The 71,642-nt window shown below is 39.6% G+C and overlaps 6 protein-coding genes across 10 annotated transcripts in view; 3 read left to right on the forward strand and 3 right to left on the reverse strand.

The window, feature by feature from the left end:
• Nucleotides 1-1,514: 1,514 nt before the first annotated feature.
• On the forward strand, nt 1,515-8,298 carry mxd3 (MAX dimerization protein 3). Its single transcript, XM_039653650.2, has 6 exons — nt 1,515-1,699; nt 2,299-2,401; nt 2,647-2,676; nt 3,065-3,179; nt 5,894-6,059; nt 7,860-8,298. Exons 1-6 carry the CDS (start codon nt 1,630-1,632, stop codon nt 7,973-7,975), a joined length of 600 nt encoding a protein of 199 aa, XP_039509584.1. The 5' UTR covers nt 1,515-1,629; the 3' UTR covers nt 7,976-8,298.
• Nucleotides 8,299-14,148: 5,850 nt separating this feature from the next.
• Nucleotides 14,149-18,376, reverse strand: prelid1a (PRELI domain containing 1a). Of its 2 annotated transcripts, none has more exons than XM_039653906.2 (6): nt 18,239-18,376; nt 17,072-17,180; nt 16,720-16,945; nt 16,167-16,280; nt 15,879-15,957; nt 14,149-14,788 (listed from the first exon to the last, which is right to left on the reverse strand). In XM_039653906.2, exons 2-6 carry the CDS (start codon nt 17,161-17,163, stop codon nt 14,667-14,669), a joined length of 633 nt encoding a protein of 210 aa, XP_039509840.1. In that variant the 5' UTR covers nt 17,164-17,180; nt 18,239-18,376; the 3' UTR covers nt 14,149-14,666. The 2 variants fall into 2 exon arrangements, with proteins under 2 accessions (XP_039509840.1, XP_039509841.1); XM_039653907.2 differs by having other exon boundaries at nt 17,072-17,177; nt 18,239-18,362.
• Nucleotides 18,377-23,899: 5,523 nt separating this feature from the next.
• npy7r (neuropeptide Y receptor Y7) lies at nt 23,900-34,350 on the reverse strand. The gene is made up of 2 exons (XM_039653880.2): nt 34,087-34,350; nt 23,900-26,121 (listed from the first exon to the last, which is right to left on the reverse strand). Exon 2 carries the CDS (start codon nt 26,094-26,096, stop codon nt 24,999-25,001), a length of 1,098 nt encoding a protein of 365 aa, XP_039509814.2. The 5' UTR covers nt 26,097-26,121; nt 34,087-34,350; the 3' UTR covers nt 23,900-24,998.
• A 7,662-nt stretch (nt 34,351-42,012) lies between these two features.
• Nucleotides 42,013-58,966, forward strand: trim105 (tripartite motif containing 105). Of its 2 annotated transcripts, XM_039653773.2 has the most exons (9): nt 42,224-42,546; nt 42,662-42,727; nt 44,322-44,647; nt 48,815-48,910; nt 48,989-49,141; nt 49,965-50,045; nt 51,060-51,079; nt 52,225-52,331; nt 58,222-58,966. In XM_039653773.2, exons 3-9 carry the CDS (start codon nt 44,381-44,383, stop codon nt 58,779-58,781), a joined length of 1,284 nt encoding a protein of 427 aa, XP_039509707.2. In that variant the 5' UTR covers nt 42,224-42,546; nt 42,662-42,727; nt 44,322-44,380; the 3' UTR covers nt 58,782-58,966. The 2 variants fall into 2 exon arrangements, with proteins under 2 accessions (XP_039509706.2, XP_039509707.2); XM_039653772.2 differs by lacking the exon at nt 42,662-42,727 and having other exon boundaries at nt 42,013-42,546.
• Nucleotides 58,967-60,631: 1,665 nt separating this feature from the next.
• Nucleotides 60,632-68,088, reverse strand: LOC120485874 (uncharacterized). 2 transcript variants are annotated; one of them, XR_016169628.1, is made up of 3 exons: nt 67,870-68,088; nt 61,219-67,450; nt 60,632-60,799 (listed from the first exon to the last, which is right to left on the reverse strand). XR_016169628.1 is itself a non-coding variant. In XM_089134660.1 (2 exons), the coding sequence occupies exon 2, from the start codon at nt 67,236-67,238 to the stop codon at nt 61,509-61,511; it is 5,730 nt and encodes a 1,909-aa protein (XP_088990786.1). In that variant the 5' UTR covers nt 67,239-67,450; nt 67,870-68,088; the 3' UTR covers nt 60,806-61,508. The 2 variants fall into 2 exon arrangements, 1 of the variants encoding a protein (XP_088990786.1); XM_089134660.1 differs by lacking the exon at nt 60,632-60,799 and having other exon boundaries at nt 60,806-67,450.
• A 1,824-nt stretch (nt 68,089-69,912) lies between these two features.
• Nucleotides 69,913-71,642, forward strand: part of flt4 (fms related receptor tyrosine kinase 4) — an 87,005-nt gene continuing 85,275 nt past the window's right edge. For both annotated transcript variants that reach the window (XM_039653770.2, XM_039653771.2), the window contains exon 1: nt 69,913-70,211. In XM_039653770.2, the coding sequence (XP_039509704.2) occupies nt 70,154-70,211 (58 nt within the window). In that variant the 5' untranslated portion in view covers nt 69,913-70,153. The remainder of the gene's footprint in view (nt 70,212-71,642) is intronic.

The raw sequence follows: 71,642 nt of genomic DNA on the forward strand, positions 1-71,642 counted from the left end.
TGTGCTTCTCTTCATCTTTTTTTCTTTCCTTTTTTTAGAGTAATTATTTATTTTGAAGTACGCAAATCCAGGATATGTTTTTGTTGTTGTTGTTATTGTTCATTGAAAGAGATACATACAACCATGTTTCATTTCCCTGACATGTATTTTATTTTTATAACATGTAGGCCTAGGCTTCTGTTACATGTTTGACTATTGAATATTTTTTACGTTAAAAAGTCGTGTCATGAAAGTTTCATTTTTGTGTGTTCTTGAGCGTCAATAAAAACATGTAGGCTAACAAAATAAAAGCCCTCTGCGTTCTCACCTCATCGGTTCATCACTTTATCTGTTTATCCGCACCTTTATTTTTAGCTCGGGCCGTGATGGTTATATCTGTTTACACAAATGGCTCGACTTAATTATTATTATTTACGAATTTGTATTTTATCAGAATAATTCATTTTAATTCCATTCGATTTCTATTATTTTTAGTACACGCTAAATATAATTGTTTAAAATATGGGTTTAACACTTTACAAAAAGGTTCATTAGTTAACATTATTAGATGCACTAATTAACATGAACTAACAATGAGCTATACATTTGGTAAAGTATGTATTAATGTTTGTTAATGTTATTTAGTAAAAATACAGCTGTTAATTGTTTGTTCATGTTAGTTCACAGTGCATATTAACTAATGTTAATAAATACAACCTTTGTTTTAATAACGTATTAGTGAATGTTGAAATGAATATACTAAGATGAATAAATGCTGAATAAGTATTGTTCATTCTTGGTTCATATATATATATATATATATATATATATATATATATATATATATATATATATATTATTGAAACACTATCGTTTTACAAACTCAAATAGGGAACAATACTATGCAGACAAAAATAAACCAATCGTATATCAGTGCATATACGCCTTTGCCTACATAGGTTCATAGAACAAAACAAAAAAACAAAACAAAAAAAATTGCATAATTAGTACAATAATCAAAAGCAGAATTCAAACATTTAAGGGGGTTACAAATTGCAAGGAAAAAAAAATTCAGACAAAAAAAAAACATGACTCATACATGTTTTATACAGTTTACAGAGGGACTGATTATCTTTGGATAAGTATTTAATGGATGCTAAATAAAAATTCATTTTTAAAACAAGTTAAAGAGGGTTTACTATTGTTCCACTTGCTTTTATGCATATGATATTTACCCAAGCAAATAATAACGTTTAACATCAATGACAATTTTTTAGAGAGACCGAACTATTTTTATTCCTATTTTTTTGCAAGATTCTAAAGTCAAAAACGAGTGTCAAAATAAAAGTCCACATTTTGTCCTGTTATCAGTCAGTTTTGATAGTTCACTCACGAGTTTGTGAGAAATAATATTCGCCCCTAATCTCTAGTGTAAACTGTCCTCTACTTTATTTGAAGAAGCTAAGCGCAAACACTAGTTGTTTTTGTGTGAGGAGGGAGCGGTCGCGCGAGCGTGGAAGAGGGCGTGACGCGTCCGACGCGTAATGACGCGTTGTGACGTGGCGCGCTGTATCAGCCGAACTCTCCACTGTTTAGATCAATAGATCCGTGTCGCTCTTGGCGCTTTCAAAACAACATTGTTTGTCAGAAATGGAGGTAAATTCGTGCAACATCCAAGTGCTCCTGCAGGCAGCCGAATACCTGGAGCGGAAGGAAAGAGGTAACGTTATTAGTCGCGCTATTTCCTCCTCAGCTTGTTTGCATTGAAACCGAAGCCGTTTCGGACAGTCTGCCGCTGTTTGTGTGTTTTTATACACCTTCGGTAATATTTGCATTAACTAATTCTTCGTGTATGTGTCGGGAGTGTTTCCCTCATTGCACATGTTTATTTTGTGTGTTTTTAGAGTGGTGAAAAGAGCTTTTATAGCTGATATTATTGTGTTTGGCTCTGTGACCTACATTTCAGTTCTGTATTGTACACAATAAGGCGCGAAATCGTCACGTATTTGAAAATGTAGCAGCGCTGCCGTTATTCCGCAGCGAGTTACAGTGTATCAGCACACACGTCATGTGTAACGGATTCAGATCACAGAATGGAACGCGCTGATTTTAAAATTATGTCAAGTAGTTCGATGGCGCCAAAATCAGAAAGCGCTCACACACACAGCTGATTTGATGAGATGCTGACACACAGCAGATTATATAGCAGACTCCTGCTGTCTCCAGATTTATAATGTCAGTGTAAACAGCTTGTATTTAAGGATCTCGCACGAAGGGAAGTTTGCTGGGCTCATGTTGTTGTGTATTGTATATTTCCAGAGGCTGAGCACGGTTATGCCTCAGTGCTTCCATTCTACAGCAAAGGAGATTCAGACAAGAGGAAAAAGCAGAAGTCAAAGAGCCTTTCACCCGGGAACAGCAGGTGAGTGTAGTGGGACCAACGAGATTGTTGATATTCATTAAATATTTAATTTTATTGTACTCCGATCCTTCACTTTTGCTATTTGTGTGAATGCATGATTGATAGTTGTCCAAGATGAAACCCTACATTTATAGTCAACTTCTTTACTTTATGATTTTCAATGTGAACTTGTCTACTCAATATCTGAGACCCTGAATATGAGCAACTATTATGGCAAAATGAAGCTATTTGTTTCTGTTTTTCAGGTCTGTTCACAACGAGTTGGAGAAACACAGGTAATCAGTGTTTTACTCTCATTCCACTCGGCTGTTGAACTGTAATTCAGTCACAGACATCAGTGTGTGTTATTGCTTTCATGCATATTGAGCAACACACCTTACCTGGTTAATTTGCATTTATGCACCAATTAAAAAGGCCGAAGCTCTGAAATGCTTCAGTATTTTAATAATCAATTTTTTTTGTGCTTGTTTCATCAATTATATTTTTCTATATAGTTGACAAAACACATTATTCCACATCCTGTAATGCTATGAAAACACAGTGACTATATCTATATCTCTGCTATGTGCAAAAAGAGCTATACACACAGAATGTTGCAGCTGTACTCGTGTACTGTGGTCTGGGAGTGCTCAAACACTGAGTAACAGGTGTGTGTGTGTGTAGGAGAGCTCAGCTGAGACACTGCCTGGATCAGCTGAAGGAGCAGGTTCCTCTGTCGTCTGATTCTGCGAGAAACACAACCCTGAACCTGCTCAGACAAGCCCAGCTGCACATCAAGGTGAGCCGGGTCACCCACACGCTGACAAACATCAGCTCTGAACCTCCCGTCTCTCTCTTCAGTCCGACACTGAGTGAGTGAGACTGCAGTTCCTCCACTGGCCACTAGAGGCGCTGCAGAACAGACTCAATCCCATAGACCTCCATGTTAAAATGACCAACTTTACAGCAGAAATAAACTGGTGCACAAAGGTGTTTTGGTCTATATCGCTAATTTTGCCCTTCATGAAAACTGTGAGAGGGTGTATTTTTTTTAATAACTCATCCGTTTAAATTATATTAAGCCTTAAAGTTGTGTGTAATGAAGGGCGTGGCCACTTGAGTGACAGGTGGATTGCTCTGATGTCACTGCTAGCCGTTTTGTCTGCTGTGTGTTAGCGCTATGTCACCTCAGCACATTTTCGATTATTAGGCTCCGCCCACTTTAGGCGTCAATAATGCTCTTCAGAAACCCCACGGGTGACGTCACACACACTACTCGCATATTATATACAGTCCATGGTTCAAACGCACAGAACATCAATACAGATTATTTGTATGTCAGAGAACCAATATTTATTCTAACTTTTGTTTTTTCCTCTTCATATCATGATAATAAAAACATGTTTTTGATATATTCACTGTAGCCCTCTAAACGTATTGACTTTTTAGCCCTTAATCCTGTAATTGTGGACAAATGTGGGCACAGAGGACTCGGGTGTGATCCTAATTTTTATTTATTATAAATGTTATATCACTGTCTTCGATAAAGTTATGTCTATCCATTTATGGTGTTTTTTATTTTGGGGTATTTTTGAATTTATTTTCTTCAAAAGTACCATATTTTCTATGTAAATTATGCTTATTTTAATGTTTTATTTTTTTTAAAAAAATTTTAACTACATTAAAATATGATTCCAATAAGTTCTAAAACCTAAAGATGAAGTGACTTTGCTGTCATTATTTTGGCTTATTTTAGAATGCTCTAAATTACAGTTTTTCCCATTCATTTCTATGGGTGGCCATTTTTGATCCAAATACAAGATTAAGGATTTTTTTTTTATTGTGTGTGTTCAGGAGGCAAACTTAGGAGAATTAGCCAAGTCTTGTACCGCTCAGATCAAGGGAAGTATTTTTAAAAAATAAATCAAAACTATTTTGCCCACATTTGTCCAGAATACGGTTTTAGGGTTAATATGTCTTTATAATAGCAAAAGCAATAATATGCAAAATACATTGACAGTCTAATATTTTCAAATGGAGCACATGAATTATCATCTCTTTGCATAACATCATTTGTTTTAACCTACAGTTTGTTGGGCAAAAGAGTAAAGACACCTAGATCACTGGAATAAATCAGGAAAGTATCAAACAAAACAGTGAATTCAATCATTATACAATTGCAAAATGGCATGTTATCAGAAACATTAATGTTGTGCTCTAGTTTTTAATGTTTTAAAGTGAGAAGGTGTACACATCTGACAGCAAATAATGTTATTTTGCCCCATTGATTTCTATTCTCGTACGCAAAAATGTATAGTATCGCAATCACTCACAGAGATATCACATTTCCATTAAAGTGTTTAAATAACCATGAATAGTAATACATTTTAACACAATTTAGTGACGTAGACGATCTTGTTGAAGATGAGTGGTCACATGAGATAGAGAGAGAGATAAATAAACAGTGTGTGTTCACACCGAGTGCAAATATCAGCGGTGTGTCTGCTGGAGGCAGATAAGATGACCGGAGAAACCTGTCTGATAACAGGAGCGCTGCAAAGCCTTTATTTAAGATAAACCACATAAACTATTCAAAAAAGTGGAAATAAAGCACAAAACGGGTATTTAATAATGATAATAGAGGGTTTATTGTGTACGTGTAGGGAACGGCTTTAAGGATATTAATATGTACTACAATATACATGTCAAATAGTGGCAGATACTATTTGCACCCTTGTAGTATAAATGGCATCTTATTATTTACACTGGTACTTTCACTGTGTAAATAAATATAATTTGATTATTTGTTTCGCCACTGCCTTAAAGTCCCCCTGTAGTCAATATTGGATCCCTTAAACTCATTTTTAATCACCAAAATTACATATTTAAAGTTTTCCTTGAAAAAAATGTCTTAATTTAAATAAAATATCTTGACTGTAACCCGACACCCTCGCCTCATTCTATGAATATGCAAATGAGCCCCGCCTCCACTCACTGGTTGACGATCACACGTTGATCTGATTGGTTTCAAGGTGGTTTGTGACGTCAGCGTGTTTTTGAGACTGTCTTTGGTTCACTGCAGTTTTAAGGAGGAAATACTCTTATCAACTTACACATGGTGTGTGTTAAAGCGGATTAAACACACCACATACACACATGAACAACATTAAACGCTGGATTTACACCACAGGGGGACTTTAATATAAAATATTTCTTTTATTTCATTAATGTAAAGTTGCATCTTTTATGTATGTGATGACCTCTGTGAGTTTACTGTGTTTTCCATATATCGAGCACATCTCATTTGAGCATGAATGGTTGTGTGTATTATTAAATTAATTAAGCAAAGCAAGTTACTGTCCCTAATGTGCCCTAATGGCAGTCATGTGTCTCCCACATGACATCCGACAATCATAAACACGTATATAGTTATAAGAACAACACAACATTACTCTGAGTGTTTTCAGATTGGTGGATTAGAGAGATGTGGTGTGTGTGTGTGTGTGTGTGCAGAAGCTGCAGGAGCAGGACGAGCGCTCGGAGCTGCTGAAGGGCCGTCTGCGCTGGGAGCAGAGAGAGTTACGCCTGCGTCTGGAGAAACTGCAGGGCGGATCCGAGCGCATGAGGAACGACAGCCTGGGCTCCACCGTGTCCTCGGAGAGATCCGACTCGGAGAGAGGTGACCATCACACACACACACACACACACAGCTCGCGAGGGTCATGCATGAGCTTTCTAAAATGAAAATGAAAATTAGCCCATGATTTACTCACCCATCGCCTAATTTTAAATGATTTTTCATTTACTCACCACCAGTGCATCTGTCCATCATAAAAGTGCATGCGTCACACTACCGCTAAATCAATCTAGGGTTCTTAATGACAGTGGTGGAATGTAGCGAAGTACAAATACTTCGTTACTTTACTTAAGTACATTTTTCACGTATCTTTACTTTACTTAAGTAGAATAAATAGTGCCTACTTTTTACTTTTACTTCGTTACATTTTGCAGCAATTATTCTACCTTCTACTCCACTACATTTCTACAACTTCTGTTACATTTTCGTTACATTTTCTGATCAGTTTTTCCCCGGCCAAACCGTAATCTGACCGTCCGTTCGTTGCACGTTTGTCTCACCAGTGACGTTTGGTTGCCATAGATACATCAACTAAATGCGTTTAGCACGCAGTGTGTTTATCGTGCAATTTATACGCGAAAATTTGTTTTTACATGCATAGGAAACGCACCGTGTGTAATATATGTTTGGGATTATGGCAAGCCAAGAGGTTCAGAATTACACCATAAATTAATCGCGTTTACTGCCAAACATACTTATTAACATATAGTAAGGATGAGCATGTTTATATTGCCTAATTGCAAGCTTGTTCCAGAAATGGTGACAACAATTTTTTCCCATCATTATTGAACATCATTATAGGAGTAGAATTAAATGTTTTATTAATCATTAGAAAATAGTCATTAAGAAAATCAATTATTATGCAATTACTTTTACTTTTAATACTTAAAGTACATTTAAAATCAGGTACTTTTTACTTTTTACTTAAGTATGGTTGTCATTGTGTTACTTTTACTTTTAAAGTAAATATTTATCTGGTTATTTGTATTTTTACTTCAGTACTGAGATTCAGTACTTCCTCCACCACTGCTTAATGAATCGAATGAGTCAATGATTCAGTGATTCAGTGATGTCTGGCAGTTGGTTCCATAGATATCATTAGACAACATTAAGCCTATACCTATTTTATTGATTTGTTGATGTAGGAGGGGGGAAATGTCGAGACTAAAGCCATATTCGGATTAACTTTACAAGGGTAGATGGAGTAAGTTAATAATGTAATTTTACCACAGGACTTCTGTAATATCAATAGCCAAATCGCATGTGATAAGATACAGTGATGTGAATAAGTTTGGACACCCATGCTAAAGTTGCCTAAAATCATCTTTTGGATGTTTATCTTAATGCCTTAATTAGAAAAATGAGGAAAACTCCAACCTTTAAGGACACCAATTTTCTTTGTGAATGAATAATGCATCATAAATAAATAAATGTTTTTCCTTAAAATACAGGGTGCATAAGTCACGGCACCCCTATGTTAAATTCCCATAGAGTCGGGCAGATTTTTATTTTTAAAAGCCAGTTATTTCATGGATAGTGTGTGATGATGTGGGGATATTTTAATCCCAAAGGCCAAGGGAACTTTATCAGGATGCATATTATCCTGGATCCATGAAATAACTGGCTTGGTCTCGTGACCAACTCAACGAGTGTAGAGCGCCCTCTGGTGGACAAACTATACAACTCCAACACTCATGACGTGGTTCAAGCGTGTTTCGTTGAATATTGAAATATTAATTTATCGGCCATTATAACTGCCGATACCGATAGTTTGGGAAATGCCTAATATCGGTCTGGCTTTACAGTGTGTGTAACACCGATCTGATGTGTGTGTGTTTGCAGAGGACGTGGAGATAGACGTGGAGAGCATGGTGTGGACGCTGGAGTGTGACGCTCTGGTCTCGTCTCACACCGGAGTGGACCACAGTTACTCTTCATCTGAGCACAGCTGGTTATGACTGACGCTCATCTTCATCTTCATCACCACAGAACAGCCTTGTGTTCCCGACACTGAACACCTCAGCAGACGCCTCCTGAGCACGACTGGAATACACTGTGCTGTGGTGCTCTGTCTGCGACACACACACTCGGGCGATGATGTAACTCTCCTCCTCGTCGGCCGCCGCTCACTCCGCTTGCACTTACATGTCTCAATACCGGCTTGTTTAACTCTGAGTTTTGATACGTTGCACAAAGCGTACGCATGAGCACTTGCGATGTCTCTTTAGATGCGTGTGTTGTTCCTAATGTGTGAGATTGCATTGAAAAATAAATAATAATTGGGGGAAGCTAATTAATTCAGAAGGAAATAATGCTTTCTTTGCAACCGTGCGTTTGGTTTCCTCTCCTCTTCTGCGAGTGTGTGCTGGTGAAGGTGCAGTTGTAATAATCCTGTGCTTTGGTTCACTCTGCTGGACTGAAGTTGGTGCTGTTCACACACACACACAACAGTGAAGTGTTTTTAAGTCTTTATACTCTTCTTTTCCTCATTTGTATAGTGGATTTCCCTCTAAGATGTGTTAGTCTCTCATGATTTTAGGAACCGCAATCCAGTTGGTAGTCTCGACAAAATACACCGGATGTATTCATGAACTGTTCAGTATATGCTCATATCAGTCATTTATGCAAACTATTATGAACATGCCTTTAGTTTAAGATGTTTGTACAGTAATTGTGTTGATGTACACAGATGTACAGTTCTGAACACCAAAAGCCTTATGAACGATTCGTATGTCATTGGACCAGGAACACCTTTGTATTTATGTCTCTCCTTGTACTCATATGTAGCATTTTATTCTTTTTTACCAACATAAGCATTTTGTACAAATAAATATTTTATGTATTTAATTTGACTTGTGGTTTTTGTATTTTGTTATGCATTTGGAATTGTAAACTTGAATGTGACACGTTAAGCAGTGTCGTAACAAAACATGTTAATCTGTTAATTTTATTAATGTTAATTTCTGGGGAAAATGGGCACGCTGATGCCAAAGTTGCCGGAATATTGCATGTTATTATAAACAATTTCTACCTGTGTTCTTGTTACGGTGTAATTATACATGAATAATATTAATTTAATATTTATATTAAAATATAAATAATATTAATTACTACATGTTATTAGTTGTTAGTGGCATATATTGTGCATAATTCATAGTTACTATTAGTGACCAGTGTTGGTAGTAACAAATTATTAGTAACTTGAGTAGTTATGTAATCAGATTACTTTTAAGACACACTTTTAAATTTACTACAAAATGTGTTACATTTTTAAATAAGTAACTTTGTTTCCTGTGTATTAACGGACAGCTCCACCGTTTCCTCTTGAGAGGGATATGATGTGTGTTGTACGTACAACGTAAGCATGCATTTAATCGTATCACTTGCTCAATACGGATTTACTATTACAAGGAATTAATGAAAACAGATTATTTCACAAACCTGCGATAATTAAATGCTAAATAACACTGTATTTAATCTGACTTTATAGGCAATAATTGTATCCCTTAAAACTCATGTATCTTGAATGTAACTCGACACCCTTGCTTCGTTTAGTATCCTTGGTTCTATGAATATGCAAATGAGCCCCACCCCGACTCACTCACTCACTGGTTTACGGTCACACTTTGATCTGATTGGTTACTAGATCGTTTGAGAGTGACGTCAGAAACACCAGCGATTTCAAAGCGTGTTTTTGAGACTGTCTTTGGTTCACTGCAGTTTTAAAGAGGAAATACTCAGCAATGCTGTCCACTTATCAACTGAACTTACACATGGTGTGTGTTAAAGTGGATTAAACACACCACATACACGCATAAACAACATTAAAAGCTGGATTTACACCACAGGGGGACGTTAATGTAGCCTGGTTCAACCAAACTCTAGTACAAAAATGAAATTGAGCGGAAGTGCGTAGGAGGGCGCAGCCAGGCTAATGGTCCAATTCAATCATACGAATAAGGAAAAATTACTTTAAACATCACGTTTTGCTGTTTTCATTGCTTATTATTTAAGTGTTATTGTGTTTTATTTTATTTTATGGAAAACAAAGGTTTTAAAATTAGAGTTTCAAAATACAAGTTTTGAACTTTTTATCATTTTCCATGTTCCACGTTGTTTTGACTGCATCCTTATCAAGGGAAAATACCTTTAAAATCATGTTCCTGGTAATCTCGCCAATAGCAAACCAATTCTACAAACCAATAGCAAACCAACTCAGAATTGCGTGATCTAAAGTCAGAATTGCGAGATATAAAGTCAGAATTGTGAGATATAGTCAGAATTGCGAGATATAAAGTCAGAATTGTGAGATATAAAGTAAGAATTGTGAGATATAAAGTCAGAATTGTGAGATATAGTCAGAATTGCGAGATATAAAGTCAGAATTGTGAGATATAAAGTAAGAATTGTGAGATATAAAGTCAGAATTGTGAGATATAAAGTAAGAATTGTGAGATATAAAGTCAGAATTGTGAGATATAGTCAGAATTGCGAGATATAAAGTCAGAATTGTGAGATATAAAGTAAGAATTGTGAGATATAAAGTCAGAATTGTGAGATATAGTCAGAATTGCGAGATATAAAGTCAGAATTGTGAGATATAAAGTAAGAATTGTGAGATATAAAGTCAGAATTGTGAGATATAGTCAGAATTGCGAGATATAAAGTCAGAATTGTGAGATATAAAGTAAGAATTGTGAGATATAAAGTCAGAATTGCGAGATATAAAGTCAGAATTGTGAGATATAGTCAGAATTGCGAGATATAAAGTAAGAATTGTGAGATATAAAGTCAGAATTGTGAGATATAAAGTCAGAATTGTGAGATATAAAGTCAGAATTGTGAGATATAAAGTCAGAATTGTGAGATATAGTCAGAATTGCGAGATATAAAGTAAGAATTGTGAGATATAAAGTCAGAATTGTGAGATATAGTCAGAATTGTGAGATATAAAGTCAGAATTGTGAGATATAGTCAGAATTGCGAGATATAAAGTAAGAATTGCGAGATATAAAGTCAGAATTGTGAGATATAGTCAGAATTGTGAGATATAGTCAGAATTGCGAGATATAAAGTAAGAATTGTGAGATATAAAGTCAGAATTGTGAGATATAGTCAGAATTGCGAGATATAAAGTCAGAATTGTGAGATATAAAGTAAGAATTGTGAGATATAAAGTCAGAATTGCGAGATATAAAGTCAGAATTGTGAGATATAGTCAGAATTGCGAGATATAAAGTCAGAATTGTGAGATATAAAGTAAGAATTGTGAGATATAAAGTCAGAATTGTGAGATATAAAGTCAGAATTGCGAGATATAAAGTCAGAATTGTGAGATATAAAGTAAGAATTGTGAGATATAAAGTCAGAATTGTGAGATATAAAGTCAGAATTGCGAGATATAAAGTCAGAATTGCGAGATATAAAGTCAGAATTGTGAGATATAAAGTAAGAATTGTGAGATATAAAGTCAGAATTGTGAGATATAAAGTCAGAATTGCGAGATATAAAGTCAGAATTGTGAGATATAAAGTCAGAATTGCGAGATATAAAGTCAGAATTACAAGATAGTCAGAATTGTGAGATATAAAGTCAGAATTGTGAGATATGACAATGACTTGGGATAATCTTATTAAATTCACAGACTCTTGTCTTGTTTTTAAAATTTTACATGGCTTAGCTCCCCCACCATTAACTGCTTTTATAAAACAAAAAACTACTGTTATTAGACATACAAGGTCTGTAACAAGAGGGGATTGTGTAATACAAATGAGAAGAACTGCCTTTGGTCAGTCAGCTTTTTCTGTGAGAGCAGCTCACACTTGGAACAGTTTACCTACATCTATTAAGGACACTGCTTCATATGGGCTGTTTAAGATTAAATTAAAATCATGGTTAAAGGACAATCAAGTGTGTACCCATATTCTGTAGTTTTAAATCATCTTAATCATGTTTTGATTTGTTGTTCTTGTTGAATGTATTTTATGAGCTTCTATGTATGTATAAGTATTGTTGATAGTCTGAATGTATTTTATCGGTTATTACATCTGCCCAGTGACTACAGTTGAAAATTAGCCAAGATGGCTAAACTGGCACATTTACGCAAGCGTTTATTAATGTGCATGGTCCCTGTAACTTTAAACTGATTAAATAAAAAAATATAAAGTCAGAATTGTGAGATATAAAGTCAGAATTGCGAGATATAAAGTCAGAATTGTGAGATATAAAGTCAGAATTGTGAGATATAAAGTCAGAATTGCGAGATATAAAGTCAGAATTACAAGAATTACAAAAAAAAAAAAAAAAAAAAAAAAAAAGAATTACAAGATAGTCAGAATTGTGAGATATAAAGTCAGAATTGTGAGATATAAACGATTCTGAGGGGAAAAAAAGTTTTTTCTTTTTTTCCTTAGAATTGGCCTGATAACTCGCCATTGCAAGTTTATATCTCACAATTCTGAGAAAGATGTTAGAATTTCGACATATAAACTCGCAATTATGTGTTATAAAGTCAGAATTCTAAACTCGCAATTGTGAGATAAATAGTCACACTTCTGTCTTTTCTCAGAATTGCGACTTTATATCTCACAATTCTGACTTAATATCTCAGGATTGTGAGATAAAAAGTCCTAATTATTTTTTCTTTTTCTTATTCAGTGGCGGAAACAGGCTTCTATAGGGATTAGGGATGGCTCGATACCACAATTTTGGCTTCGATACGATACCAGAACCTAATACCTCGGTATCGATACTAAATCGATACCACAGTCGGAAAAAAAAGAGTCTAAATTTAAGTGAATTGAAACAATTTTATTAAACACTGCTTGAAACTCTCAACTACCATATGTGCAAAGAAAAGTATCCCAAAAAAAAACAACAAAAAACGTATCAAAATTTTAAAAATAAAATTATGTGTAGGTAAAATTTTGATTTGGGAAAACCACTGATATTACACAATTAAAATAGGTTAATATAATAGATTAACATAATAGAATAATGAAATGACGTTAACCATTAGCTGTCATGCATCAACAGAGAATTATCAACATTTATTGCATTTATTCATCTTGGTTTGGTTACTGTTTGTCTTTGGGCTCATATTATGCATATAATGCATTGCAAAAAGTAATGTTATGATGCTAAACATATATTAGGATATTACATTTTTAGGTCATTTTATTACTGATTGATCTAGATTAATCAATGCTATATTGTTAGGCCAGGTTCCTTAATGAATGTTGACAAATGTAGCTTAATTGTAGGCTAATATTATTAATATTTATATTACTACCCTCTCTCTCTCTCTCTCTCTCTCTCTCTCTCTCTCTCTCTCTCTCTCTTCGCCACAGCCTCAGTAATGCCATTCATTTATCACTTTTTATTTGTTTGAAATAAATTGCAAAAATGAGATCATGAGACGTAAACTGAATTGGTATAGCGTGTCATGCAAGAAGATTTGAGCTTTCGTGTTTACCATATCATATTTAATTGATAAGCTCTTAGGTATGTGCGCTGTTCAGTGTTCAATAAAAGTCTAAGTTAAATCAGTTGAATGATGAACTCACCAGTCGATCTCTTGAACAAGTCATGATGAGCAACTGACGAGCGCTTCGGCAGATTTGATGTGTTGCCTTCCATGGCAACACATTATTGAAAGCAAAGTTTGTAGAGTGGTTCATTGAGGTCTGTTTCTACACTATTCTCATTACTTTAGTAGGCAAAGTAATGCCTTATTTCACTAATACTGCTCTCTCTATTTAATAATTTCGGGCGTGTAACCAGAATGAGCTTTATTTCCACCGTGTTCCTTCGTTTGCCAGTTTCGCGTGACTTGCGTCAGTTTCGGTAGCGCACTGCCGCCTAGTGGAGAACTTCGGAAAAGCAGCTCATCAAATACCGAATTTAACAAAATGATGATATTGTACCGTTTTAAATTTATTAAATACCGGTATTTTTGCAATATCGGTATACCGCGCATCCCTAATAGGGATATACGACACAATAGATGAGAAAAGACCAGCGCAACTTCCCTTTCATGAAGACTTTGGTTTGTGTTACAAACACTGGCATTGATTCATAACAATAGTGATCATCACAGTGCAGAGGAAATCACAAATAAGAGAACAATCTGTCAGATATTTAGAAAATATTTATTGGTGATAACGGTTGAACACAAACAATTGTTAAGAGTTATAAAACCTTGTCTCTCTCCTTTGCATTAAATGCATTTCTTGTTTCAAACACTCGAAATCAGGCATTCTGAGACGACTCTCACAAGCCGTAATCATTCATTATTTTCACAATAATTCACTTGTAATGTCGTCGGCAATGACTGCTGGAGCTGTGGACCGTCAATGATAGAACTTCAATTTGAAGCAGCAAATCACATTGAGTGAACATGAAGATTCAAGGAGATAATGACGGAAGTACAACAAAATCAGAGAAATTAAATTAGCAATCAAAACAATGCAAAGTCTCATGTAAAATCTGACTTGATGAAGTATATTAAACCGAGGTCACGGGAGGTTTCAGTCGAAGAGCACGTTGGTTTCACTAAATCCATACGAGATCCAGAGGATAATGCCCCTCGTGTCCAAATGTGCGGGAATGACACGAGCCGTCAGCGCTGGAAGAGCGTGTGTTTCTTCATCATACATACTGCTTCTTCTGCGCTTGAGAGGCTAGATCCTTAGCTTTCACTTTAGCCGCGAGCGCAGTCTCACGAGCCTTCACTGTCGCGGTCTCAGCTAGCGTCCGTGCGGGAGCTTCACCTGCAGGAGAACCAGATGCAACACTTACAGCAGGACTTCACAATTAACTTTACTCGCCCTCACGTCATCCAAGATGTTCGTGTGTTTCTTTGTTCAGTGGAACAGAAATGAAGGTTTTTGAGGAACACACTCCAGGATGTTTCTCCATAGAGTGTCTTCAATGGGGTCAAAGGTCAGATGTGAGTTTCAGCTTCAAAGTCTCGACACGATCCAGCCGAGGAAATAAGAGTCTGATCGAGACAAACCAGCGACATTTACAACAAAACACACATTTTAGAGCCCGACCGATAAAGGATTTTGAAGGCCGATACAAATATTTTTGGGTTTTAAAATCCGATATATCGGCCGATTTATTTATTTATTTGAAACTGGACATGATAGCTGGACATGATAGAACTGATGGGGATGTTCTTTTAATTGTTATTCAAGCAATGTATGTATCGTGACCAACTCAACGAGTGTAGAGCGCCCTCTGGTGGACAAACTATACAACTCCAACACTCATGACGTGGTTCGTCCGTTTTTATTTTATTTATGAAATATTCATTTATCGGCCATTATAACTGCCGATACCGATAGTTTGGAAAATGCCTAATATCGGCCGATAATACCGGTCTGGCTCTAACACATTTATATACTTTACAACCACTAATGCTGGTCTGCACTCGCTGTGATGCGACACGCGTTACAGTGATCAGGGTGAAAGGTCAAGCGGGACGTAGGTGTAAGAACAGACCCAGTGTTTACAAAGGAAACGTGCAAAGACTGAGTAAAAATAAAGGTAAAACAACGATTTTAACAACCGTTCCACTATTTCCCGCTTGACCTTTCACCCTGATTACTGTAACGCGTGTCGCATCACAGCGAGTGCAAGACCAGCATTAGTGGTTGTAAAGTATATAAATGTGTGTTTTGTTGTAAATGTCGCTGGTTTGTCTCGATCAGACTCTTGGATCGTGTCGAGACTCTGAAGCTGAAACTCACATCTGACCTTTGACCCCGTTGAAGACACTACACGGACGGAGAAACATCCTGGAGTGTGTTCCTCAAAAACCGCTACTGTACACTTGAACCCTGGCAGGCGTCTTACCCTGCATCTTGGCCAGGATGAACTCAAAGCCCTTCATGGTCTTGGTAACGTTGCTCTTAAACCGGGCAAGTCCGAATTCCTGAGAACGGGATAAAGATGGAAACGCTCAAGCACACAGACAGACGAGCGAACTGCACACCACACATGAACATCCAGACTGAACAATCTGGATCAAACTTCATATTTACATTTCTAATCATCAAAGAATCCTGAAAAACATGCATCATGATTTCTTTGATAATAATAAAAGTGATAAACAAATAAATCTTCACACACTCGCCCACTGACCTGAACCGCTTTAGAGAGGCCGTACAGTCTGGAGGAAACCCAGGCCTCTCTCTGGATCTCCGTCCAGCTGCTGTTCTCAGGGTTCACCTTATACACGCACCGTTCCTGCACGCTCTACACACACACACAGATCATCTCAGGGTTTCTGAACTCATGAAACACCTTTATTGCCTTCAACACGTCACAATATTCCTCATTATAATAATTAATGCGCAGGATAAAGGGGCGGGGCCTTGTTGAGTTAGTTAGTAGTGTGTTAAACTGGCGGTTATGGAAAGAGGCGGGACGTTTCCCAAACACACTCGAAGCGCTCAACCAATCACAACACATGGCTCCAGCCGACCAATTAGAGCACAATGTGCTTTTCAGGAGGAGGGGCTTCATAGAGACAGGAAGTGAACAGAGCGTTACTGACAGACTGGGGAGAGAGGAGCCGCAACAATGGAGAATATGAGGAGAATAATCAACATTCAAGCTGGAAAACCTGCTCTTGGAGAGCCTGAAACACATCAAGGGTTTGTAACGGAGTGTGTGTGTGTGTGAGACGGCGCACCATCACTCGAGCGTGGGTGATGTTCCAGGTGAGGGTGGTCATGGTCCGGCCCTGAGGATCCACCACTGAGTCCTCGATGATGTAGGCCTTCTGGGCCATGTGTGCGGGCAGAAACCTCTCCGCCCAGCGAGGGGCCCGGCTGGTTTTGGTCAAGAGACGTCTGGACATCAGGCAGTTGTCGGGAGTGACTTCCCGGAATATGATGTCTTCCGTTAAAACATGATTACTGGGCAATAAAAACAAAACAAAATTAAGTTAAATATACAAATGAATATAAATATGTGCACCTGTAAGGGTTGGGGTATATTAATATATAATAGCATGATGAGTATGTGTTGTAAGGTAACAGCACCTGTAAGGGTTGGGGTATCTCTGCCAGAAGGCCAGAAACACTTGGTCCCAAGAGCTCTTCAGACAGCCTGTACAGCTGAAATACTTCACCATTGTTCCCACTCAACCTGCTAAAACAAAAGACAAAAACAGCTAATAGTTGAGATCTACACGACAGGCATGGGCAACTCTTAAAGGGATAGTTCACTTTGAAATTCATTTTTGGTATGTTTTGTCTTCCCTCAAGGGCATCCAAGATGTAGGTGTCTTTGTTTCCACAGTATTGTCAATTTTGATATTTTTAGGTCAAACCGTTCTGCACTTCCAGCGCTTGCGCAGACCGAAGCGCCCGCGACCTCAGTGACTGTGGTTACACGTGGTAAAAACTATATAAATACTGTTCGTTTTCTCACACAAACCGCTCGTTTCATGTCTAATGCCATCAATTACATTCACCAGTCATTAAATCATGTTTAATCTGGACTTCTCTGTGCATGCTCTTTGAGGTGGTGACCATAGACCTCCATTATATGACTGACAGACAAGAACGGTTTGACCTAAAAATATACAAATTTAAAATACTGTGGAAACAAAGACACCGACATCTTGGATGCCCTTGAGGTAAGCTAAAACATATCAAAAATTAATTTCGAAGTGAACTATCCCTTTAACTCTGGTGTATGAGTGCGTGTGTATGACTCAAAGCTGCACACCTACACATGTCAGATGATTGACAGCTGGAGAACTCTCTCTTAGCAAGCAGATCACTAATAATCTCCTCAAAAGGTGAGCAGAAACCAGTTCGGGGGGTTAAGAAGAACTAGATAAGGCTTTCCCAGAACTGTAGACAGCTGACTAGATTTAACTCAATGAATCCGAGTATATGGGATTAACGTTAACGTTATATGGGATAACTTATATTAGGAAAACAGAGATCAGAGTTTAGAGACGATAAACCCACACAGCCATAGAAATACACACTTAAATGGACACATTGACGGCCATGAAAATCCATTAATAGACCCTTTACATTAGGAGTATTAGTCAGTAATGTAAGAGTTGATATGATCTGTGAAGCGGATGCTAGCTGAGCTCGCGGCTAACGCATGTTCAACTGTCTCTCTCTCTTCTGAATGACGATCTGTTTGTGCAACAAACACCAATGAAATTAATGTGAATGAGCACTTACCAGAGTAAACAGACTGTGTCGTTGTACGAGGTGATTTCTCTATTCCTACATTGCACAATCATTCGTGTGCCTCGTCTACACACACGACTACGTGACAGACGAGAGGAAGGTCATGGTCAGTTAGTGACGACACTTCCGGAAGACCACCACAACCCTTAAATTATTAACCCTAAAATATTACGTTTTGAAATTTTTAAATGTTTTTAAACATCATCAATTCCATATGAACAAAACAAAATCATAGGTTTAAATTAGAAATGTCTTTAAAATATTCACACGTGTGATCTGAATGGGAATTGAGCGATTGTGTTGGTCTATTGTGTTTGATAATGTGTAATATACACCCATATGCAAACCCTAATACAGTTAATTGACTGAATATTCTCTTATAAGCAACTTTATCTCTCCCATTAAATGGCACCGATGTTTTCCATGCACAAGTACATCATTATTTTATAGAGAAATTCACCAAAAGTTATTTTTTTCATGTACCGAAGGTTGTAGTGTTAGATTTATTTTAATTACTATTATTCACACAATTTGATTTATGTTCAACTCATTTGCCAGAGTAATATGATGTTTTACTGGCGCTGATATAAAACATAGGCTATTGTTTATTGATTAAAAACACTAATACGATTTTAGCATGGCTTCTCATTTTCAGTAAAAAAAAAAGAAAAGAAATGGCCAATAAAAAAAATTACCATTTAAGCTGTTTGGGGTCAAAATGACCCCAACTGAAAATGAATGGGAAAATGAAAAAAAATGACTTTTTTTACAACTGCTGCTGCCTCTTGTTTTAAAGTCGGATCTGCTTCATGTTTTAGTAACAGTTTCTTGTTGAATCCGGTGTTGAACTCGTCGAGATTCTGGAAGCTGTCTTCCGTAAAATGCGCAGCACAGAGAGCTAGATTACGATCGTCATTTTCAGGAACATAATCAAACATAAATTGTATCCATTGTTGACGAAGTACAGCGTCTGTGGGAAGCTCGAATACAGAAGACCGGACTGCTGGATGAACACACTCGACGAGCCTCAGAAATATAGGCATGCCATTTTCTGCATATTCCGGAGGGAGTGGTTGAGGTTGATGTAAATGTGTGGGTTAGTGACGTACCATAACCCAGCTGCAGTCCCAATCGAATCGTTTTTGTAGGCAATTATACTTCCTGATTTATAAAAGACGATCACTGCGTCCCAATTCGCTTACTTATACTACGCCCTAAAAGTATGTACTCTTTTTGTGAGGAAAAAGTACATACTTTTGAGTGTAGAGTAGGCAAGCTTTGGGACGTACACGTCATCTTTAACGGACAGCTCTGTCGCGTGCTGCGTGCATCCTGTCACCGTAAACTGCCCTGTCAATCATCTTGTCACAGTTAAAATCCTCCATTCTATATCTAATTTTATTTCCAACCGTTTCGGAGAGCACATCCATCTGCCAGTTGTGGGTCTTTCATGCTCTCCTCGTGTTTGCAATTTGAATATAAATGCATTTAAAACGTAATGGCTAAACGTGTCTTTACAAAAGTTCACAATGCTGCTGCAAATGCAATATAATGTGGACAACATTTAATAAATTCATTTTCGTCAGGTTAGATACTGATAATTAATTACTCAAAGCTCTTTATCTAAACCTCTCTACTACACAACCGCGGGGACTCGCGCGTCCTCCGTATCGACTACGTGTCTGTAGTTTTTTAACACTTTTTACTCGTGTTTGTAGTTCTAACCGAATCCTCGTCCAACGCGCAATGGTTTGTGGGCAATATCAGCCGTTAGAGTGTGCATCGATCTACACCATCCGGGTATCTTTGAAACACTCATTTCAACTGTATTTTTTTACAGTCTATGATTTCAACATACTACGATTTGGGACGTACTAATTCTATTTTCGAATACTATTTAGGACGGATAGTATGCGAATTGGGACGCAGGGTATCTCTGCTTACACTGAACTTTCAGCGCTGCAACTTTGCAGATACTGTTCATGCACCAAGAGCAACATTACACACTATTTAACATGAAAAAAGTGAAATCGCACTCAACCCTCCCTTTAAGTGATATCTCCTTTTACTGTATAATACAGCCCTTTTAGTCATTTTCTGCAGATGCGTGTGAACAGGGATTGTTTTGACAAAGTTGTCGTCTGTTTTTAGTACAGGCTACATGATTTAAACACTTTTTAACAGGACAGAACCCTGACACAAGTTCTTTCGAGATGGAAATATCATTTATTATTTGTAAAACTATAAAGCAAGCCGCATTTTTCATTCGCTTCAGACCTGTACGAAATGAATAGCTATAGCCTACTGCGGTGTTTTCATTTCTCTTACCGCATTATCCAGTTTCGGATCCTCTGTCAAGGACAATAAATGGGTTTCACTACTTATCTCGTTCAACTAGCGGTTTATTCCCTTGTTTAAAAACAAACAACCTAACTGTGTGCTTTAATAACTTTTTTAAAGGCATATCATTCGTACCAGCGAAGATTTTATGCTGGTAAAATAATAAATCAATAGCTAAACTGTAATTGCTTTGGAAATGGAATTCTATATTAAACAATACAAAGATAGGAAAAGCTACCATATGCACACTAGCTTTGTTTATTAAATTGTAACTATTTAGTATTTGGTTATGTTCCGCTTCTGTCCAACAGAGGGCAGAACCTGATCAGATTAGATCCAAACCTGACAGGAAAACAACAGCCTTAGTTTATTGCCGTGGTCAAAAAATAAAAATATATAGAGATGTACACAGTAATATACAGGCCCCCATTTGGACACAGGATTTGCTACTTTTAGAGCAAAATTATTCAGGAAATAGCCGACAATTCACTCTCCTGATGAAGTCATTTTCGTAAATTGCCAGATTTCAAAATAACCACCCAATCATGTTTGTGGCCCATAGACATCGGTGTGATGAACACACTCTTGTTCCTCTGTGTGCAGCTCTAGAGGTTTGTGTCGCAGATGCTTCTTTCCCTTTGTGCCCCGTGTGCAATAACACACAGAATAAAACAGCATGAAAACTCGGAGTTGTGTACAGCAGATGAATAATACAGCAGCTGCAGTGTGGACATTATTGCATTGTTTTCATAATTCAGCCAAATGTTGCTGTGAAGCAGACCTTTTCTCTTATGTCTTGTGTTGACAAGGCCTTTTTCTCCTGCTAAAATAGATTAGTAGATTCAATAAGGCACCAGACAGATAAAAACAATATGCAAATGTTGCTGTAGTTTTATTTAGCTTTCATCCAGTCTGCCTGCCTCCAGTGCATTCGGTTCTCTCACAGATCAGATTAAATAAGCAATACTTAAAATAATTTCATATCTCACTGACTCCACAGATACATTTGCCAGCGAAGCAAGATTACATTAGCGATTTGCACATCATGACCTTCACAGCTTACAGTGTAAATACAGTAGCCTAAAGCAATTTATTTACATGAAGTTTATGCAAACTGACACAAAACACATGCAATCAAATTCATCCAGGTCAAACAATTTAACTCATCAGCAAACTGTTAATATAAGTGAATAACAAAGACATTCATTAGTTTAATGTTCACTCATTGGTTGCATGTCGATGCTTGTATACTTTCAAAGACTTTGTTCAAATCTTGCTATGTGTGTGTGTGACCCTGAATCACATCACAAAACATCGTATGGGTCAAAATTATAAATTTTTCTTTTATGCCAAAAATCATTAGGATATTAAGTAAAAATCATGTTCCATTAAGATATTTTGTAAATTTCCTACCGAACATACAGTAAATGCACAACATTAAAGGCGATTTCTCAATGTTTCGATTTTTTTGCACCCTCAGATTCCAGATTTTCACATAGATATCCCGGCCAAATATTGTCCTAACAAACGACATCAATGGAAAGCTTATTTATTCAGATTTCTGGTGATGTATAAATCTCAATGTCATGGTTTTGTGGTCCAGGGTCACACACTGTATGAAAATTTGCATTATACAACAAAGCACATTGTGTAGAGACTGTGTCCCACAATGCAATGGGTGGATAACCATTTGTAACCATGGGATCAGGTTTGGGCTGGTTCGCTTTCTACAAAGAAATGACAGCGGTTCAATATTTGTTGTGTTTTCTGACGACAGGAAGTCCAAATATATCATGAATACACTATTTCTCTTGAAGCATGAAATGGACTTCAGGTAACAGCTCAAAATAGTCACTAGTGAAGGGTTTGGGATTGTGTGTGCTCTTGTAGTGCCATCATCCAATCAGAGCTGTGATGATGTCGTCTCATATGGCCCACAGTGATTAGTCACATGACTAATGTTTCAGTCGATTGTGCTGTGGCGCCATAAACAGAGATGGTGGATTTCAAGATCTCCAGGTGTTGTATTGATCCTGATCAGTCACATGACAGTTACAGCTCGTGTGATTGGCCACGGCTGACTCCAGACTTAATGAGTGAGAGTTTTGCACAAGATGATGTCATGAGGCAATAACACAGCATGTTCGTCGTTGTGTAAAGGCAGCGTAGGGAACAACGAGGCTCAAGGCTTTCTCAGATCTTCACCACAACCACTTCAAAGTTTGTACCATTTTCTATTTAGTTTCGTAAATAAAATAAATAAATCATTAAATTAAAAAATACAGAAAAAAACATTATTTAAAATAAATGCAAAGATTCTGAAAGCTTTTTACGCTGCTTGATGGAGAATACAATATTGCTTCATGGTATAACAATACATTACATTTTATTATATGAAATGAATAGTGTCATATTTTTTAAATCTGATGGTTTGATTGCAAATATGGTGACGTTTTCAAAGGTGTATACCCAACTTCAGAAATTATATTATTAATAAATGACCATCTGAATCTAACCATGTCATGACAAATGGAAAAATCAGCCAGCTATTTATATTCTTCAGTTGAAAAACTGTTACTGGAAAATCAATAATAAGATAATAAGTGTGCTATTAGTATAGGCCTACTTCTCTTAAAGTCCCCCTGTGGTGAAAATCCAGCTTTTAATGTTGTTTATGTGTCTAATACGCTTTAAAGGAGTAGTTCACTTTAAAAAAACTTTTGCCGACTCACCCCCATATCATCCAAGATGTCCATATCTTTCTTTCTTCAGTCGAAAAGAAATTAAGGTTTTTGATGAAAACATTCCAGGATTTTCTCCATATAATGGACTTCAATGGGAACCAAACGGTTCAAGGACCAAAAGACAGTTTCAGTGCAAACTGTTCAAAGGGCTTTAAACGACTCCAGACGATGAATAAGGGTCTTATCAAGCGAAACGATCACTCATTTAATAAATAAATAACAAAGTTTAAGTTTTATAAGCTCAAATGCTCGCCTTGCTCTGTTCTGTGATGCGCGTTTGTGACTCTCCTGTTTGAACTCGTTCATCAAAATGAACAAATCTTTTCTCAAGTCAAGAACCAAATGACTCAGAAAAAGATTTGTTCATTTTGATGAACAAATTCGAACAGGAGAGTCACACCAAACAGAGCAAGGCGAGCATTTGAGCTTATAAAACTTAAACTTTTGTATTTATTTATTGAATGAGCGATCGTTTCACTTGTACTGAAAGTTTTGGACCTTGAACCGTTTGGTTCCCATTGAAGTCCATTATATGGAGAAAAATCCTGGAATGTTTTAATCAAAAACTTTAATTTCTTTTCGACTGAAGAAAGAAAGACATGGACATCTTGGATGACACGGGGGTGAGGAAATTATCAGCAAAAGTTTTTCATGAGTGAAAACCATGAAGTTCATAGCATTGCTGAGTATTTCCTCCTTAAAACTGCAGTGAACCAAAGACAGTCTCAAAAACACGCTTTGAAATCGCTGGTGTTTCGACGTTACAAACCACCTAGAAACCAATCAGATCAACGTGTGATCGACAACCAGTGGAGTAAGTGAGTGAGTGGAGGCGGGGCTCATTTGCATATTCATAGTACCGCGAATACTAAATGAGGCAAGGGTGTCGATTTACATTCAAGGTATTTGAAAACATGAAGAAATTATGAGTTTTAAGGGATAAAATGGTTGACCACAGAGGGACTTTAAAGAAAACTTACAAGTATAAAACTAAAAAACTAGAGTTTACTGAGAGTATACTTCAAAGTGCACTTTCTTAAACTAACAAGTATACTTTTATAAACTAAAAAGTTGGTCAATTTATTCCCAAGTTCTACATAAGTACATTGATATCATTATACTTTCAACATAAGTATATTTAAAATACTTGAACCTTACATACCCAGATAGCAAACTGACATTGAATCAACATGGAAACGACGTCTCTCATGACATTGAAACAACGTTGATTTGCTCATCGAATTAACGTTGAACCAACGTCAGACGCGGCATTCTTCAAAGCTAAATGAAAATCGAAAATTGGTTTGCTTTCATAACGTTGAAACAACGCGTTGATTTCAAGTTGATTTTCCGTTAGTTTTGAAAGAATGACGCATCTGACGTTGGTTCAACGTTAATTCGATGAGCAAAACAATGTCAGATCAACGTTGTTTCAATGTCATATTTCCACGTTGATTCAATGTCAGTTTGCTATCTGGGTAAGCATACTTAATAAATGTATCTTCAAGTATACTTATTTTGCATAAATTTCCACATGCAAACTGAACCGTAGATGTTTAGGAAAGTGCAGCGGTGAGTTTTTATGCCAATCTAGTGGATTACCGGAGATTAAAATCAAATGTGCCTTTATATGTCCAGTATGTACCGTAATACTCTTGTGCAGACGATCAGACCGCAGCCCCGGGCTGGCCCTCAGGGGCCCCGTTCACTATCATCCCTCTCAGCGAGCGAGTCCTGAAGGAGCCCTCGGGGTAGATGGAGTCGGGCTTGTGTTCGCAGCGGAAGAACATGAGGAAGCCGTTCCTGTAGTTCTGGTTCATCCAGCCGTAGAGCAGCGGGTTGACGAAGGTGGAGCACATCGCCACGATGTGAAACAGGGTGTAAATGAGTTTGTACTCTTTGAACTTGAGAATCAAGTCCAGATCGCTGGCCAGCTGAAACACGTGGAAGGGAAGCCAGCAAACGGCGAAGACCACCACCACTAGCGCTAGCATCTTGGTGGTCTTCCTCCGGCGCACGAGGCCGTCGCTGCGGCTGGACGGGCTAACGTGGTTCTTCAGCTTCATCCAGATGCACACGTAAGCGTAGCTGATGACCGCTAAAGGGACCACGTACTGCAAGAGGAGCATGGAGACGCTGTAGACGACGTTGGTGCCGCTAGGCCACTTCTCGGAGCAAACCGCGATGCGTAAATCAATGTATGGGATTTCCTCGTAGCGATACTCCCGGAAAATCGCTAGCGGGCCGGCTAGCACAGCGGCGAGCGTCCAGGTCAGGCCGATGATGATGAAGCTAGTGCAGCGATTGAGGCGCTGGCCGAGGTGGAAGACGATACAGCGGTAGCGCTCGATGGCGATTACCGTTAGCGTGAGAACGGACACGTGGACGCTGAGAGCCTGGCCGTACGGCACCATGTGACACATCACCGCGCCGAATTTCCATTCGTCCAGCAACGTGTACACCAGCGTGAACGGCAAGCACACCGAGTCCACCATCAGATCCGCCAAGGCCAGATTGGCGATGAAGTAGTTGGTGACGGTGCGCATGTTTCGGTACAGGACGATCATGTAAATGACGAGGCTGTTTCCCACAAGACCTAGCAGGATTATGAGCGAATATGCGAAGATTAGCGAGATCTGAACGCCCAGGTGTTTGGTGATGTCGTCCACAAACGCTGGTCTGTAAGTGTTGATGCTGCTGGCGTTTCCCACATCTCCCTCGTGGAGCGTGTCCTCCGTTGCATTGGCGTGATCTGATTGGCCCATTCTGACCTGGATTTACAACGCAAACCTGTCAGAAAGAAGACAAAATGTTCAATTCCGTTTCCAAAATGGCTGCCAATACATAATATGTGACGCGAACGCGTTTCAGACATCCACTGACCTGAATATACCTCTTCTACGAAGAGCATGTTTTAAACCCTTGTGCGCCATCAGTTAAAAAAAGTTGGACTAAAAAGTAAAACCAATAAAAAGTTATGAAACTCAGTTACTCTAAAACTGTGAGAAAATCAAAGCCATAAATCTAAACGAGTCGTGGTCCAAATTTGAGGTTGATATCACAAAAAATGAGCTTTCAGAGAGAGTGTGTTTGGGTGCAGTAACACATCTGTCCCTTTAGATGGCGCTAAACTCACTGGGACACAGCGGTTGAGTTATTTTCCAGTAGAGTTTTTCTCCCTGAATATTACAAGCACACACACACACACACACACACTCGATTATAACTGCATAATTTATCAAATCAGATCTATAATATGCAGAAGCAGAAAACAGGAATAAAGTGTGTTTTTCTCTACAGGCCAAATCTGCGAAAATGGCTCTATCTGGAGAAAACAAAACATAGTAGAATTTTTTTTAAACGGCCCTGGGATTGAAAATTGCAGTCTAAATGGGTTTCAATGGGGAGATTTTTGTCCTGAAGGTCCTGAGAGGAACTATTGTGCGTTACTGGTGTAAAATAGGTTTATTAAAGGAAATGGGGGTGAAATAGTAAAATTCCAATAAAAATACACACCTGTGCCAAACTGTGTGCAGATGGCATTAATAACACAGGAAAAATGGTCAAAAAGACAAAACTGAAAAAGTGAGTAAATTAAAGTCTGAATTAAAGTAGTAATTAAATTACAATAATGTTTACAACTTGCCAGAGGCCATTTGCACTAGTCACTATTTGCTCATCTGTGTATCAGTACATTATAAAACGTACATTAAACACACCATTCCGAATTTCCTATTAAATTCACCGAAATCAAAATGGACAATAGTTGCTTTTTAATTTCTTATAAATGATTTATCAGTGCATATCATTATAGTTTTAAAGTCCCCGTGAAATCAAAATTGAACCTATTTACTTTGTTAGCGCATATTACTAGTCTTGTGGTGAACAATTAATCCGTGCAAGTGAATATATTAAAAAAATGTTTTACCTTAGTAATCTTTAATCAAAATCTGAAAAGTTACTTCCGGTCTGGAACGGTTTCTTTTTCTGATGACGTAGGTTTCACAGTTTGGGTGTTCAATATTCCGTTTCACTTGGAAATACGTCACAGCACTGGAGAAAAATCGTTTGCAACTTCCGGTTCACGGGGACTTTAAATATATCATATGTGCCTCGTAATCTTGAATCGAAGTAACTTTCAACGTCTCTTCTCTGATGACGGGGGCGGGGCTATAACCTGTCACTCACATGAGATCAGCCAATAGCAAACCACAACCGTTTAATCAATTCCACAGACACAATCAAGCCCCGCCCACATGCGTTCTTGTTCCTGAAGCGTTTCACTCGATATGCGACACGATAGAGGAGAAAAGACCAGCGCAACTTCCCTTACATGACTTTAGGACACGTCAGGCATGTACTTTAGTGTTTTCTGTATGCCACAACACTGATCCTGTTATCAGACAAGTTTCTTTTGTAATTTCGTCTTAAAGTCCCCGTGAACCGGAAGTTGCAAAAGATTTTTCTCCAGTGCTGTGACGTATTTCCAAGTGAAACGGAATATTGAACAGAGGGCAGGGTTTTACTCTAGCGCTCCTCCTCTCCATCTCTCGCTCATAGCAAACTAACGGTTTGAGGGGAGTGGTTAAGCGTTTCCCCACCCAAACTGTGAAACCTACGTCATCAGAAAAAGAAACCGTTCCAGACCGGAAGTAACTTTTCAGATTTTGATGAAAGATTACTAAGGTAAAACATTTTTTTAATATATATTCACTTGCACGGATTAATTGTTCACCACAAGACTAGTAATATGCGCTAACAAAGTAAATAGGTTCAATTTTGATTTAATTGGGTGTTTAATGGTGGACAGACTTAGTCTAGCTTTTGCCAAAACTAAGCAAACAGCCTGAAGGTGAATTTTATGTATAAAAGGTGATTTTTACTCAATATATGATCAGTATTTTTAACCATTTAAAACCTAGAACTACTTTCGGCACCACATTTGTGTTTGTACTTGCTCTAAATGATACTCTGATATTACTAGTTCATAACATGATGAGTTTCAGAAAAATGAGAAAAAAAGACATTATGTTCACGAGTCTGTTGGAGGCACAGTATGTGGACTTTATTTTGAGAACATATGAAATGGAGGGGAAAACAGTTCACACTTCACTGCTCAATTTCAATTATAAATGCACGTTAGAGATCTGATCTCAGCATGGAGGATTTAGATGACATCTGAACATGTCTTTTCTCTTTGCGTGCTCTGAATGAGACATGCACACCTGATGAAATATATAGTCATGATATATCATTACAACACCGCAAGCCACATAACCGAGAGTTAGATAATGACATCATTAGACTGAGAAATGGCAGCTGAGATATTGGCGTTTCGCACAGTTTACACAAACACACCCATCTTTGATGTTTTTGTATCATGTTCAATTAAAGCTAGACGACTGTCATTGCCATGCTACCGAAATATTAAACTATATTTAATTACAAAAAGGTTAACGAGGCCCTTTTCAGCTCTCGAGAGATGGATAGAGCTTCATTAAAACCCAATTTACAGTCAGCTCAAAGCAAGACGATGCCGAGCGTTTGGAGTGATTGGAGCACATTTAGAAGTGCCTATATTGTCATTTAAGCTGATTATATGATTCGAACGGTATGGACAGCTATTTGCTCAAGGGGAAATGAAAATTGCCTATAAAGACCTTGACATCTTGGGTCATTTAGAGACTGAAAACAGAAACACTGCCCTAATGCGGTCTTCCCTACACGAGAGATGACACCGGCTGTACAGGACACTCCATCTTTCCAGGGTGCATTGAATTAAAAGAAGGAAACTAGGTTGTAACACTGTTTTTAGCTGATGGGTATTTCTATTATTCCTTATAAAAAAAGTATTGCCTCCATTTGTTACTGAGCTTTAGCCACGAGATGTGAAGGTGTGTACGAAAGCGTTCTGGCCATGAACATGATATAACCATTTTGGTACCGGGTTTTAATCCTTTAAAGTCAACACGAAAAGTAGCCTGGATGCCAGCCCAAACTCCGCCCACAACATTTTTGGTCGGGAAGTTCGGTCTGGACTCGATCCATTGAGGAGTAATTATGATCAGGCAAAAAAACGTTCGGGCCAATCAAATTGCCAGGGCGGGCTTTATACGATGATGGACAGATGATCTGCAGGGACGTAACCATCACGTTATCAAAGTGCGCTTAACTGGTTTCCCTCCGAGATGACTGCAGCTCGAGAATTGAGATGTATAGATTCTGCCGTCGCGTCTGTTGTAAAATAAATCGACAGCGCATTCATTTTAACGTAACTTCGTTAAGAAGATGGGACGTAATGAAAAGCCTGTGGTCGTTGTGGTTTCTTCTTTGGTGGCACTCATGGAGGAGTAAGTAAAAGAAGCAACACTCGTTATTTAACTTGTAAAATAAGTAAGTTCTGTAGTTGAAAACTGCGCTATGCAAAGGAGTTGACTTACTGCGTTGCTCTGATTGGTTGTAGGTTTACCGACCATCCAATTGAGTGCAGAGGGTTTTTTTTTCCTGGTTCGGTTAAGACACGCCTCATAATCAAAGCCCTACGGAGCAGTTTCAGACGCATATTCTCTCTTGAATATGAGTATGACGAAGTCAGGCTACATGAAAAGGCTTTCACATTTTACTTTTCTTCCCAATATGAACAGTATTTACCAAAATATCAATTGGAAAAGAAGTGGATGATATATATCTGAACTGAAACAACTGCTAATATAATATTTTATAGCATATTAGCAGTTATATGCTAATGATAACTACTAATATAACGTTTTATAGCATATTAGCGGTAATATGCTAATGAAAACTGCTAATATAACGTTTTAGTGCATACTAGCAGTTATGTGCTAATGACAACTGCTAATATAATATAGCGTTTTACAGCATATTAGCAGCTATATGCTAATAACAACTGCTAATAGTGTTGTATACTATATTAGCAGTTATATGCTAACTGCTAATATAGTGTTTTATAACATATTAGCAGTTATGTGCTAATGACAACTGCTAATATAGTATTTTATAGCACATTAACAGTTATATGCTAATGATAACTGCTAATATAATATAACGTTTTATAGCATATTAGCAGTTATGTGCTAATGACAACAACTGCTAATATAGTGTTTTATAGCATATTAGCAGTTATGCTAATGACAACTGCTAATAGTGTTTTATAGTATATTAGCAGTTATATGCTAATGATCAGTGTTGGGAGTAATGCATTACAAAAGTAATACATCACAGTAACATATTACTTTTGCTGTAACGCAGTAGTGTAAGGCATTACTAATCAATTTTCAGTAATATTTTACTCGTTACATGTTCAGTGAGGCTTGTATTACAGTTGTATTACAGTGTATTGTCTGCTTTTACTTCTTAAAGGCAACAGACTATGTGAAAGTTTTAAAGCAGTCTTTTAGTGCCAGTTCAGAGCGGTCGCGTCTGTAACATTGTTTTTTCCTCATAAATGCGAACACGAAAACTAAAATAAAATGAATATTTTAAGTTCTTTGGAGACTGGAGAGCCAACCCTTCCTCATCCGATTTGCGCAGTGTAATTAACAGAATTACAAAAAATCGATTTTGCCTCCTATTTTTTTGTCACACATGAATGTGTGTCTTTTCCCTAATATTAAAAATAAAACATAGACTGATATTTGTCTAATGTCTGGAGTCCTTTAAGGAAGTAGCCTATATACGTTTCAATACATGAATTTTCTGAGAATTTTTATTTCAAGTTTTGACTGCAAATGTGATGTCCATAATGCTGGACTTCCCCAATTTTAAATAATTTATCCTCAACTAGTTTTGTGGTGTAGGTCTACGTATTTTATAATGTTAACTTCAAATAATACTTATAGCCTAATTTAAAGATAAGGCAGCATTGGATCTGGACGGTAAGGAGAATAACGCTGGAGTTGGAAGAGGCGTGTGTCGCGATTCTGTAGGTTCGTTGATCTGAGTCGTGTGGCGAATCGCGAATTCGGTTTCATATTGCATATCGTTACAGCCCAAAAGTTAAGTTCTACTTAGTTATTTTGGTGAAAGTAACTCAAAAGTAATACATGAGTAATGTAACGCATTACAATTCTGGGACAGTAATATTGTAAGGTAATGAATTACTTTTAAATAACAGTAACAAGTAATACCTAATGTATTACAGTTTGGAAGTAACTTGCACAACACTTCTAATGATAACTGCTAATATAGTTTTATAGCATATTAGCATATGCTAATGATAACTGCTAATATGGAATTTTATAGCATATTAGCAGTTATATGCTAATGATAACTGCTAATATAACGTTTTATAACATATTAGCAGTTATGATAACTGCTAATATTATTTGACTTCTCGTTAAAGGTACAACTATGTAACTTTCAAAAAACAAAATTGTGCACATTTTGTGGAAAAACAAATTGTTTTGATTGTGCTTTGGTTCTGCGTGACTGTGCGGATTAATATGATTATTTCTCATAACTAAAAAGAGAGCGAGAGAGAGATGATCCTCCTGCTCATACATAATTCACTTTTATATCGTTTTTGAAATTTATGTGTCCACAGTGTGTGTCCACAACCAGCCATTGTTGTAAAAACCTGAGCATTTCACAGCAGCATTCAAGTACGAATCTATTCTTATTAAAGCTACTAAAGTTATTCAGTCGAGACCAGCGAGTGATTTTCTGTTTTTCTTTTGTTGTTTGATTCATATTAACGGCATATATAGCAGTAGCTCCTGTATGTTACGCTGCTGTCAATTTAATACACATGCAGTTATTTCTTTCCCTGCTGTTTACATTCACAGACATAACCGAGTGTGTTTGTATGTATTTGACAGTTTAAGCACAATAAGATGAGAAAGAGAGTTTAATACTAGTTTAATACTCCACCTGACATCCAGCTTTCTGTGCGCTGCTTTAGATATCAGAAGTTTAAACTGAAATGGCTTGCAGATAATAAACTTTCATGATGATGAAAGAACTGCCATATCATGAGTGTGAACATGATAGAGGATAATCAAAACCAAACAGATTTTTTAGTTTTTGACAGAGGTCACTTTTGATTTCATGTTGAGGGATATGCCAATTATCGAAAGGACATTGTTAATTTACAGTCTGAGTTTGTCCACAGAGACACATGCTGGAATGCAAACCTGTACCTTTCCTTTTAATGTTCATTTAATCTACGAGAGTCCAATCAGCTGTTTCTAATGGATCAAGACAGGACAAATTGGATTCTTATGACCTCTCTGTATTTGTAATACGGACTCTTTCTTGAAGGCATTGTGTGTTTTAAATCATCTAATGAATATCAAGCATTCTGAGATAAAACCCAATGGCAAACGCTTGAGAATAGCCGCTGGTGTTGTGTTGTTCACTGCTCTAGGGTCAGATGCTCGTGTCCTCAGTGAATCACTTGACTGGCAGCATTATTATGTTCATGCTCCTCCTCCACATCAACACTAACTCATGAAGAGCGCTCTTACTGTGCAGACACTGTCCAGATGATGCAACCATAGAACTCTACATAAAAGGACATTATCTAATGTTATTATCTCTACTAAATAATAATAATACATAGTAATGTATCGGAATGACGTAGCTACTCTGTGGGTTTTGTAAACACAAAACCAGTGTAGTAGTACTCGAGAGCATATTTTAATGGTCTTGGTCTTGTCATGGACTCGTGTCCATTTGGACTCGTACTCGAACATTTTTTTTTTAGGACTCGGAATTATTCCCGAGTCCACTCGAGTTCAATTAAAAATATTTTTCATGATTATTAATGTATGTTAATAAAATATTTCTTTAAATTGATTGACACGCCCAGTGATTGGTGATTTTCTAGTGCGCAACTGCGCATGACAAATTGTAATAAATTACTTTTAACACCACCTACTATGTGGCCTTTTTACCCTAAACTGATCATATTTTTAAACTCTAAGTAAATTCAGTAAAAAAAAATAAATAAATAAAAAAGGATTTCTCTAAGTAAATAAAAGTCAATTAGGTAATCAACCCTCACTGGTCTCGGTCTCGACTCGGACTCGACCGTCTCTGGTCTCGGACTCGACTCTCTATGGACTCGGTCTTGACTCGGACTCGACTCTCTCTGGTCTCGGTGTCGACTCGGACTCGAGTGAGGTGGTCTCGACTACAACACTGCACAAAACACATAAACTCAACAATCAATTATAAACCGAGGCTGAGTAGAATAGGAATTGTCTCGCGTTCGGTTCATGAGTTGGAGTTGAATTGGCCGTATCCCACAGGATGTTGAGTTGGGATGACAGGAAGAGGAATTTACTGAAGTGGAATGCACAGAAATTCAATAATCCCACACACACCCCACAGGAATATCCTTAAATCTTTGGCACAAAACATATAATCACTTCATTCATTTTTAGACTCAATTAATTAGACCAACTGCTCTGAATGTAAATTATAGCCTATACTGATGACAATCCTTCAAATTAATTTTAATTTATTACACATAGCCTAATACGTATGTTTTTTTTTATAGCTATCATTTTACACCTTGTTATTGGTATGATATCTCACGGTTAAAATTAGTACTTTAATTAAAATATTTTTTAAAAATTTTAATTCCATTTTCTGAAATTCAAATTCGAAATGATATTTTGAGTTGTGCGCAATCACCGACACCTGCCGCGTGCCTTAACCTAACTGAAATCCACATTTCTCCATCGTGTTGAACACTACAAAACGCCTTAACCCAGAGATCAGCCCACTCACCTTATGTCTGAGGCATCAGCCCTGTAACAGCGGGGATTGTGCTGATGATAGTTCATACGCGGGGAAGTTCACGCATCTCCTCCGCGCGCGACAGCTTCAGGATCCGCTTCATCCACGCAAACAACCCCGATGCACAACACACTCAATGCATATCCGTGGACGGAGAGAAAACACATGCACTTTCCCTTTTTTAAAGCAAAAGCACCCCGAGATCAGATGTAGCTGGTGAACTTTAGGTGCATGAGTGCTTCTGCATGCGGTGTGTGTGTGTTTGTGTGGGGGAGGAACTGCTCTAGTGGAGGGCTCTGTCCATGCAATGTGACGCTTTTCAATACACGCTCATCAAATCAAATCAGATATGATTGTCAGTCAGTTGCATTGAGGTACATGTATGACAGTTGAATCGGGATGGCATGCATAGCTCTATTTCAGTAATGCATGCCATCAGTCATCCATAGTGAGAATGTGAGATTATAACGTCCTGTTGAAGACCAATTTCATTCTGACACTGTGAATAACTGAAAATGTCAAACTGACATCATGTATTGCAGTAGGATAACTAAGCGGTGGCTGTGATTTGGAATATCACTACACTCTAAAAAATGCTGGGTTGTTTTAACCCAACTTTGGGTCAAATATGGACTAACCCAGCCGTTGGGTTAAATTTTTACATTACATTTTTAACCCAACATTTCGGGTTTGTCCATATTTGACCCAAAATTGGGTTAAAACAACCCAGCATTTTTTAGAGTGTAATAGTCTTTGTTTCACACTGGCCCTAAGTATGTGCTCGTGAGTCAGGGGCTTGTTTCTGACCTGTGTGTGAGGTTAAAAAATACAACGCATTCTCACCCCAAGGCGTCACCTTTGACCATGCTTCAATATTTGACGTTTTAGGCGCCCTTTAGCGTCACTTAATTGACGCGATCCTACGGCGTCATCTAACTGACGCTAAAGGAAAGCGTCAGTTAGAGGACGCGGTTAGGTTTAGGTATGGGGTGGGGGTAGGGTACACGCGATCCTAGGGCGTCATCTAACTGACGCTAAAGGGCGCCTAAAGCGTCAGATATTGAGGCATGTCCAAATGCCAAATGGGGGTGAGAATGGGCTGAAAAATAATACACTATATCTACTCAATAATATTGTGACAATAGATTACAAGAAATATTATTAATTATATTCAACAAATAAGAAGTGGGTTTTTGATAATCAAATTAGTTCCTCAAAAAAAGACATCAAAGATGAATTAGACACCATTTATTTTTTTATTGCTACATTGAAGACACCGGATGATAATGAGCAGAATCAATGAAGAAAAGAGGAACACAAGAACTACAACTGACTTCAGTGACAGTCTTAGATGAAAATACTTTAATTCTCTCGTATTACAAACCGTGCTAACTTTATTTCTGTAATTCGTCTACAGCTCTTTTGGGAAATTAACAGGCTTAGATGTTGATAGTGTTTTGCTAAGGCACGTATCAAAGAGTAAGCAAAGACATTCAGATGATAAACTTTTTAATCATCAATATGGTTTCACTTCATTTTGATGGTCCCTTCTGAACATGCTATATGCTGTAACGTTGCACCTACATGTTAACTAACCCTCATTAGAGTGTTAGTAGAGTATTAGAAGACTGGTAGGGTTAGGGTTAAAATAAGTTGACATGTAGTTCTGTTGAAGAGCATCATAATAAAGTGTTAGCAGATATTAAGCAGAGTCTACCAATACTCTAATGAGAATTAGTTGACGAGTAAAGTGTTACCTTTGATATTAGTAGTTCCCTTTCAAGGGAACTCGCGCTGCGTCGATGATGCTTTGGGAACGCCCCTGCGTGATTGTGTCCAATGGAGAGAGTGAGCGTCACGGGCGGGTGACATCATGTCCAGGAAAGGATAAAGGCACATCCGGTCTGACCACAGTAGCAATATTATGTCGAAAGAGAATTATAAGTTGTGTGCTTCTCCCTGCCCGCGCTATTTCAGACGTGGGGATACACATGATTGTGTGTCATGTGTTTGGGAGCGGAGCGTGCTATGTCAGCATTTGAGGGGTTTTGTGCATCTAATTTAGTGGGTTTATAATTAAGAGTATAATTAAGCATTTACGGTGGTTTTACAGTGTTACAGGCATCTCAGGCTGATCTGCTGGGGGATTTGGAAGAGTGAGGGAGTAGGACTCGACGAACTTCGATAACTGCGTCAGGCCACAGATTTGTCTCTCAGGGCCACCAAGGGGACATCAGACCCAGCAGCCCCAGCCGTCCAGCTCCTCATCCTGAGCACAGCAAAGAGAGAGTGTCGCATCCCGTGCTCCTCCTCTAAAGTCATGGGGCAGGGCCGACACTTTCAGCTGAAGTCTTTGAAGCAGAAGATCTTCAAGCTATGAAGGCTTCGGCTCAGAAGAGGTCCAAACCGGGTTGGAGTGGTGTGCCCGTTCCATCTCTGTGCCCTCAGGCAGGCGATCTGCCAACGGTCTCCAACGAGCACACGGCTCAGTGTCAAGTCAACACTGCGTCAAACTCACGCCCTCTGAGGGGGTTTAAAACAGTCAGTTCGATTGGTTCCTGCCATATGCTTCAGGCCACCGATGTGGCTGTTCCAGTTAGGCCAGAGGCCAGTCCCGAAAGCCTGGTACCCTTATGGCGCTTTTCCACTGCATGGTTCGGTACGGTTCGGTACGGCACGCTATGATGCTTTTCCACTGCATTGTACGGTACGGTTCGGTACGGTTCGGTATGGCACTCTATGATGCTTTTCCACTGCATTGTACGGTACGGTCCGGTACGGTTCGGTATGGCACTCTATGACGCTTTTCCACTGCATTGTACGGTACGGTTCGGTACGGTTCGGTATGGCACTCTATGACGCTTTTCCACTGCATTGTATGGTATGGTACGGTCGGCTCGGCTCACTTATGGCACTTTTCCACTGCATTGTACCGTACGGTACGGTTCGGTACGGTTTGGTACGGCACACTATGACGCTTTTCCACTGCATTGTACGGTACGGTACGGTTCGGTACGGTTCGGTATGGCACTCTATGACGCTTTTCCACTGCATTGTACGGTACGGTACGGTTCGGTACGGCACACTATGACGCTTTTCTACTGCATTGTATGGTACGGTTCGGTACGGTTCGGCACACTATGACGCTTTTCCACTGCATTGTATGGTATGGTACGGTCGGCTCGGCTCACTTATGACGCTTTTCCACTGCATTGTACCGTACGGTACGGTTCGGTACGGTTCGGTACGGTTCGGTACGGCACTCTATGACGCTTTTCCACTGCATTGTATGGTATGGTACGGTCGGCTCGGCTCACTTATGGCGCTTTTCCACTGCATTGTACCGTACGGTACGGTTCGGTACGGTTCGGTACGGTTCGGTACGGCACGCTATGGCGCTTTTCCACTGCATTGTACCGTACGGTACGGTTCGGTACGGTTCGGTACGGTTCGGTACGGCACGCTATGGCGCTTTTCCACTGCATTGTACCGTACGGTACGGTTCGGTACGGTTCGGTACGGTTCGGTACGGTTCGGTACGGCACTCTATGACGCTTTTCCACTGCATTGTATGGTATGGTACGGTCGGCTCGGCTCACTTATGGCGCTTTTCCACTGCATTGTACCGTACGGTACGGTTCGGTACGGTTCGGCACTCTATGACGCTTTTCCACTGCATTGTATGGTACGGTTCGGTACGGTTCGGCACACTATGACGCTTTTCCACTGCATTGTATGGTATGGTACGGTCGGCTCGGCTCACTTATGACGCTTTTCCACTGCATTGTACCGTACGGTACGGTTCGGTACGGTTCGGTACGGTTCGGTACGGTTCGGTACGGCACGCTATGGCGCTTTTCCACTGCATTGTACCGTACGGTACGGTTCGGTACGGTTCGGTACGGTTCGGTACGGTTCGGTACGGCACTCTATGACGCTTTTCCACTGCATTGTATGGTATGGTACGGTCGGCTCGGCTCACTTATGGCGCTTTTCCACTGCATTGTACCGTACGGTACGGTTCGGTACGGTTCGGCACTCTATGACGCTTTTCCACTGCATTGTATGGTACGGTACGGTCGGCTCGGCTCACTTATGACGCTTTTCCACTGCATTGTACCGTACGGTACGGTTCGGCACTCTATGACGCTTTTCCACTGCATTGTATGGTATGGTACGGTCGGCTCGGCTCACTTATGACGCTTTTCCACTGCATTGTACCGTACGGTACGGTTCGGCACTCTATGACGCTTTTCCACTGCATTGTATGGTATGGTACGGTCGGCTCGGCTCACTTATGACGCTTTTCCACTGCATTGTACCGTACGGTACGGTTCGGTACGGTTCGGTACGGTTCGGTACGGCACGCTATGGCGCTTTTCCACTGCATTGTATGGTATGGTACGGTCGGCTCGGCTCACTTATGACGCTTTTCCACTGCATTGTACCGTACGGTACGGTTCGGTACGGTTCGGTACGGTTCGGTACGGTTCGGTACGGCACGCTATGGCGCTTTTCCACTGCATTGTACCGTACGGTACGGTTCGGTACGGTTCGGTACGGTTCGGTACGGTTCGGTACGGCACTCTATGACGCTTTTCCACTGCATTGTATGGTATGGTACGGTCGGCTCGGCTCACTTATGGCGCTTTTCCACTGCATTGTACCGTACGGTACGGTTCGGTACGGTTCGGCACTCTATGACGCTTTTCCACTGCATTGTATGGTACGGTACGGTCGGCTCGGCTCACTTATGACGCTTTTCCACTGCATTGTACCGTACGGTACGGTTCGGCACTCTATGACGCTTTTCCACTGCATTGTATGGTATGGTACGGTCGGCTCGGCTCACTTATGACGCTTTTCCACTGCATTGTACCGTACGGTACGGTTCGGTACGGTTCGGTACGGTTCGGTACGGTTCGGTACGGTTCGGTACGGCACGCTATGGCGCTTTTCCACTGCATTGTATGGTATGGTACGGTCGGCTCGGCTCACTTATGACGCTTTTCCACTGCATTGTACCGTACGGTACGGTTCGGTACGGTTCGGTACGGTTCGGTACGGTTCGGTACGGCACGCTATGGCGCTTTTCCACTGCATTGTACCGTACAGTACGGTTCGGTCTGCTCGGCTCACTTATGGCGCTTTTCCACTGCATTGTACGGTACGGTTTGGTACGGCTCGGCTCACTTGTGTGATAGCCTTTGGCCTGCTGTATATGAGACCTTTGCAGTGGTGATCCCTCTTCGTATGATCAAGATCACGCGGCGGTGTCTCCGTGTTTTGTTTTATGTGGAAGAAACTGGTTTCCTTGTCTTGGTACCAGTGCTACCAGTGGTCCAGTGCTGGGGAGCGGTAATGAAAGGCTGCTCAGCTCAGCATCTCTGGAGGGGTCATCATCTTTCCTGGCACAGATGGCGCTGCGTCGCCCACCATACTCCCTGCATCCCTGTCATCGACTTGCTTTTATCCTTTCCTGGTTGTGACGTCATATGTTGATTCTGTATGCAAACTATTAATAACTACTTGATGATTACTGACTGTCTTTGTTTGTGGTTTCCATTGGAACAAATGATGTGCTTTAGCAAAACACTGATACAAAAACCACAAACTCACATAAAAAGCCAAGAGTCAAACTGTCCAACTAAAGGAAACACATTTCCAACAAAACATCAACATCTAAACCTGTTAATTCTCCAAAACAACTGTAGACGAATTACTGAAATAAAGTCAGTCTGGGCTGCGTTTCCCAATAGCATCATAAGTTAATCGTTGAACAATTGCCACCAATGTTCTCTACCATCAAATTAGTACGATGCTTTTGGGAAACACAACTCTGGTTTGTAATAAGAGAGATTTAATGTTTTTTTAAGTTGATTTCATCTAAGGCTGTTTTATAAAAAAATTAAAGAGTTCTTAATTCATCTTTGACGTCTGTCTGTTATATTGATATTTCTGTTTAAATTTAACTTAATATTTTATGTGCTATTTGCGGTTACTCATTTTAAATGGTTGAATTTTAATGAATTAATTTGAATAATTCTAACTTAATGCTTATTTGTTGAATTTAATTAAAAATATTGCTTGTAATCTGTTGCCACGTTTTTATTGAGCAGATTTAATTGATTATGTTTTAATCACACGAGGCACTGCTGAGCCAACACACACACACACACACACACACACACACACACACACACACACACACACACACACACACACACACACACACAGGTGTTACAGCTGCTGACTCAGGAGCGTGTGCGGTTTCAGTATCACGAGGATGTTCATTTATCTCTTTTTAAAATGCATTTGCCTTCCTATTGCATGTAACGTAAACTTTAGCCAGTGACATCAGTGAATGCTTCTAAGGTATATATATATATATATATATATATATTGACACACCTTTTACTTTAATGCATTTTTTTCAGGGTAAATTCTTTTTTTTTAAGTCACAGACCTTTCTAAAACAGAAAAAAAGAGATTTATCCAACACATAAAAATGCCACATCTTGCCCCGACTTGACATTTATGAAAGATACTTGTGAGTATTTTTGTTTTCAATTAAATTCTAATTCAGTCTGTCAATGTGGTTTTACTTATTTGTTTATCCAACAGCTAGGCTATTACAAAAAATATGAAAATATTAACATTTTAATTTGTAGGACAAAATTCAGAAACATGATTCTAGTTTAAGAGGGCTTTGAAATACACAGGCCTATTTTTTTTCTTACTTGGACTTTTGACTCTAAAGTTAGCTGTGTATTTATATACATACAGATCTTGTGACTTGTCCATGTGACTTCACTCCATCTAAAACTCTACAGTGTGATGATAATAGTGTGATTATGTTGTTAGAAAAAAACTAATTTTGGCACTTGGCTATTGCTGTATCTGTTCAAGACATGAGAGAGGTTACAATGAAATGTAGGCTACTACCATAAGTCTACTATAAGCTTATTATCAGTAAGGGAGAGCGGGGTAAGATGAGCCAATGGTTTATCTTGGGTGCACATTTATTGTCATGTGACCTTTAGGAACAACCCTTCATTTCTGCCAGACTGTGACATGGGAGTGGAACCCATTTACTTTAAAAATGTTTTTGGCAAGTCAAAAATAAATTGCTCAACAGATGCAATGGCTGTTACATAAAAGCAAATTTGTCCTGGTCTAAAAATATTTATGATCCATATTGAATGTATAAAACCATGCAAATCATTTAGCTAAATATTAACCTGAACTGGTGAGCTAATTTCGTCCAAAATGGCAAAGTGAGACAAATGCTTCGGGGTAAATCGGGCCAGCATTTTAACAAACCGCACCATAAGGCACTAGTTAAGGTAGGGTAAATCTCTGATGTATAAACTGGTATAATTTCAATTTAATATTACACAACTGGTCTAGTTATTTATTTTATTTTTATATTTTACGTTGAGTTTATTTGACAGGAACAATGTAGGTCTACAATTACACCAAATCATATTATGATTAGAATCAAAAGACACTTTTCACCAGATTTTAATCATATAACTTTCCACCTGCAGTCCCTAATGGCCTTATGCTAACATGTCTGGCATTGCAGAAAACCATGCCAATAACCTTTGACTAAATGTTTATCCCTATCCTGCATGGGTTAAATGGGCTGGGCTTTATGCCCAGCTGCACTACTTCCTGAACTTCAGCCAGCTCCTTGTTTCCTGTCTGCCATTATTGGTCAAATTGATTAATTCAGGTGTGCTTGACCTCAGTAGTCATGGCAACAATAATCAGACACACCTGAATTAATCAATTTGGCCAATAATGGCAGACAGGAAACAAGGAGCTGGCTGAAGTTCAGGAAGTAGTGCAGCTGGGCATAAAGCAATTGAGCCACAGGAACACTTTTTTATAAGAAGCCACATTTCATAGCCCTTTTGTCATAGTCTATGCATTTAAAACGATGAAACATCATGCAAATTCGTAGGCCTACTTCTGCCAAATTTTATCTTGATAAAAAAAAAAGTCTCATATACCCCACTCTGAACCATGAACTACCCTGCTGGGAAAATCCCTGCTGAACTAGGCTGTTTGGCTGGCCTTATAGAACTGGTGCAAGCTGGTCTTCCAGCATGGCCAGCCCAAGACGGTGTGCATCTAGTTTTAACTGGTCTCCCATCAAAGACCAGCCTGGTCAGCTAAAAAGTGTCCAAAACCCCTCTTAAACCAGCTAACCATGCAGCTTGCTGGTTTTATTTATCCGCCCAGCAGGGCTGTGAATAGAAAAAACTGTTTTCAAGATGTGCATGGTTTTGATTTCGTTTCCATCATCATGTGTTTGAACCATTGCTTGTCTGTCTATGGTCTGAATCATAATGAAAGTGAAGCGAAAGCACTTCACACACACAGACACATCTGATCTGATTTCCCAGTCTCTCTGCGGCTTCACGGACAACCAAACCACAGAGGGTAAGTTACTGTTTATTTATGTAACAACAACACATATTTTTCATATCTTCATCTTTATTTTCGTGTAATTGTTGTAACGTTAGTTGGGTTTAGCCATGTAGCTAACTCACAGCAGGCTAATGTTTTGTTTACATCCACACCGAGCGCGGAACAGCAGCTTTAACATCAGGACGTGTTTAATGTCTGTGCATTTTCTTTAATAAAATATACTATATCATATGGTGTAGTTAAAAAGTTTACGTTTAAAGTTTACAGCTGGTATAAGAGGCTATAATTTGCAGTTTGTCGATAAATGCATTAGTTTCGGAAGCACGAACTGTTACAGCATACAGAAATACACAATAAGTTTCTAAACTTATAGTTTCTGCCTAAATATATTTGTTACAGTAACGTTATACACGAATTAACATTAAGTATTTGCTGCGACTGTCGTCAATCATTAACCATGACATGTTTTCAGACGTGTTGTAATGCATGCTTGAGAGTAACTTAGTATATGTGATTTTTAATCTTAAATGATAAATCATCATGTTATTTTATATAGTCCTCATTATATCAGTAGTGAACTACTCGCTTGAAATCGTGATGAACAACAGTTCGCAGTTTTAGAAGTATGTTTTCTCCTGTGTTAGCGCAGGTTTATAACGTAAATGATTTACAAATCTAGTGAATGCCGCAACACTTCGCTATGGAACACAAAGTGCATCAGACTTCTATCCACATTAGGATCCCAAACAAAGATTTCACAATAGCACTGTTCTATATTATGATTTTGGTAACACTTCACAATTAGTTAACAATGCATTATCCAGCATGAACTAACAGTTATTTGTTAATCATTTGTAAATGTCAGTGAATAAAAATCCGGCTGTTCTTTGTTTATTCATGTTAGTTCACCATGCAGTAACTAATGTTAACAAGAAGTAAATTTTGAAATTAAAGTTTTTTTTATTTTTATTAAAGGAGTAGTTCACTTTAAAAAAAAACTTTTGCTGATAATTTCCTCACCCCCGTGTCATCCAAGATGTCCATGTCTTTCTTTCTTCAGTGGAAAAGAAATTAAGGTTTTTGATGAAAACATTCCAGGATTTTCTCCATATAATGGACTTCAATGGGAACCAAACGGTTCAAGGTCCAAAAGACCGTTTCAGTGCAAACTGTTCAAAGGGCTTTAAACGATTCTAGACGATGAATAAGGTTCTTATCAAGCGAAAAAAATCGCTCATTTAATTAAAAAAAAAACAAGTTTTATAAGCTGAAATGCTCGCCTTGCTCTGTTCTGTGATGCGCGTTCGTGACTCTCCTGTTCGAACTCGTTCATCAAAATCAACAAATCTTTTTTCGAGTCAATTTGTTCGTTTCGTTCGTTGCATCAACCAAATGACTCGGAAAAAGATTCGTTCTTTTTGATGAACGAGTTTGAACAAACGAGTTTTAAAACTTAAACTTTGTTATTTATTTATTAAATGAGTGATCGTTTCGCTTGATAAGACCCTTATTCATCGTCTGGAGTCGTTTAAAGCCCTTTGAACAGTTTGCACTGAAACTGTCTTTTGGACCTTAAACCGTTTGGTTCCCATTGAAGTCCATTATATGGAGAAAAATCCTGGAATGTTTTCATCAAAAACCTTCATTTCTTTTCGACTGAAGAAAGAAAGACATGGACATCTTGGATGACATGGGGGCGAGTAAATTATCAGCAAAAGTTTTTTTAAAAGTGAACTACTCCTTTAAGTATTACCATGATTTTGAAATGGTTTGACTACACCATGCAGCCGTGTGAGGTGTGCCAGAAGTGAACGTGAAGCGTCCGGCTGGAGATCTGCGTGCTCTCATGGCGTCCAGCAGGACGAGTCTGCGAGAGGACCTGACGTGTGCCATCTGCTTCGAGCTCTTCCGGGAGCCCGTGATGCTGGGCTGCATGCACCACTTCTGTAGGAGGTGCATCGTGTCGTACTGGCAGAGCCTCAGGGGGCCGGCGTCCTGCCCGCAGTGCCGGCGAGAGTTCCCCAACAGGAGCTTTCAGACCAACTACCTCGTGGCCGGCGTGGTGGAGAAGGTCAGGGCCGGCTCCACGCCTGGATCCATCAAGCATCTGGAGGTGAGTTTCGTCTCTCAGTCGACCCTCAGGGACCCACTTTCACTTTCGCTTTGTCCTAAATCAGGGCAGCATTAGGGGTGTACCGACACACTCATGACACGATTCGACACATATCAAGATACTGAACTCCATGTGATACTCCAAGACAAACGATTTACAAAAAATGCTACATTTGATATTGCAGTGTGTGTGAATGGTCTCATTAATATATAATTTATAGGGCTGGGTATTGAGACAAATTTCACAATTCGATTCAATTTCGATTCACAAGCTTGCAATTCGATTCGATTTCGATTCAATATTGATTATTTTGGAATCGGATATCAGTTACAATAAATGGCAACTTTTCTCAAGGAAATCAAATCTCTTAACTAATGCTGTAAACTATGGGAGTCTAGTTGTAGCCTATAGGCTTCATTAGCCTAATATGAAGGTAATAATGAACTGTTTTGTAGCTATACAAACACTTAAATTACACTTTTATTTAATTTTATAATAAGAAGATTATATGAAATATAAACATTTAAATCATAAAAACTTGCCAGATTTATTCAAATATGCATTAAATATTGAAGAACATTAAGATTATAATGCATATGTAATATGGTGTATATATTTTGCAAAATGCTCCTAGAGTTATTTTTTCTAGCTGACTAATGAGTTTATGTGGGTTTTCTGAGGTAAATATGACGATACATTGATTACAAGCTGTTTAACTGACGTCTTTCCACGGTTGAAACGCTGATTGAGCGAATCAATGTGACATGATCCGGATTTGGATAAGTTGTCCTCTATCTTTAACACACTTTCAGATGCTCGTTCATGTTTATTTGGCGCTGTGACTGGTATTATTAAGCCGGAAGAGAGATCAGCGCTGCTGCTTCTCCAGAGCGATCTCACGCCACAGCGACAAAACACTATTTATGTTTTTGAGTTTCTAAAGAAAATGGACGTAATTTGAAAATTGAGACTTTGTTTCATATCAATAGTAACAAAGGACAAAGATCATTGCGATTTTTTTTGGATGCGCGCAGCCGCGATACAATGATCCATTCATTCAAATGAAACAGGATGACTAATCGATTCTTGAGATTTAAGAATCGATATCGGTTCGTAAAAATGAGAATCGATTAATATTGAGAAATCGATATTTATTACCCAGAAGGAAATTCACAAAATATCCGAATGCAACATGAGTTTTACTGAATATCCTAATGATTTTTGGCATAAAAGAAAAATTGATAATTTTGACCCGTACAGCGTATAGTTGGCTATTGCCGCTGATCCACTGGGTTTATGATCCAGGGTCACATATTTATAAAAAAGAACAGTGAACATTAGTTTACAAGTGCTTTAATCAAAAGAAATGAAGAGCCAGAAAGCTGTATATTAAACTCTGGGCACATTAACACAGAACACAACTCTATATACGATGAATAAACAGGATTTTGATGTAAGATGTAAAATTGATGCTGTAAATTGAACAGGGAACGCCTTTATCAAACACGATCAGGTTATTTAATGTTTAAGATAAAACGCACACATAATCTCCCAGCATCAGCTGGAACATGTGGAGGAACACTAACACTGGGGGATAGAGACAAAAACATGGAAGAAATCAATTCTTGAATGGATTTTAAATTGACAACATTTTATAAAAAGGAATAATCGAAAAATGGTTTTGTTTGCCCAGCCCTAGTCAGGACTCGTGACCGTATTTCCTTTTACATTTCTTGAAAATGCACTTCCACAAAATGTATTCATCTTAGTTAATATTCAAATTCAACATTTATTATTATGTTATTAAAATTTGTTAAGTGTGAACTAACATGATTACACAGCTGGATTTAGATTAACTAACATTAATACAGTAACAAATGTGGTTGCACTTTATTTTAAGGTGTCATCATTATAATGTAATTACTGAGTGAAATTAATTAACATCCTGTATTTACTATAGGGTTAGGGTTGGAGTAGGGTTTGAGGGTTAGTTGCATGTAATTTACTGTTATTACTACAGTAACGTTTAGCCGAATGGGTTACACGTATGTTAAACGGGGTCAGACTTTTTTGTGTTGTTTTAAAGTCTCATGTGAACATTGTAAATACAGCAATCTTATTTAATCTTATCTCTGTTCATGTTTCGTCCTTTTAACCACTAAACCATCTGACCCCACAGACTTTTTTTGCTTACACACAAAATCTTTTCATGTCACATGATTTTTGAAACCTCTCTCTCAAAGTGCAAAACCACACACCAAATCTCCAAAACCAAAAGCTATTTCTCATCCTTTGACTTATTTCAAAACACTGCACACAATTCTCCCCCTAAAACACAAGATCTATCAGGAAGTGACTATCAGGAACACTTTTCCAATCAAAATGACTCATTCACCAGGTCACACACACCTCACATGTGCAAACACTAATGTTTATGGTTTTGTTTTATGCTAATGTATACCACCGTAATGTTTGGCCTAATAAATATGTTCTGTGTCTACATTGCATTGGTGTTTCCGGTGTACTCTTTACTTTCACTTTCACTCATCAACATTGTATTGAAATGTAGATATAAGCCTATGTAAGATTTACAACAGCAGTGTTTACATGGCATATCCAAAAGTGTATTGTTATGAAATAAGTGTGCCATTTGACGCAAATGCTTCATTCTGACATGTGTTTCTGGCATTTTGAATGCAGTGTTGCATTTTGAAGGAGATGTGAGGCATTTTGTGTGTGCATTTTCTGAGAATTTTGTGTAGAGTTTAGAAAAAAGGAGTCTTAGTTTTGAAAACGTGTGTAAGCAGTTGGTAAAAACTAACATGTGTAGTGTAACCCTATTTGTACATGTAACATAAGAAGGACACTGTAAAATAACATCGTGTACCTCAAATGTTTTGGATTAACTAATACCATTTCATAATGAAGCACAACCCTGTTAGCACACACACTGTAAAAAAATATTAATGGTTTAACTTAAAAAAGTAAGTAACCTGGTTGCCTTAAAATTTTAAGTTCATTGAACTGGAAAAAGTGAGTTAATACAATGAATGAGATTAATTTAACCATTAGAAACTCAAAATAATAAGTTATCTCAACTAAACAAATTATTATAAAGTTGATTTGACAAAAGAAAAAATGTTGTGATTACTACACTCTACAATTTTTTTGTTGGTTTAACTTAAAAAAGTAAGTAACCTGGGTTATTTTAAAATGTTAAGTTGATTGAACTGGAAAAAGTGAGTAAATACAATGAAGGAGGTTGATTTAATCATCAGAAACTCAAAATAATAAGTTATCTCAACTAAATAAATTATTATAAAGTTGATTTAATGAAAGAAAATATGTTGTGATAACAAATCTTGAAAATATTTTTTACAGTGCAATGGCAATATAATTATCATTCAGTGTTTTTATAAAAAAGACTAACAATAATACTAATACTAAGCCTGGTGTGTGTGTGTGTGTGTGTGTGAGAGAGAGAATACAATCCATTCATATCAGTGGGAATAGATATTTACTGCTGTTCAAAAGTGTGGGATTGGTAATATTTTAAAATTTTAAGTCATGCTCACCAAGACTGTGTTTATTTAATTAAAAATACAGAGAAAAACAATGAACCGTAATATTGTGGAATATTATTATATTATAAATCATCTGTTTTCTATGTGAATATACAGTAAAGTCTATTTTATTCCTGTGATCAAAGCATCATTACTGCAGTCTTCAGAGTCACATGACCCTTCAGAAATCACTCTGGTCCATCCTTTTACACACAGATGATGAACTACTGTAGGATATAATAGTAAAAGTTAAGAGTGATTTTTGGAAACATTATTAAAGAGATTATTTGATATTATTTGTAATAATATTCATACATATTAAAGTATTTTGAGAGCGGACTGGCCATCCGCAGTGCTTTGTGGGAGTGGGCGGAGCTAAAGAGTCCTTTTAACTCTCTGATTGGTGGGATGTTCTGTACAGCATCGTGGGAAATGTAGTTTTTCACCAGGAATTACTGTTAAACACAATTATTTGAAAACTAAGCTGAAGTAATGCAGGCTGACGGCTTCAACAGCAGGAAATGACCTCGTAAAGCATAAATAACGCAGTGTTCTTGTCATTTGTCAGTGAATGCTCTGTGTCAGCTGATGTTTTGATTTGCAGAAGCAGCTGAAGGAGCGTCTGGAATCGCGGTGCTCCCTGAAGGAGGCCTACGTCTCCATGATCCGCTCGGACACGGACCAGATGGAGAAGATAAGAGTGAGTCTGTCAGTATCTAGAGCGAGATCTCGACGTGACACTTCCAGGACTCACTCAACTCTCCTTTTCTTCCGTCAGAGAGCGGGAGAGGAGCTGCGGGGGCGAGTGCACAGTGACTTCCAGGCCCTACATCACTTCCTGCGGGTGGAGGAGGAGGCCATGATGGAGGAGCTCCAGCGGGACATGGAGCAGATGCTGAAGGGCCTGGAGGAGCATCTGGAGGCCCTACAGGTCAATCACGCACAATGTTGGATTGAGGACAAGAGTGAAGACTAGGGTTGGGTATCGAGAAGCGAGTATCGATTGGAATCGGGACTAACTTTTCGTTTTTCCCGGAATCGTTCAAAAGTTAAAATTTCGATTCCTAGTTTCGATATTCACAGTCCGCCGAGCGGAAGAAGAAACCGCTGAACAACACCAACGAAAAAGCGTCTACCGGAAGTGTTGGCATAACCGCGCGAGTCGAACATGAGTAGCTTACGTTGGCGGTCCAAAGTGTGGCTTCACTTTTCTAAAAATAACGAAATCTCGGCAAAATGCAAAATTTGTGACAGGATTATTTCCTTCAGAAAGGCCGTTGGTTAGCAAGGTTAGCTAAACTTTTTTGACCCTGCCTCTTAAAAGAATCGGAATCGAGAATCGTTAGGAACCGGAATCGAAACAAGGAATCGGAATCAGAATCGTTCAAATTCAAACGATACCCAACCCTAGTGAAGACACTCAATAGACATAGATAAATGGGTGTTTTTGTTTTTTTTTGTCGCCCGATAAACTTAAGGTTGAGCCCCTGTACTCACTCCGACTATTTTAACGATGTCTTTAATAACTTTTCTGGGCCGGCAAGTTTCGATCCCTGAGTGATCCAGCTCTCAGATTTAATCTTTAATATCTTACAGTAATGTGTGTTCTGAAGATGAACGAGAGTCTTACGGGGTTGAACAACATGAGGGAGAGTCATTACTGACAGAGTTTACATATTAGGGTGAACTATCCCTTTAACTTTATTGTGTTGTCCTTTGCTCCTTTAATAGTTCTTGTGTTGCTCCACATGCAGGTGTCCATCCGGGACCTGGAGCGGGACATCCACACGCTACGCCACACCGCCAGCTGCGCAGACCAATCTGTGCTCATAGAGGTGATCACACTGATCCACTCGTATCTGCGATTAATCCGATTAATTGCAGGTAAAAGGAACGTCCAATTAAGTGTATTAAAAATGCATTACATTATATTTGTATTGTACTAAAAACATATTTAAGTAGATTTTTAATACACTTAATTGTACATCTTTTTCACCTGGGTGTGATTAAATATTATAATTGTTTGACTGCAATAGTTGTAATTAAATTGTAGTTAAGCATAATTTTAAGCGTATTTAGTGTACTTCTGTGTGATAAATTGGAAGTATACTAAAAGTATATGTCTGTGTAGGGACTAATTACATGCTTGATTAGTAGTACTTTATTTGTGTTACAAGTACATTATAAATTAATTGCGAGTGTCTTTAAAACACATAAGAAATAAGTGTATTATATTTGAGTGGAAATATGCTCAGTAATAACTTTGGCTTAATCCAAACACTACACATTTTCAACAACAAATGCACATTAATAAACAAATATTACTTTTGTACAATATACTATAGTGTATTTTGAAAGTATACTTTCAATGCATTGTCACAACGATCATTTCCAGCACACATAAAATATGTTTTTAATAAAGTGTAAATAAATGCACTTTTAAAAAAGAATTTCCACAGAAAATATACGAAAATACAAATGTTTTAAAGTGTGTTAAAAGTTGTATAGTGAAATAGGCATAGTTCATGAATATATATTTAAAGATGGAAAAAAAATGGGAAAAGGGAATATATTTCAAATACAATGAAGTATACTTTTTCCACTAGGGTATCCATGTGTCAAAGAACTAATATTTGTAAGATGAATGTCATATTTCCACGAGTAGCCGCCGCAGTGCTGGCTGTCAGAGTGAGTTATCGTTGTGTTACACACACACACACACACACAGCAGAAGTGGACAGATCCATTAGGAGCATGTGCTGGTAATGATCAGACAGATGGGCGGCTTGTGCTGTGCTCTCGCTTATTCAGATAAATAACCTGTTGTTTTCTGTTTCCTTCCTCCGCAGCTTCCAGAACTGAATTCTGGGTGAGTAGCAATTAAAAACGGCTTTGTGTTTTTAACCACTGTCTATAAACCTAATCATGTTCCTTATATAATCTCTAATTCAATTTGATAATGTAAGATGTTGCTGCCAATACTAGTCAAATTTCACTGTTCTCCGTACCAGTTGTATAGGGAAAACGGTTTAAAATCCATATTAAATTAAGGGAGTTCATTGTAAATAATCAGAATAATAGTTTTTCCATTCATTTCTTTTAAAAAACGTCTTAAAGCGTTATATGCCAAACCATCCTGGTGAACCATAACATTGCAAACTTTGATTTTTGAGCAAAAAAGTATTTAAAAATCAGATAAAAATGCAAAGGCGGGGGAAAGAACTACAATCCCACGATGCATTGCGGACGGAATAATCAAATTAAAACCGACCGAGAAATATAAAACTACTCCTTTACAAATGTTGATTGATATATAAAACAATTAGGGCTGTCAAACGATTAATTGCAGCCAAAATAAAAGTTTGTGTTTTCATAATATATGTGGGTGGACTGTGTATAATTACCTTATATATATATAAATACTCTACACATACATGCTTGTATATATTTAAGAAATATTTTCATGTATATAGATTTATATTTAATTTATATTATTTATAAATAGTGTTTTTTCTTAAATATACATGCATGTGTGTGTATTTATATATATATATACAAGATAATTATACACAGTGCACCCACATATATTATGTAAACACAAACTTTTATTTTGGATGCGATTAATTGCGATTAATCGTTTGACAGCCCTAAAAACAATATATTTTAGGTTTGTTATAAAATATGCATATATAGATCATAGAGATCGATTTGATTACGTCATTCTAAGTGCCTCATGGGAGTGGGCGGAGCTTAAGAGCTCTTTTGGTGCGACTCTCATTGGTGGAATTTTCTGTACGGCATCATGGGAAATGTAGTTTTTCCACATCAAATTCTGCTGTTTTTTTTTTTTTTAATAATATGAAATAATGCAAGTTGACGACTTCAATTTCAACGACTTTGATATTCACACTCACAACACACACGTCTGTGATTGGTTTCAGCGTTTCACAAAACTGACTTCCTCCTGTGTTTTTAACTCGTCTTGTCTTCATTATGAACCCGTGCTGACCCCAGACCACCTCTGCAAGAGCTGAACGTCAGCTTGAACACCTTCAGAAGCAAACGCATCGCTCCTCTTCAATACACTATATGGAGAAAAATGTTTCATCATCTGAACCCAGGTCAGTTGTGTCTGTTATACTGTGCCACGACACATCATACATTTAATCAGCAGTGACTGCTTGTTATTTCAGAGAAGTGAAGTGGAGGAATAGCTGGAGGTAGTTATGGCCCGCTGTAACAGATGGTGTTATTGCCGTATAGTGACGGTACAGTAAATGTACGAGCGGCAGAGCATCAGCCGTCACAGCTTTTTAGTTTACATAAAAATGTAGGGTTACACCCTTATCAGGAAATGTGGAATAACTGCAGTCGTCTGACGGACTGTTCTCTGATTTCCGTGGGTTTTCCTGTCTGTCATACAGATAAGTATAAAAAAACACTTTAGTATTGTAGTTACTGTTATATTTCATATAGCGCATATCTATACACAGATTCCACTATGATTATGGGTACTTTCATGAAAGGAAATGTTGGTTTTGAGGCTTTTAGTCAATATCGGTGAGGCAAATGATATGCTAGTGTACTCTTAAAAGCTGTACACTATTTTTTTTAATCTGTAAATATTCATGGTATATCTCCATACAGTATATGACTCAAGTCTTCAATTATTCCCTTACTGGAAATATTTGGGCATGATGACTAATGTAATGTGGTTCAGTGAAGAAACCGCCAGTTCATCGAGTGTGTGTGGTTAGACCGTCTAAAAGCAACAGTAAATCTAGTACATTTTTAACATTGTTCAAAATACATACTCTTTGTCATGGAGTACACTTAGTCAATAATCGTATCCCTTAAAACTCATCTCTGATCACCAAAATTACATATTTAACCCTCAGGTGCTGTTCGTTTCGGAGTCACACTTGTTATCTTCCCTGTCAAAAGTGACCGGACACCTAAAAAAATGAAACTTTCTCCATCCCAGTAAAACCAATGCAATTTATTTTTGTTCTATAATATTTATTCTTTTTAATTTAGTATTTTGAGACAATTTAATTTAATTTATTAATATTTATGCAATATTTGCCATGGAAAATATATATATTTTTTTCTATATATATATTATTTTTTTCCAAAAAAATATTAATGCAGTATTTTAGTTTAATATAGAGTCTAGGCCTTCAGAAAAAAATATTTTTTGAAGAAAATTAGCACCATCTGGTTACAGTATAGAGAAAAAGCGTAGAATCATGGTGTAACCACTAGATGGCATGTACAGCTCTCTATGGAGAGGCGTGTGAATTCCCCAGATGTTTATGAACACATTTGTTGTTGTTATTGTTGGTGGATTTGAATATATAGTTGAAACAATCTCAAAAACTATTTCTTATAAAAAAAATTGACAAACAAAAATTCACAATTTTTTTTTTTCTTCATTTTTTTTTTTTTTACAATTTCCCATTCATTTCCTATGGGGGTCATTTTTGACCACAAGTGTCACAATTTTTTTAAGACCACTTAGCATGCTCAGATCATGACCTCAATTTTTTTGTGTGTTCCCATACATAATGCCATAAAAGTCACCAAGTTTCGTAACATTGCGATGAAGCTGTGATTTTTAAAAATTCAAAACATACTTTTTGTAATCAAAATTTATTGGTGTGTATGTGTATAAAAGTGTGTGTGTGTTGGTGGGTGTGTCTGTTTTGCACTCTAGATGTTGTAGAGTGTCACCCCTTTCCTGCGGTGTACTTTTTTTTTTTAGAATTGTGGCCGATTTGTCGATTGTACATACAAAAATTCAGATAATTTTATTTTTGGTCAATTTCCCATTCATTTCCTATGGGGGTCATTTTTGACCAAAGACCACAAGTGTGTCTATTTTTTTAAGACCACTTAGCATGCTCAGATCATGACCTCAATTTTTTTGTGTGTTCCCATACATAATGCCATAAAAGTCACCAAGTTTCGTAACATTGCGATGAAGCTGTGATTTTTAAAAATTCAAAACATACTTTTTGTAATCAAAATTTATTGGTGTGTATGTGTATAAAAGTGTGTGTGTGTTGGTGGGTGTGTCTGTTTTGCACTCTAGATGTTGTAGAGTGTCACCCCTTTCCTGCGGTGTACTTTTTTTTTTTAGAATTGTGGCCGATTTGTCGATTGTACATACAAAAATTCAGATAATTTTATTTTTGGTCAATTTCCCATTCATTTCCTATGGGTCGGTCATTTTTGACAGAAGAGCAAAAGTGTGACTCATTTTTTTACGACCACTTAAATTGCTCGAATCGTGACCTCAATTTTTTTGTGTGTTCACATACCCAATGCCATAAAAGTCACCAAGTTTCGTAATTTTCTAAAGAAGCTGTGAATTTTAACATTTCAAAACAGAAAATTTTTCGGTCAGAAATGACAGAAGAGCACCAGAGGGTTAAACGTTTTTCCTTCCTTCCTTAAAATATCTTGAATGTAACTCGACACCCTTGCCTCATTCAGTATGTGCAGTTCTATGAATATGCAAATGAGCCCCGCCCCCACTCACTCACTCAGCTCGGATTACCTGACCCACTCATCAACTGTAGTGATATGCTATGTTTGATCCAGAAACTGAGTGAATTAATGATATGCGAAAGCCTGCCCCTCTCGTGACGTGATTGGTCATGTTTGTGACTGCAGGAAACAGGGGCGTGTCTTTGGTTCACTGCAGCTTTAAGGAGAAAACACTGTCGGTTTAAGCGTATTAAAAACACCACATACACACATAAACAAGATTAAACGCTGGATTTACACCACTGGGGGAGTTCGTCATTTTCAAGATCTGAGGTAAATGATCTATTGTTGCTTTCATCGTGGCTTTTAACGTTTTATTGTCATAACCACACAAGTGCCTGAGATTATCAGAGAGCTGCTGGGACAAAAACACTGATTAACATGGAAAAGACTCCTTTTGTTTTTGTTGCGTTCAACAAGTTCACAACTCGCTGGAAACATCGTGTCATCGGTTTCTCGCACGAGCAGAAGAACGTAGCCAATCAAGAACCATTGACGGGTCTGAATGCCATCAAAATCCCTTTCATCAGACATTTCTGAATCAGAATTTGACCGGCCCTATCTGTCACGACAGAAAGTGGAGAATTGGGTGGATCCAAATGCAGCAATAGTGTAGACAGGGCAATCCAAGTCATGCAAGCATCATAATCCAAATAATCTGAATCATCGTCATCCATTCCAGTGTCAAAGTCCGAATGATAATCTTACAAAACAAGCAAGACGAGAACAGAGCAGAAACAAACCTCAGAGTTACAGCGTGACAAACAATACAATGACTCTGTGGCAAGGACAGAAACAGACAGGGCATTGTGTGAAATGATGAGTAATGAGAAAAGACAAAGGATTGTGGGAAATGCGGTTCCAGAGTGAATGGTGATAGTATGGGCGGGGAAAGACAGAGAATAGCTGTGTCTGAAATCGCTCCCTATCCACTATATAGTGCACTATATCGGGTGTCGGCCATTTTGTAGTGGTGTCCGAATTCTGAGTGAACGACATCCTTCCCTACATTCATTCACTACTTTTACCCACAATCCTCTCTGAATTCAAGTGTACATTCGATGTACACTCGCTGAAGCCCTATTTACCACAATCCAATGCGGAGAGAACTGAGCGCGAATTGGAAAATATCCGTTAATCGTCGTTTTGAATATAATAACGGTCGCCGGAGGGCGCTCGACGACACGTCATCTGTGAACGTGAGAGTTAACGTACAATTTCAGTCGATGAAACTACAAAGCTGGCACGGAGGTATAATTACAAAATAAAGTCATTGTGATTGTTATTGTTGTTAATATTATTTTATAAAGTAGGTAATGTAAGATAAAAGGAGTTTTATCAGTACGCGTGACGAAGCCTTTTCTGCGACAGCTCCAACTCTCCGACGCACAGTGTAAACGTCAGCGTCCGAATTCACTCACTTCATCTCGTTCACTCCTTGCAGATATAGTGCACTCAAATGCCATACACTATTTAGGGATTAGTGAATGAGTGAACGAGTGAGCGGTTTCAGACACAGCTAATGTCTAATTGAGGAGAATTGGCACTGGCTGGTTACTTCCGGGTTCTGGACTGGCTGCAGTAACGCGTCTCTGTCCATGCGGGGGCGCTCGCGGTCGAGTGCAGAATGAATGGGAGTCTATGGGGTTTCACCCCCAGAAATCCACTTTTCTCAGGATGTAATTTTTTGTCAAGTAATTTGAAAGTTGCATTCAAAAGCGAGGGCTAAGATAATACACTGCATTTTTAAGTTCACTTATCTGTTCCTAAAAATCCGTTCAAAAATGTGATGATGTCACACAATAGCAGAATGCTAGCGTGCTCCGGCCAACAACGGCCTAACCTGTAAGAAATCAAACGGACATAAGTACTCGTTCATTCGACTTTTGGCCTATAATCTATATTGAACTTGCAGAATCAACAATAAAATCTATGTTGATTTAACGACAAGCAGGTGAAAGAGACACTTTTAGCCGTTTAGCCCCATAGACTCCCATTCATTCTGCTCTCGCCCGCGATCACCCCCAGTGGAATTCTAATGGAACTGCAACCAAGATGATCCACAACGGGGCTAATAGGAAGTGCCAAGGCTCTCCGTTAGACGACCTCTGGGAAGGAGACCTCTAGTGGACACTCAGGGAAACACAAACCAGACATTGCGACACTATCACACACGTGGCGCAAGAAGCGCCTGTGTTTTGCTAGTTTCAGCCCGACACAGTTTTCATTTTCACGTCCTGTGCCACGTTGTTTAAATAGAGTGCCGAAGTTACGACGTCACTCTGTAGGCCGAAACGCGGAAGTGAGTTAGCATTTTAGCACTACGGTTCCCTCGCTCTAAAGTCTGGGATTTTTGAATGGGTTTTTGCTAAATCTCCTGAAATAAGGTCTGTGGTGAACAAAGCCTCTAAATATTTTCCCGTTTTGATCTATGACATAAAACACACAGTTATAACCTGCTTATGGTTTTTTAAACTTTATTGTGTCTGATTGTGTTTTTTAAAATCTTTATATAGCAGTGTTGTAGTACTCGAGACTCGGACTCGTCTCGGACTCGGTCTCGAGACCATATTTTAATGGTCTTGGTCTTGTCATGGACTCGTGTCCATTTGGACTCGTACTCGAACATTTTTTTTTTAGGACTCGGACTTATTCCCGAGTCCACTCGAGTTCAATTAAAAATATTTTTCATGATTATTAATGTATGTTAATAAAATATTTCTTTAAATTGATTGACACGCCCAGTGATTGGTGATTTTCTAGTGCGCAACTGCGCATGACAAATTGTAATAAAATTACTTTTAACACCACCTACTATGTGGCCTTTTTACCCTAAACTGATCATATTTTTTTTTAAGTAAATTCAGTAAAAAAAAAAAAAAAGGATTTCTCTAAGTAAATAAAAGTAAATTAGGTAATCAACCCTCACTGGTCTCGGTCTCGACCGTCTCTGGTCTCGGACTCGACTCTCTCTGGTCTCGGTGTCGACTCGGACTCGAGTGAGGTGGTCTCGACTACAACACTGTTATATAGGCTTCAAAATGTATAAATTTCGGATTAACTTGCAAAGTTACGACAAAATGTGTAAGGCTCACAACCCTTTGTTAAACACAGATCTTATTTTTCGCGATTTTCCAAAAGTCGACGGGGAAAATGCATCGCTTTTCGACCGAGGGAACCCATGCGCCGCTAGCTTCCGAGTTGTCCTACAAAATGACGTCATCACTTCGGCACTCTATAGCAAATGCATCTGTGCGTCTGCTGGTTTGAGAACGAGTATATATTTAGTTATTTAAAGGTGGTGTATGGATTTTTAGCGGCCTCTAGTGGTGATGTTTCAGAATGCAACAAGAGTGCTCGTGTGTGTGCTCGATCTCAAGATCTTCAGACCATGCGCTTGGATCGTTGAAACAGGCCCTCTATGTTTCAAAATCATGCCGGTGTGTGTTTCCTTCCCAGGCCCAGCACCACTGATATTCGATGAGGACACGGCTCATCCCAGTCTACAGCTGTCCCGAAACAAAACCCAAGTGATCGAGAGCGACACGATGGTCAGTTACAGGTGTGACGCCAAGCGCTTCCTCCAGTGCGTCAACATCCTGGCCACCGAGGGCTTCCAGTCGGGCAGCCATTACTGGGAGGTGGACGTGAGCAACAGTCCCAAATGGGACCTGGGAGTGTGCCTGGAGTCGGTGAACCGCCGGGCCCGGGTCAGGCTGTGTCCTGAGAGCGGCTACTGGACCCTGCGCTTGCGGAGCGGCACCCAGTTCTCGGCCGGCACGCAGCCCTGGACCCCGCTCGCCGTCGCCACGCGTCCCAGCAGGATCGGGGTGTTCCTGGACTGTGAGGAGAGGGTGGTGTCGTTTTACGCCGCGGAGAGCATGGCGCTGCTGTACTGCTTCTCCAGCGGGCCCCGAGGGAGGGCCTTCCCCTTCTTCAGCACGTGCCTCAGTGAACGCGGACACAAAGCCCAGGCCATGCGCATCCTGCACTACCCTTTCCAGCGGGAGATGGAGTGAGCCACTGGTTTATACTGGTTTTCCATATTTTCACGCTAATCAATCATTACGAGGGGAGTTTATTTTATGCTCGACACGAGAGACCACAGACAATTCGGAATCGTGTTTGTGTGTAAGATATTGATTCCAGAGATCTGATTTTACATGACTTTACATGTTTATTAATAAAAGAAACGTCATCTGAACTTTTTTCAGCTTTTTATTTTTATTTACTGTTTTAGAATTTAATTTTTATAGAATCTTTATTTTTTGTTTATAGAATCAAATGAGGCTAACGTCTCACAAATGCAGATGAAATTCTTTTGCCTGTCTGGTAAGAAAGTGCTTTATTATTTTATTTTATTTTATTTTTTATTTTATTTTGAAGACAAAATTCTTTTGCCTGTCTGGTAAGAGATTGCTTTATTTAATCTTATTTAATTTTTATTTAATTTTACTTTATTTTGAAGAGAAAATTCTTTAGCCTGTCTGTTAAGAAAGTGCTTTATTTTACTTTATTTAATTTTGAAGACAAAATTCCTAACCCTATCTGGTAAGAGATTGTTTTATTTTATTTAAATTTATTTTATTTTATTTTATTCTGACAAAAATCCTAACCCTGTCTGGTAAAAAAGTGCTTTTTTATTTTATTTTATTTCTTTATTTATTTATTTTTTTTTATTCTGACAAAATTCCCTATCCTCTCTGGTAAGAAAGTGCTTTTTTATTTTAGAATTTTATTTTATACAGATTTCTTCAAATTTCAAATTTATTCAAATTTCTTTACCCTGTCTTGTAAAGAAGTGCCTTTTTTATTTTAATTAATTTTTAGGCATTTATTTGTGAATTAGAAATGCTGAAGAAATGGTAAATAAATACTGTATGATGTAAATCAGTCCAGCATTTAAAAAAATAAAATACATTTACAACAGCATTGTGTGACATCGATACTGCACAATATTCTTTTCATCATTGCCTTTATAGATATGCACAAAAAGTAATTATAGAGATTGCATGGAAACAAATAAAAATCCTTTGCTCTTTCCAGTGAGTTGTCCAGTCATTCCGCTTCATCCCCGAGGACTCGATCCTCCCGCTCCGTCAGTGTTCAGCGGTTCCTTCTGCTTCTGTCCATCATTGTGACGGCAGGAAGATGAGATGTTTATTCCAGAAGCATGTCCAACCTCTGCAATGCTGAACAATCTCCCTGTTCTGTCACACAAACACCTTCATATACATGCATATCACTTGCACAACATATGAAATATGCATGCCACAACACATCATTCACCTGCAATATCTCATATTTAATTCGGAAGGGTTGAAGTTGGTTCATAAAGCCTGTCCTGTTGGGGGGGTTATCCCATCCCGGATGCAGAAAACAGCAAGGGTGGGGCATTATCTGTCGGAGCAGGAAAAGTGCATCTACATCCTCTTCCTCCTGCCTCCTATGAGGGGTCACACACACACACAGACACACACACACACACACACACACAGAGTCAGTGCTCAGCCCTCCTCCACAGGGTTGCCATTAAACACAATGAACAGTCATGCTTTATTAACATCAGTCCTCTGCTGCTAAACTCTCTGAAGTTCTGCTACTATTTTCATCCAGATGCATAATGCAGATGTACAGTTGATTACTTACATCATCATAGCTTAGCTTACCGGAAGTCTGTCACAAATGCTGTGTCTCTAAAGTGAAGAAGTGCAAAGGGGGTATTAGCCAAGTTTGCGTAAAAATAAAAATGTACTATAGCTAATTTATTTTTACATACTTAAGTTTGATCTCTTTTCAAACACGACACTTGGCAGATTATTTCTGAAGTGAAAAAAATTACAGAATTTTACATTTATTGTTATGAAATGAAGAGGTTCGATAGTAGACTAATTTTAAAGGATGTGAAACGCAGCAGGCAGTCGGTCAGAACTGTATAAGATGAGGCTTAGTTGAACAGACACACCAGGCAGGGTTCAAACTTCACTTATTTACTGAAGAGCTGGTTGATTTACATATGGGGTATGTAGGTGTGGTTCTATAACAAATTAAACAAATAAATAAACATTAGCATACATATACATCATTAATAATAAACATTATTAACAGCATTCAGTCTAACAAACCCATTAAGGAAGTGCTATCAGACAGAATAATAATTCTAAACATCACCACAAGGAGGTGCTAATAGCACATAAATGCGTTTAACTAGACATTCCATATGCTCAGTATACGGCGCTGATTACCTCATGATAATGATCATCTCTAAAGTAACCGTAAAACTAATAATAACATAATGTCTCATACATAACATAAAGTAACATGCAGAATCTCCGAAATATTACTAAAGAAGAAGTAATACAGGCAGATTTATGCCAATCGGTTACCGCTCGCGCTAATGAACATCGTCTAACAGTTTCTGCATACTAACGGAAAAACTTGGAAATATAAACTTACTTGGTATGTACGCACACAGCGACTCAATGTATATGTAAACCAGCTGAATAATCGTCGAACACTACAGATTAACTAAACTGAAACTGTCAAGTATCTTAACTAATAATTATGATGCGTCTTCTCTCTCCGACTGAATCCACCTCAGCACCAATTCACCTCAGCAGGAATGTCACTATGGCAACCTTGTACTCTGTGATTGGTTGAAATCGTCCAGGACATTTAAAGGTATCCGGGCCTTTTGTACAGCCGCCCCCGAATTCAAGAATTGAATTCGATCATCTTGAAAAGGCCTACATTTTGTCCTGGTCATCCTCAGGTAGAGCTGGAAGCTGGATGAGGCGAGCCGCAATCCGCGTGTAAGTCCTACCCTTAACATCTACGCTGGCTGTCCGGACCCGCCCATCGGTGCCTGGAAACACCTGAGTGATCTTGCCTACTGGCCAGAGAGCACGAGGAAGTTGGGGGTCGACGATCATGACCACATCTCCACTCTGCAACGACTTCCTCTCAGTCTGCCACTTCTGGCGAGCTTGGAGACTAGGTAAGTAGTACTTGAGAAAATGTCTCCAAAAATGGTCAGCCAGCAGTTGGCTGTGGCGCCAGCGCCTGCGACTCAGGATCTCGGACTCTTGGTAGACTACCTGAGGTAAGGATGCGTCTCGACGGCCGATTATGAAGCAGTATGGGGTTATTGGATCGGGGTCGGCCACATCCGAGGAGGTGTACCCAAGAGGCTTTGAGTTGAGAATACCTTCAACCTCGATCAGAACTGTTCTTAAGACTTCCTCAGTGACAGTCTGAGTCCCGATGGTCACTCTGAGGGCTGTTTTGATCGAGCGGATCTCTCTCTCCCAGCAACCGCCGAAGTGTGGGGCACCTGGCGGGTTGTAAACAAACTTTATCTGCTGGCTGGCGAGGTGACTCTGTAGTGCCTCTTGGAGGGTGGCGAAAGAGTCATCTAATTCCCGTTCACCTCCCTTAAAGTTGGTGCCTTGGTCGCTCAATAACTCGTATGGTTTCCCTCGCCGGGCGATGAACCGTCGTAGGGACATCAAGAACGAGTCAGAGTCGATACTGGTGAGAAGATCAAGATAGACGGCCCTGGTGGTCATACACTTGAAGATTATGCCCCACCTCTTCTCGTTCCGACGGCCGATCTTAATAATGAAAGGGCCGAAACAGTCCATGCCAGTCGAGTAGAAAGCTGGACGAAAATATCTCTGTCTGGTCAGGGGTAGGTCGGCCATGAGGGGAATTTCTGGACGACCTTTCCATTTCCTACACTGCGTACACTGACGCTGGTATCGGCGGACAGCTTCTCGACCTCTCAGAATCCAGTATGACCTTCGGATCTCTGTGAACAGTCTCTCTGTTCCGGGGTGACACAATCTCTCATCATAATCCTTGATAATCAACTCTGTAGTAGGATGTCGAGGGTCAAGGACCACTGGATGAGCAACATCTGCTTCTAGTACCTCACAATGTCGGAGACGGCCTCCTACACGAATCAATCCAGTAGCAACGTCAAGCTCAGGGGAGAGTGAAACCAATCTGCTAGAGGCTGACACTGGTTTATCGGACTTCAGAAGTTTCAACTCATCAGGAAAGGACTCTGACTGAGCTTGGCGAAGGACTGCATGTTGAACGTCTCTTTGGAGATCAGCACTGGAAGAGTAGGCCGCCCCGTGAAGCTTCTGTCCATAGGCATTCAGACACTCTGACAGTGTGTTATAGTGAGGTGACTGAAGTGAGTGTGCAGTTGTGGTCACTAACCCAGAGAAAGCTGACGGTCTCAACTCACTGCTTGACTCTTCGAACGACAGAGGGGGCTGCCCGGGCCAACTAGCCGGTGGCAGCTTGAGGAAGGCTGGTCCCTGGCTCCAACGGCTCCCTGTAGCAAGGTCACGTAGAGGCTTGCCTCGAGTGATGTCATCCGCTGGATTGTCTGCAGATCTGACATAGCGCCAGTTGGCTGAAGCTGTTATCTCTTGGATCTCCGCCACCCGTGTTCCTACGAACACCTTGTAGCGACATGAGCTGGAAGTAAGCCATGTGAGCACGGTGGTGGAGTCTGACCAGAGCGTAGTGGAGTGAATGGGAATTGTAAGCTCTGTATTCAGGAGTTGGGAGAGTTGTGCTCCAGTGAGAGCGGCACACAGCTCTAAGCGGGGTATAGATTGCTGCTTCCGGGGCGCAACGCGGGATCTGGCGGCGACAAAGATGACTTCCACTTGACCTTCTTTGTCCTCTGTCCGCAGATAGGCCACGGAACCATACGCCTGCTCAGATGCATCACAGAAAACGTGGATGTCGTATCTACAGGACTGGTGATCCATCTGTGAGCTGACATAGCACCGAGGTAAGGATATCTTCTCTATCCCACTCAACTCTTTCTCCCACTCTAACCATGAAGTAATGAGTTCTTCAGGTAACTGCGGATCATCCCACTCGCGCTTCTTATCCCATAATCGCTGGACCAATACCTTCGCCCGGGTGGTGTAAGGGATCATATAACCGAGAGGGTCATATTGGCTGGCCAGCACGTGGTAGATACTGCGCATTGTCACAGTAGAGCAGCGGCTACCTCTGTGTTTGTAACGTAGGGTGTCAGACTGACAATGCCAGTGTAGTCCGAGCGTAGACTCATGGGTATCTTGTTGGCCATGACTAAGCCAGAGGTCACAGGTATTTGATCTTGACTCAGAAGGGAGGTGAGTAACCACTGACGGGCAATTACTGGCCCATTGTCGAAGCTCAAACCCTCCGGTGGTTAAGAGAGAACATAATTGGTCAACTAGGTCTCTGGCCTCTCTGGGAGAGTGAAGACTATGTAGACAATTATCGACATAGAATGATCTTTCGATTACCTCTCTGACTGGGTCCCCAGACTGGCTGTGGTCCATGACATGCCTCTGCAAGGCATAGGTGGCACAACAGGGACTGCATGTGGTACCAAAGGGGAGAACTTGCCACTGGTACACATCAGGGGGTTGTTCTGGCTTCAGGTCACGCCACAGGAATCTGAGGAGGGGCATGTCATCAGGGAGCAGCCTCACCTGGTGAAACATACCTCGAATATCACTGCTTATGGCCACCTGATGCTCTCGGAAGCGGAGCAGAACTGCTAAAAGGGATGAGCCAAGCGTGGGTCCTGGAAGGAGGAACTCGTTAAGACTGTGACCTTCATATTGGAAGGAGCAGTTATAGACAACCCGATTTTTGTTGTTATGCTGCACCATATGGTGAGGTATGTACCATGACTCTGCAGAGCTCATCACTTCCCTTGGTTGCAGCTTGGCTATGTAACCTGCCTCCTTCAGCCTCGTGATCTCCGCCTGGTAGGCCGAAGCCTGATCTGGATTCTTTAGCAGTCTCCTCTCGACACTCCTTAGCTGAGGAAGAACAGCTTCTTTGGCCATGGTTAGCTGTGGCATACTCTGACTCCTCAGCAGCGGCGTAGCATACCTCATAGTCCCTTCCACCTCCACTCTCACAGTCTTCTCCTGCAAGAGCCTAATAGCTTCTTGGTCCAGCTTAGATCTCGTCACCACCTTGTTGCTGCGGTACGGAATCACATCCATCTGCCATAATCTCTCTACGTGAGCAAACAGATCTGCGTTAGGGAGGATAGAGGTAAAGAAGCACTGGTGTGTGTTAATCTCACGACGAATCTCGTGGGTAGGACCTTGAAGAGTCCATCCTAAGCGGGTCTTAACTGCAGCAGGTCCACCTGGTGGGCCTAACCGGACTGGTTCAACAGGCGTAATGAGGTGTGGGCAGTCTGACCCTATCAACAACATCGGCTGCACTTTATCCATCTGCTGCAGTGGAAGGCCTGTTAGGTGTCGATACCTCTTCTTTAAGGAAGCCACCGAGTAGGTGTGTTCAGCAAGACCTAGTTTCTCAGCTGTAAAGGCATGTTGGATGAGATATTTCTTGTGAGGATGAGACACAGATGATACCGTGAAAGAAACGGCCGCCCCATGAATCACCTGCTGATCTTGTCTCACTGTTCTGAGTATCAGATCTTCTGATTTTCCTTTGAGATTCAGCTGCAGCGCGGCTGCTTGAAGGAGGATAGTCCTTTCAGACCCGTCATCAAGCACTGCATATGTCTCTAACGATGCATCTCCATTCGTGATGATCACCTTGCTCACCTTTAACATTACTCTACGGCTACTGACAGAACGGTCAACGTACAGGATGTCGTTTGTGGTACTCACAAGACAGGAGTTCTCTGGGGGTGGGAGCGTTGTACTGTCAGTCGTAACTTTATCATTCACATCATGCAATATAAGGAGGTGTTTTCTGTTGCAGGTCTTGCACAAGGCTTTCAGTGTGCACCTGGAAGCATGATGATTGCGGCCACATCTCCAACAACGATTATTCTTACGAATCCAGGTCTCTTTCTGGTCTCTGGTTAATTCTTTGAAGTTGTGACATCCATTAAGGAAATGACTGGCGTTATCACAGTAAGGGCAGTAGGCACGTACCTTCTCTTGATACCGTGCAGAACTGGACCGGGACTCTGGAGCGGACACTCTGCGTTCACTGTCTACAGCAGGCTTCTCTGTACCCAGCAGGAAACTTGTCGATCGACCAGGAGACTTGGGGTTGTAACGGCCTTCTCGCTTCTTAATAGCTAAGGGTGGAGCATAAGTAGTTGTCTTGGCAGTGTCGTCTTGGACCTGGAGCTCATACTCTAACCAGTCTGCAAAGTCGATGAGGGTGGGGACTGTGATCCTAGATGGGTGGACATATCTCTTAAAACTGATCTGTAGCTCGTGGGGAAGCTTGCCCTGGAGTCTGGACACGTGTGAGCCACATTCTAACTCAGATGCTCCCTCAGACCCCAACTGCTCCAACATACTCACTAATGAGCGTACACGGAGGGCGAAGAACTTGAATGCTTTAACATCACCTGGCTTGAGATTGGGACCTTCTAGTACTTCAGCTATATTCCGCAGCACAAGCTTGTGGGGCTGACCATACATCTTCACGAGAGCTTGCATAGTGTCTGTATAAGGTCTCACTGAATTACAGTAGGAATCTGCTACTAGTAGGGCCTCTTCCAGCTCTAAATGATCAGTCAGGATCTGATACTTAAAGCGTTCACTCGCATTCGTTGGCAGAAGATTCTCTAGCGCCATCCGTAATCTCGAAAACTGTCTGGGATCTGCTGCTGTCAGACGGGGGATGGTAGGCTTAGGGCCTTGGTAAACCTGCTCATAAACTGGCTGCATTTCTGATCTAGACGTCAGCTCTGGGCATGGAGTCTGTTGGAAGTCTCTATCACTTTGACGATAGCTGCTTCTAGGACTAAGTGGCTCATTGTCATGCTGAACAGCTGTTACAGGCTGTACTGAGTGGGCGTAGGACCTCTGAGAGGGGACAGGGCGACTCCTTCCAGCATACGGGTGCTCTGGCCTGGGTGAAAACGTGAAGTCTCCCATCTGCTTTGTCAGCTGCTCGTACTGGGCAAATCGATCTAGAGGAACCTCCCCAGCATACTCTGTAGAACCTCTCTGTCTATGGACGGATGATGGCACATGGGTGCGAGGAGCTGGAACTGGCGTTACTGGTCGACCAGGAGTCACTCTTTCTGTGGCTATCTGCTGAATTTCTTGTTTTAACGTAGCATTCTCCACTTGGAGCCCTCGCAGCGTAGAAAGTATCTCAGGTAGAATGTGACTGCGAAGCTCATTGCTATCTCTTTTCATCTCAGTCCACATAGCTTTAATATCAAAGAGATGCTGGTCTTGGCGGGGCTCATTATACTCTGGTGCCACATCTTCTGCTAAATCTGGCCATTCATCACATAGTAGTAGGCCATCTGGATACGGTGACTGGCTCTCTGGAGAAGATGATTGTGACACACTCTCAGCCGTTGGAGGAAACAGAGGTAACGCTCTCTTCATATTCGTTGAATCAGTAACTTGATAATCTGCTAGATGTGCAGGCAGCCTTATCTGCCGTCTAGGTCGAACAACAGGAGTGTCTGGCTCAAAGTGGGATGTCATCTCTCTGCTGTGATTCACGATCCGGCTCGAAGGACCATTGAAATGAAGAGGTTCGATAGTAGACTAATTTTAAAGGATGTGAAACGCAGCAGGCAGTCGGTCAGAACTGTATAAGATGAGGCTTAGTTGAACAGACACACCAGGCAGGGTTCAAACTTCACTTATTTACTGAAGAGCTGGTTGATTTACATATGGGGTATGTAGGTGTGGTTCTATAACAAATTAAACAAATAAATAAACATTAGCATACATATACATCATTAATAATAAACATTATTAACAGCATTCAGTCTAACAAACCCATTAAGGAAGTGCTATCAGACAGAATAATAATTCTAAACATCACCACAAGGAGGTGCTAATAGCACATAAATGCGTTTAACTAGACATTCCATATGCTCAGTATACGGCGCTGATTACCTCATGATAATGATCATCTCTAAAGTAACCGTAAAACTAATAATAACATAATGTCTCATACATAACATAAAGTAACATGCAGAATCTCCGAAATATTACTAAAGAAGAAGTAATACAGGCAGATTTATGCCAATCGGTTACCGCTCGCGCTAATGAACATCGTCTAACAGTTTCTGCATACTAACGGAAAAACTTGGAAATATAAACTTACTTGGTATGTACGCACACAGCGACTCAATGTATATGTAAACCAGCTGAATAATCGTCGAACACTACAGATTAACTAAACTGAAACTGTCAAGTATCTTAACTAATAATTATGATGCGTCTTCTCTCTCCGACTGAATCCACCTCAGCACCAATTCACCTCAGCAGGAATGTCACTATGGCAACCTTGTACTCTGTGATTGGTTGAAATCGTCCAGGACATTTAAAGGTATCCGGGCCTTTTGTACATGTTATGAATATATTTTTCAAAAATAGCCTACTGTTTTCCATTTTTATATGAAATACCTATTTCTGAGAACATGTTACTGCAGGAAAATGAACGGCATGAATCTAAGTCGAAGTGTGTTCCACACCACATGTGTGTGATCTGTCAGTAATGAGCGTTCAGTGAGTGTGTGTTCGGCTGCAGTTCCAAACGCGTCCACTAGAGGAAACTCCATTCATTTTCAGTGCGCCATTTCTGACCGCCAGTGTGAACATCACTTTCAGGACCATTCAACCTGTTCCAGTCATGGCCGTGATTTATTTTGTGTGTGTGTGTGTGTGTGTGTGTGTGTGTGTGTGTGTGTGTGTTCACAGAGCAAGTGCCAAAACCTATACCAAGTTTCGCACCATTCCGATGAACTATAAAAATCTAAAACGAAAAAACCCCAAAACGTACAATTTTTGACCGATCAGCAGAGGGTTAAACTGAAGAAACACTCCATCAGAGCACGAGCTCACAACCTGTGTGTGTGTGTGTGTTGTTGTTGTTCCTGGTGGCGAGTGACATGCTCTCATTTCCCTAAAGTCGGGAGAGCCAGTAATGTGTTTCCTGACCCCGGGATGAGGAAGGAGGACCGTGGCACTTCAAGGTCTGGTCCTTGAGCTGGAGAACTATAGAGGACACGGACTGAGGAAATGCTGCACTTTTCATGTGGAATACCGGAAAAGCCCAATAATAATAATAATAATAATAATAACAACAATAAAGCCTACTTTTGATAGCTCTGCTCGTGGTTTTAAAGCAATCAACACATTGGCATTTCTCTCATTTTAATAGCGTTGAGTGACACGCAGACTTTAATGTGTGTTGATTCTCCCTGCTGTCAATCACAGTCTGACCTGCATCTTCTGCAACCCGTCAGCATAACCTGTTAAAAGCAATGAGTCAGAACTACTAATTGCAACGTGTCTCAGTCAGTCAGCACACAATCTGCATTCTAAGTCATAATCAAGTTATGTATTTGCTATTCAGCATATGTTTCCATGCAAAAACACTCGAATCCTCTGAAGCGACACTGCTGAAGGATTAACAATAATGGACTAGATTTTATAGATCGAGTTGTGGCATTAGACTCGCCCGATGGAGCAAACACGCATCTGCCGGTTATGGATCTGCGGTTAAAGATTTAGTGGTTCATTAGCGAGTGTGTCAGTGTTTGTACACGTGCCATTATTAACATTATGACTCGAGAATCGCCCACACTAATGAACGCTTCACGAGCCAAATCAAACATACAGCACGCCTGTGAAAACACACACACACACACACCAACCCATGCTATAGTCGGACTGCTGCCCGTTATGTTTTACACACTCCTGCTGCTTTAGTTATTGTTTCAGATGGTAGTAATTTCTGTTATTTAAAAAAAAAAAACATAATTTAAACCAATATAGACGGTGTTTGAAACCTCGAAGTGGAAATGATCTGATTAGGTTTCTGGTCTGGATAGTGTCCCATTTATCATTATCATATGATCTAGTTATGGTCTGAGTCTGTCAGTAAAATCTCACCTGGACTTGAGATATGACTGCAAATATAGGCTCACGAGACCAAACATTTATGTTTACACACACCCTCAATCAATGCTGTCACTAAAGATTCCAGGACTTCAGACAGTATTAACGCAAAACACATGTCCACTAATGTGTGGAAATGAACAACTCAAGTCAGAATCTGTGAAGTGTGTGTGTGAATGCCAAACTTTATAGACACTTTTTCTGTGACACTGCGGATCATCATCATCATCACTGAGGCGTTTATGAACCCGAGGAGGCAGAGGAAAAGGAAATGATTGTAAATCCATTCAGAACTTCAGGATTCTCCTTTCAACAGGAAAACGAGTGTGTGTTATCCCCGCCGTCCTGTGGCACATCCTCTTTCAGAGACTCTTCTCCGGGCTTCACCTGAACCTGAGGTGCTTGTGCTCGCGCTGCTGCATGACTTCGGGAAACGCGCAGGTTTGATAGAGTATCTAAAACCCCGGAGGACTGGAAACCTGGAAATGAAGACAGATTGTACGTTCTTCTGTCGGATTTGGATTGGGATTCCCTTGTTCTCAGGTGAGATTAACGCATGCTCGTGTTATAAAGAATTAGAACGTTCACATTCTGAGGAACGAACCTGTCAGAACGGCGAGCGCGGGAAGCGTTTGAATCTCGTCGCGTTCTGAAGGATCTCGCGCGGGAAAGTTCGCACGTTGTTAATGTTGGTTCGGTTCTGTAGGCTAATGCAAAAGTTTTTGTATGCGTATTAACTCTTTCCTGAATATTGTTCTGCATGTTCATTTTGTTCAAAACCCTTACTAACGCAAGCCAATTTGCATTGACGATCTTATCTTGGATTTATTGAAATTGATGTTAATTTTGCTCCACTTGTTTCTGAATTGACTGACCATTTTATCGCATGGCCACATTTATTCACATGGACAATTCAATCAATGAGTGTGTGTTTGATGAAGTGTGTGAGATATCTCACTAGAGGGAGCCTTGTGTTTATTCTTGCCAGCTCAGGATGCGGTTAATTGGTTTTATTGATGAGAAAGATCATCAATATGATCAATTCAGCAATGATAGAGACCTATGCCTTCTTACCGATGCATTTTATTTTGGACTTCAATCTTCATGGCATTTGCTGGTGTTTTCTGTTATCGATATCCTGCATATATTATCTTCTTTTGCTGTGGTATTTCTTATGTACACAGTTTTATTCCAGCAGAACACCTCTGAAAGCAGACTCTCGGTCAGGGGTCCGGCATCAGCCAATCATAACAGAGAGCTGTTTGAGACAACACTCGCTCGGTCAGTGCAGGTGTCGTGTAGAGAAGCGGGAAACATGCCCTCATCCAGTCCAGAGTAGAGGAGAAGGGCTGAGCTAGCCTATATAAGAAGCCCACCTATAGATGTCTGCATTAAAACAGCGCGCAAATGAAAACCACATGCAGCGTGGAGACCCTGTGTTCGACATCACAAGTCCCGTGTCTCTGCTAAAGTCCAAACTGTTGAAAAGCATGCTTGATTTCCAGAGCAGAACTGACATATAGCCTATTATCAATCAACCGCATTGGAAGGGTTTAATAACGACTGACTTCAAGACAGTGTCTGTGTCGCCTATAATGGAAAGTCACTGATTAAACTCCGTTGCTGTGTTGTTGGCAGAACAAATATCTCATCATCAGCTCTCCCTCCAGACAGTTTGTAATATGAAATATGAACGCCATGAAGGTCTAATTGTAAAACCGTATTTCAAAACCCGGAAAAGGACTTACCGTTTTGATGTCAAGATCTCACTTTGAGCAATATGTTTCCCATTAGCTGTGCTGTGTATGGAGGCTGGGGTTGACATCTCAATGTTTTATTGATATGCTGATCTCTGACTTTGCAAATTACTTTTGCTCATATTCAGGATTTGTGAACAAACTTTCAGGTATAAACTTTCAGAATGACACCTGATCATGTGACTCGAGGTTCGTTTTCTAAGCCACCTGACTTGTG

This window comes from Pimephales promelas, chromosome 9 (genome assembly GCF_988280905.1).
Source record: "Pimephales promelas chromosome 9, fPimPro1.hap1.1, whole genome shotgun sequence".
In the NCBI taxonomy this organism is placed as follows: domain Eukaryota; kingdom Metazoa; phylum Chordata; class Actinopteri; order Cypriniformes; family Leuciscidae; genus Pimephales; species Pimephales promelas.

Coding starts and splice junctions, on each gene's coding strand:
- mxd3 (XM_039653650.2), top strand. CDS start 1,630: ATGGAGGTAAATTCGTGCAACATCCAAGTGCTCCTGCAGGCAGCCGAA. Junction 1,700..2,298: donor CCTGGAGCGGAAGGAAAGAG/GTAACGTTATTA, acceptor GTATATTTCCAG/AGGCTGAGCACGGTTATGCC. Junction 6,060..7,859: donor GAGATCCGACTCGGAGAGAG/GTGACCATCACA, acceptor GTGTGTTTGCAG/AGGACGTGGAGATAGACGTG.
- prelid1a (XM_039653906.2), bottom strand. CDS start 17,163: ATGGTGAAGTATTTCAGCTGTACAGGCTGTCTGAAGAGCTCTTGGGAC. Junction 16,946..17,071: donor AGATACCCCAACCCTTACAG/GTGCTGTTACCT, acceptor TTTATTGCCCAG/TAATCATGTTTTAACGGAAG. Junction 15,958..16,166: donor GCCTCTCTAAAGCGGTTCAG/GTCAGTGGGCGA, acceptor TCCCGTTCTCAG/GAATTCGGACTTGCCCGGTT.
- npy7r (XM_039653880.2), bottom strand. CDS start 26,096: ATGGGCCAATCAGATCACGCCAATGCAACGGAGGACACGCTCCACGAG.
- trim105 (XM_039653772.2), top strand. CDS start 44,381: ATGGCGTCCAGCAGGACGAGTCTGCGAGAGGACCTGACGTGTGCCATC. Junction 48,911..48,988: donor ACCAGATGGAGAAGATAAGA/GTGAGTCTGTCA, acceptor TTCTTCCGTCAG/AGAGCGGGAGAGGAGCTGCG. Junction 52,332..58,221: donor GTTTCATCATCTGAACCCAG/GTCAGTTGTGTC, acceptor TTTCCTTCCCAG/GCCCAGCACCACTGATATTC.
- LOC120485874 (XM_089134660.1), bottom strand. CDS start 67,238: ATGACATCCCACTTTGAGCCAGACACTCCTGTTGTTCGACCTAGACGG.